Genomic DNA, 72,089 nt, shown 5'->3' on the forward strand with positions numbered 1-72,089 from the left:
GCTTCATGTAAAGCAAATCACACCCAGTTCAAAAACCTGAGTCCAAGTTCCAGAGCTGCCACTTACTAGCCATGAAATCAGAGCCCCATGTCCTTTTAGAAAGGAGAAATCCCTTCTGAGCATACTGTGTGTCACACAGCGATCAGGATGGAAACAGAGCTTCAAGGATGGTTAAGGCTGGAGTCTGCCCTCGACACCCTCATGGGTTAGTGTACAAATACAGAGGAGAAGACACCTCTCCTCCTCCCTCTCCCCAGTTCTAATCCCAGAGAGCTGGTTTCCAGGACACTGACTGGGTCTCCTTTGCCAGTGGGTGTGGCCACCAGGTTTTAAAAAGTCCTGTTTGGGCCACCCTCTGATGATTCCTGCTCCTGGCTCACTCCACCCTGCTGCTCTGTTGGCTAGAAAGAGAAAGGCAGAGCCTGCCCCGCTGGGACGGAGTCTCTTGCTCTTTTCTCTTCTTCACAAATCAATGGGCTTTTGCTTGGAGTTGAAGGCTGGATTAATGCTTGGGGAGTGGGAGAGGTCCCCCCCATGACCTGGAGGCTCATCCGTGTGCTGTAGCCCCAAAGAAGCCCAGCTAAAAAGAGAGTGGGCCTGGGGTCTCTCATCCCTTATCCCTTATCTGTACATCTCCCTGAGGGGATCAGGAGAGAGGAAGGGATTTGCTTGGTGGATCAAATTTAGGTATTCCTGAGTCCTCTAGCCAAGTATCAACAATGCCCACCATCATTAAAAGTCTGGAAGTAATAAATGCTGGAGAGGGTGTGGAGTAAAGGGAACCCTCCTACACTGCTGATGGGAATGTAAACTGGTACAGCCACTATGGAGAACAGTATGGAGGTTCCTTAATAAAACTAAAAATAGAACTACCATACGATCCTGTGATACCACGCCTGGGCATATATCTGGAGAAAACTCTAATTCTAAAAGATACATTCATCCCGATGTTCAGAGCAGCACTATTTACAATAGCGAAGACATGGAAGCAACCTAAATGTCCATCAACAGGGGAATGGATAAAGAAGAGGTAGTACATGTACACAATGGAATATTAGTCAGTCACAGAAAAGAGTGAAATAATGCCATTTGTAGTGACACAGATGGACCCAGACATTATCATACTAAGCTAAGTCAGTGAGACAAAGAAAGACAAATATCATATATCACTTATATGTGGAATTTTTAAAAAATGATACAAATGAACTTATTTACAAAACAGAAATAGACTCACAGGCATAGAGAACAAGCTTATGGTCACAAAAGGGGGTAGTGCAGGGTGGGGTGGGGCAGAGGGGTAGACAAATTAGGAGTTTGGAATTAACATACGCACTCGTAAAAAAAAAAAAATGCCCCAACACCACGTGAGCTCTTTAGGGAAAGTAGTCAGAACACTATCTGGTCAGTGCTTTGGAGGTAGAGGTGGGGAAACCATTCACTGTGGGGTGATGATGCCTGATTCCGACCTGTCTCACCTCCCTGATGTGTGAGGAGGGCATGGAATGAGCTGTGCACACAAGTGTTTTGCAGATTGTAAAGACACATGTGAGACATCATTGTCATGCTCCCAACGATGGCATCGGTCACCCCAACTTATCCCAAGGAGGATGGGGCTGGCTTGGGTGTGTGCTCTCTTCCCTCCCCAAACCCAAATCTCTCCTGGTTCTACCCTCCCTCCAAGAGGACTCCAAGAGGACTGTTCTTCTGTCCAGGGGAAATGAATACCCGCCCTCCAATATGCTTTCCCGGCCCCCTTGAGATCTTGCTTCTTTCTTTTCTTTTGGGAGTTAAGATTCTAGGTCAGAAAGTCTTCTGAATTTAAAGAATTTACTCGGAGAATGTCTTCTTTCTTTGCTCAGGATAAAAGCAATCCTGAACACCAATGCTGGGTCATGTTTGGAAACTTCCTGGGAGTGGGTGGGAAAGGAGGGTCTGATTTAACTAGAAGTAACTTTTGCTCAAATGATATGCAGTCTCTTCAAGGCAATGTGTTAACTCAACTACAAGCTTTCCTCATCTTTTCTCTTTTCCTCATGTGCTCTCCTACTCAGATTCCCTGGGCTTTCAGATCACAGGACACTGGAAAAAGTCACATCACATCACAAACCTAGACACGCCTTCTCTCCAGCCACCTGCAACCCAGCCAGTGTTCCCTGACTCTCACCACCTGCTTCACAGAGACCAGGACATTTGCACCTTCTCTCATCTCTTTATCTTTGCCAGGTTCCTAGGATCCCCTAACCTCTGATTTCCCAGATCTGGGGGCTCGTCATTTACATGCTTGGCGTTCTACTCTCTAAAGCGTTTGTGTGCCACAGGGAGCAGAAGCCCTGTTTGTTCATGTGCCAGTTTGGAGAGCCAGGACCTAACTGAAAATAATTTAGCACGTGTGCAGGATTCTCAGAAGCCTTTATGTGAGCCTTGAGCCTCCTCAGCTGAGTTTCTAGTAGAGTCTGCAGCCTAGATCACTCTTGATCCCAGCAGAGGAAGCTGGAAGCTCGGGACCCAGGTGGGTGGCACTGAACTCAGCCCAGAGCTGATGGCACAGGGAGAAGGGGAAACAGCTTGGTTTTTTTCATCTCATTCTGCAAAACAGGACTAAGGCTGACCTATCCTTTTGAAATGAGAGAAGATGAGAATTTACATCAGTTTACAAATTAATTGTCCAGAATATAGAAAAAGCCATGCATACTGGGCATTTCTGAGGGTGGGAACAGAAGTTCAGTGACTATGAATGCAACTTAGAAGGGTACGAACTCCCTTGTGTGAAAAATGATTAAGACCAACAGCCATCTTGGCTTAGCTGAGAACCTTATTACAAGCCCAAGACCCTGCCACTACCGTATCAAACATGGTGTCCATTTATTCATTCATTCAATCAAAACTTTAGCACTGAATTACGTGTGCCAAGCTGAGAACACGGGACTGCCAGGAAATTCACTTTCATGGACGATTGAGAAAGGTGGATAGAAAATCACAACACAGCGAGATAAGAACCAAATGATGGGCAATCGACAACAGCACAGCAATTGTGAGACATTGGAAACGACACAACCCATTTTTATAATTTAAAATATTCCGAGGCAAAGAATCCATAGAATGTTTAAAGAATCCATGAAGGTATCTATTTTTCATGGATTCTTACTTATGTATTTATTAAGATATTCATAAAAACAAAGTTTTAAAAGCAGATGCTAGAACACATTTCTGAGGTTCAGAGCTATGCTCTGCTTCTTCCTAGTGACATCATCTCCCATTTGCTCAGCACTCAACAATCCTGCCCCACCCAGGCATCTCCGACCAAGGCTCTGTAACAACAGGCAGGAGGCTTGAGTGGGGATTCGCAGAACTGGAGCCTTAACTGGGGGAGGAAGATGACTGGCCACACACATCCCAACCACTATGTGGTCAATTCTAGAGAATGTTCCACGTGCACTTGAAAAGAAAGCATCTTCTGGTTTTTTGGGATGTAATGCCCTGAAAAGATCAATTAAGTCTAATTGTTCTATTGTATCATTTAGGCTCTCTGTTGCCTTACTGATTTTCTGTCTAGAAGATATGTCCACTGATGTGAGTGGGGTGTTAGATCTCCTACTCTTATTGTATTCCCATCAATTTCTCCCTTTATGTCCATAGGTATTTGTTTTGTATATTTGGGTGCTCCTATATCAGGTGCATATATGTTGATTGACAAGTGTACTATTCTCTTCTCTTATTGATCCTTTTATCATCATATCATGTCCTTCTTTATTTTCTTTATGGTCTTTGTTTTAAAGCCTGCTTTGTCTGATATGAGTACTGTGAGCCCCACTCTCCTGTCATTTCCATTTGCACCCTGAACACTATAGATGGTCATATATTTGAGTCCATGTTTGCCTGTTGGGAATGAGGTGATCGTTGGCCAGGCAGTGCGTTCTCCAAAACACCTGTGTGAGCACCAGAGCCTCATGGGCCTCTGGCCAGGGCAGGGCATCACCCTGCACCCTGCTTTCCCCCGTGTCCACCCCATGGCTCCCTGGCCACTGTTTGATGTAGTCAGTGTCACGTGGTGGATTTTCATATTTTCTCAGCACCTTCTTGGAGCGCTACTGGGATCTGAAAGCTATTCTGGAAGCCTGGCCCTCTCTTGTACTTTTCTCCTTTACTAGGTTGTGATGAGGAGTTCCTGCATCTCTCTTACCATCTCTTTTTACCTACACAATGCTTTGGCCTCACTGCTGTTAGCTCATCCTCAGAGCACCTCCAGGGTCTCTCCATAGCACTCCTATGCACAAAGAAGCAGCCGGCCTTTGGATTTACAGCTTGACTGCAAGCAGATGATTCTGCTCAATGCCAACATGGGGCGCGAGAGAACAAAGGCTAGATTTTTTCCATTCCAGGGCTTCAAATGTAGCTTGAGACAGAAAACATTTACAAATTTTAAAAAGACAAAAATGCAAAACCAATTTCAACTCATAAGGAAGTGAGCCATCTTCTCTGCTGCAATTGCCCTTTTTGCTGCCCTAAGACCATGGTGGCGGTGTTCTTCTTACCCTGAAAGGCTTAGCTCCTTTGTCTTGTCTGAAGATTCTCTCTATGAGATTAGGAACCAGGTCTTTTCAGTTTTACATCCCCAGGGCTCATCATGGTGTCTGTTACAGTGAGGTGTTCTACCGGATGCTAAATTTGTTGAGGGCTAAAGGGGCGGATCCACCTTCTTCACATTGACTGCCATGGGACAGTCAGTCTCACTATTCAGTTACCTAATGATTCAGAAATCTGTTGAGAATCATGTGACACATTTCTCCAAAGAAGACATACGGATGGGCAATAGGCACCTGGAAAGATGTTTAATATCACTAATTATTAAAGAAATGAAAATCAGAACTACAGTCAGGTACCATCTCACTCTAGTCAGAATGGCCATCATTAAATAGTCTACAGGGACTTCCCTGGTGGCGCAGTGGTGAAGAACCCACCTGCCAATGCAGGGAACACAGGTTCGATCCCTGGTCCGGGAGGATCCCACAGGCCACAGACCAACTAAGCCCGTGCATCACAACTACTGAGCCCACAGACCACAACTTCTGAAGCCCACGCACGTAGAGCCCGTGCTCCACAACAAGAGAAGCCACCGCAATGAGAAGCCTACACACCACAACGAAGAGTAGCCCCCGCTCTCCACAGCTAAAGAAAGCTTACGTGCAGCAATGAAGACCCAATGCAGCCAAAAATAATAATAAAATTTTAAAAAAGTCTACAAATAACAAATGCTGGAGAGGGTGTGGAGAAAAGGGAACCCTCCTACATTGTTGGTGGGAATCTAAATTGGTACAGCCACTATGGAGAACAGTATGGAGGTCCCTTAAAAATCTAAAAATAGAACTACCATATGATCCTGTGAGCCCACTCCTGGGCATATAATGGAGAAAACTACAATTCGAGAATATACATGCACCCCAATGTTCATAGCAGCACTATTCACAATAGCCAAGACATGGAAGCAACCTAAGTGTCCATTGACAGATGAATGGATAAAGAAGATGTGGTACATATACACAATGGAATATTACTCAGCCATAAAAAAGAATGAAATAATGCCATTTGCAGCTACATGGATGGACCTAGAAATTGTCATACTGAGTGAAGTAAGTCAGACAGAGAAGGACAAATATCATATGATATCGCTTAACTGTGGAATCTAAAAAAATGGTACAAATGAACCTATTTACAAAATAGAAGTAGAGTCACAGATGTAGAAAACAAACTTATGGTTACCAAAGGGGAAAGGCGGGGGGATAAATTAGGAGTTTGGGATTAACAGATACACACTTCTATATATAAAATAGATAACCAACAAGGACCTGTACTATATAGCACTATATTCAATATCTTGTAATAACCTATAATGGAAAAGAATCTGAAAAAGAATAGTTTTATATATATACATGCGTATATAACTGAATCACTGTGCTGTATACCTGAAACTAACACAATATTGTAAATAGACTATACTTAAATAAAAATTTTTAAAAATTAAAAATAAAACAGAATCATGCAAACATCGTAGTGTTAATGTCAGCCAACATTTCCTCATTCTCCAGGAAGCATCACCTGGTCAGGGCAGTTAAATGACAAGGACAGTTCTACTCATTAACCACGAGGTGGCATATGTATTATTTAGATTTGTGTGTGTGCAGAGATTTATGTGCATATATATATATTCACATATATACACATGTATAATGTGATTTTGAGGAAATACTGAGACAACCTCTAAGAAAAATATATTTTCCTATTACGTCCCCGTAGCCAAGGGGTGGTTCTTACGAGGAAGAGAGGCTGATGTAAAGGGGCAGGAGATGGGTGCCCAGGAGCAGAGACATCGTTCTGGGAAAGAAAAGCAGGAAGGACGGGATTCCGCGTGGAGAAAAAGGCAATAAATCTCGCCCCAGATTCCAGAGACACATGGCGAGGGCTGACACCGATCCTGTGTTTTTAGAGGTTCCTGGAAGAAGAGGGTCAGAGGCCCTCACCCCTGTGGGCAGCTGAGAGGGCTCCTGCAACACCCACCTGCTCCAGCTGCCGGGTGAGAACCGCTGCTACCCAGCCAGGCTGGGCTCCCGGCAGAAAACATGCAGAGTCATGAAAAGCACACGCTCTCAGATTCTGTCAAAGCAGCTCTGCCATCCATCCGTTGGGAGTTAACCACTCCTCAAACTGTTTTCCTCATTTCTAAAATGGAGCAACTATTTGACCTCATGTTGAGAGAATTAAAGACCAGAATGCACTCAGTGTAGTGCCTGCCACATAGAAAGAAAAGTGATGCATGGTCATTCTTACTAGAAGTTATCATTGCAGGGAGAGGCTGGGTTCTCACTGGAAACAGCTGAGATGGGGGTAGGTCTGGGTCAGCCACGAAATTTCAGGAGACGTTTTACACTTCTTCACATTCAAAGACTCCTGGGAAGGATAACATTCTCAGCTTTGTACGTTGGTTGGGAAGAACTTGTCCTGACAGCTGGACTTTTTGTATTTTGGGGTTTTTTTTTAATTGAAGTACAGTTGATTTACAATGTTTTTTTGTTTGTTTGTTTGTTTATTTTTGCAGTACGTGGGCCTCTCACTGCTGTGGCCTCTCCCGTTGCGGAGCACAGGCTCCGGACGTGCAGGCTCAGCGGCCATGGCTCACGGGCCCAGCCGCTCCGCGGCATGTGGGATCTTCCCGGACTGGGGCACGAACCCGTGTCCCCTGCATCAGCAGGCGGATTCTCAATGACTGTGCCACCAGGCTGTACAGCAAAATGACTCAGTTATACATATATATATTCTTTTTTATATTCTTGTCCATTATGGTTTATCCCAGGACATTGAATATAGTTCCCTGTGCTACACAGTAGGGCCTTGTTGTCCATCTGTTCTATAGTTGAGATGTCAAGTGTGAGAGGATACTGGCCATTGGATGGGGTGATATCACAGGAGGAGTGTTAAGGTACAGGATGTAAAGGGTTGTCAGGAGAAAAAGCAAGCTGCAAATAAGCTCCTTCTACTTGACCATTTTGCTGCTAAGAGGCCGGCCGGCCAGTACCACCCCCAGTCCCCAACCCAGCCTAGTCTGCCCGGTAGGCATGACCCAAAGCACGACTTACTCTTTCGAGGCCCGTAACAGAAATTCCTCAAGGGCGTGGTTAAATCCTGCCTCTGTTGTCTCCTTTTGCTGCCCAGATGTGATGCAGAATACCTCAATTCTCCGTAACTCTCCTTTCCCAGGCTGGAATTAGGACTGAATAGATGGGATTCAGCCAACTTGAATCTCTGTCAACTTGGGAGTCAAATCTTATGATATTTTCTTGGAGACTATGGTGAAAAACCCAAAATACTCAAAAGACAGTTATTCTTGGGATCTTTCTGATTTATCTGGAGCCAGAAAATTAAAGACATTTATAAAAGGCAGATTTCTACGGAAAAAAAGATTTTTTTTTTTATCATGCCTTTACCTGAAAGCCAGATTGTGTTTAGAATGTGCAAATTGGAAGCAGATTGGGTAAGTGCTGCTGCTTACGGCTTGGGCCTCTTGAAGTTGAGAAAAAGCCCAAATACGAACCAATCGATTTGTCTGCTCTTAGGAGGCTTATCTGTCATGAGCTATTAGCTTATATTGTAGTAATAAACACGCCTTGCCTACTGAAGAGAGAGGTGTGGAGTTCTGCAAACTTCCAAGAGGATATTCACTAAGGCAACATTTCCCTCAACAGATGTGCTTAAGACGAGCTGGTTCCCTGAGATGAAAGTACATTATCTGTGCTAATCAAGCTTGGAAACACACCAGATTAAACAAACTCAACTCAGTTTCTTTTCCTTGGGAAGTTTCAGTCTTTTATATAAACTTAATATATACATTTAATATTTTTCATTATGATTTTTCAAGGGTGAGAAGTCAATACTTAGCATTTCCTAAATTTATTTGACAGTAGTCTTTTTCTCTGAAAATAATTTTCACATAACACATGTTGGGAAATATTGCACAAAAGTCATTCATCAGTCTACTGACGGTTAATGCATGGTCAGCTCTTTAAAATAATAAATTTGCTAGCTTTCTAGAATCTTTAGCCTTCAACTCTTTGGGAGACAAAAGCTCATCACTAATTCTAACCAAATTAACCACCACTTGCTGGAGCTAAGGGAATATAAAATCAACATAATTTCTGAGTGGAAGAGATATAAAATAAATATATAAACTATATAAGGTATATAAAATAAAATAGAAACAACTTGTTGTTTTGGCCTGTGGATGGGGAGAATGAACCTGGCAGTTATCAACTGAGCAATAATTTTTCTTTGTAGACGATTTCAGCCTGTAGAGACATATGACAGACTTCTTGAAACCCAAAAGGCAGTGATTTCCTTTATACTGATTAACATTCATTTCAATCCAAAAGGAGAAATGCAGGGTAATGTATATCCTGATTGAACAGAGGAGTGTAGAGTCCTATAAGACTCCAAGATGATATTCATTCGAATGACACTGCCCAAAGATATAAATGTTCTCAGATCACCGTTACATAGTGGGAAACAATGAGCAAACACATACACGGGCATGCATGCACATGATTGTGCATGCACACACACACACACACACTCACACACATACTCTACTCCAGGCTGAGAAAAGTAAAACCTAAATATCCTGGCCATTAGAGCAGCAAGAGCTGGGATTTTAAGCGTACTACATCTGATTCTCATTCCACTGAAAGTAGAGTTTTTTCTCTTAGAGATAGACATAATAAAACATGAGAAAACCAGAGTGTGTTTCTCACTTTCCTGCTCAGTGGATTACGCTGCCCCGACTCAGCAGTCAGATCCCATACACAGAAGAAGCCACTGGAGGAAAAGAAGCACGTAAAGTTTGCTCTCAATGAGATCCACACCTCGAGGTAAACTATGCAGAGGCAGGGCTGAGGGATGTCGCAGAAACAAACCACTCCCTGGTCTGGAGGAGGGAGGGACTAGGTCACACATGGACATCGTGTTTCTCTCGGAAGCTGGGTAGGATTTTATGATGTGAAAGAAGAGCATGCTGGCTTGGCAGCCATCCAGAGGGTACAGCGATCAGAAAATGAGTGTGTCCTGCGGTTAGTACCCGGACACCGCTGGTGACTGACCAAACCAGCCTGAGGAGGCAAAGGCGGCTGCCGTGTCCATTCCCAGGTATCTAACGGGGAGTTCAGAGCTAGTGGGGGAGGGAGCACACTTGAAGGCTTGGAAGTGAATCCCAAGTTCCCAAGTTACAAACGGCTTAAGACCCAGGAGGTACAGGAGACAAGCACATGGGGCGCTGGGGTAGCGTTGAAGAGACAAGAGAAGGAGAAGGCAGCCTCTGGCATGATTCTGATGGGTGATCTGGGTTCCTGGCTTGGTCTTGACTTTAAGGAACTGGCCGCTCTTCCCTTTCTCTCTCTAAGGCACCTTCCAGGCACTCCTGGGGAAGTGCCAGGGCGAAGGACTCAAGGAGTAACCTCTTGGGCTGTGTCCTCCTCTGCTCTGGAAAAAACCTGCATGTGCCTCTAAGAGAAGATAGTGAAATTACAGAGCAGACCCAGCCTCTGTTGAGGGAATGACCCTCTCAGCCCTCTCCAGCTCTCAGCCAGACGATGCCAAATCCCTCTCCCAAACGAGCCTGCACCAGAAGCTGCCTTCGCGGGGGGCGGGGGGGGGGGTTGCCCAGAGAATGACCTTCACACCTGGACTCTGAGTCATTTTGGAAAAGTGAATGCTGTTATTCAGGGTAAGAAGGGTGGGTCCTGAGGGAAATTAAGAAGGATCCCTTCCTCCCTCACCCCGCCCCAGGGTGCGAGAGGCCTTGAAGGACCAGCCCAGTCTGTCCCAGGTCTCATCTCTCCAAGTAGAAAAGGCGTGAACAATGTCACAACATAGGAGAGCCTCCTACCGGCATTTGGTCTGGAAAGACAGCAGGAAGAATTCAAAGGATGAATTATAATAAAGGGACTTTAGGCATGTGACTTCGGGGTAGGAGAGATCTGATGGGGTGAGAGCCCTGCCAGCCTCAGGACAGGCCTGCTGCCCCCAGCACTCGGATACAGGCGCCACGTGCCAGGGCCTCTGCCCACAGGCTCGGAGGGCGGGGAGGAAGTGATGATCAGAGTTTAGCTGATGCTGCCTTTGAGCCACTGTGGCCATCGCTGAGCTGAGTCCCAGCCCTGAAGGCGATACCGACCGGGGTTCTTGGCCTTCCGCCCTCCCCCAACAGAAATTGACTAGATGCCAGACAAGAAATTCCGCCAAAGCTTTATTGGCAGCAGGGGGGACCGAGAACAAGTAACAGCTTCCCTTGCTGGCTCTCTGAGGGGGCGTGGCGCAAGCTTGTTCCTTATGGGGGTGAGGGTAGCGGTGCGTCCAAGGGTCGGGCCGGAGGCGTGGCTTAGGTGTTTTGCCCACCCCTTAGGTGGTGTTGCGTGCAGGGGGCGTGCGCAGTACCCTACTTTTGCTCCCAATACCCAGGTTTTGCTGTGGGCTCTTCAGAAGTGGCAGTTGGGTTTTTTTGGTCTCTTTGTATCGTTTGTCCAGAATCTGCCCATGCATGCACGCAGTTATTTTTAGTCCCTTATAGTTTCTTTGTGTTTTGTTGCCGGAGGAGACGTTTGTCCAGGTGCAAGCACTGCGGCAAAGGGTCCCAGGTCCCAGCCTGACTCAAAAGGAGCGTGCAGCCCAGCCCGACTCAAAAGGAGCGTGCAGCTGACGGGGACACGTGGCCCCCAGGGAGGCCTGGAATGTGAGGACCGCAGTTTCTTCTTTGCTCTGAGTTAGTGCGGATGACTTTTACCGAGTGTGTGTTTCAGGGTTCACAGAACAGCCTCGGTCCGCCCAGGTTATGAGATGCTCCCTGGGAAGGGCCACATGGGGCTTCTTGAGAAAGGAAGTCAGGCTTAGAGGAGAACACGGGCCCCCAGACTCAGCACTCCGCCTGCCAGCCGAGAGAACTATGCTGGGTCTCTGGGGTTAGCTTTTCTGAGGGTTCACATCCTACTCAGAAATGTGTTTCAGTCATGTCCTAACCAAGAGACACGATCATCAAAAAGACCTGCAACCAGGCCACATGGACACTTGGTTTCCCCGAAGTTTGTTAATGAAAGAAGGCCAGGAAAGTCAGCATGGGGCAGGGTCATCTGGCTGCCACTCTGGGGTCTTGAAAAAGCCCACTGTGACTAGGTGTCCCCTGCAGTTAGAGTAATGTCTCTCCCAAGAAACAGCTCTCCCTTCTGGAACGTCTCATGTAAAGAGCCATTTTCCAAGTCAGTCAAGTTCTTTCTTATGAATGCTTACCAGGTGTCCTCTTTGGGGGCATAGTGGCCTGGTGTTCCCATGCGGGTGCTTCAGCAGTGCCCTGATGACCTCGTATGGATGAGAAGCTCTTGTATGCACATTCACCTGTTGATGCCAGGTCATGGACCTGACCTTCTAGGCATTACTACCAGTACGTCGGGGAATTCCTTAGAGGGGGCCCTGGAAATCCCATGGAGAGCCAATTCCCTGGAAACGGGTGTGTCCAATTCCTTCATTCATTCACTCAACACACATTTAGCAAGCGCCTACTGTGGGCCAGGCACCGTTCTGGGTTGTAAGAACTCAAAGATAAATAGAACATGGTCTGTCTTGAAACAGCTTACATCTGTATAGTTTAAAAAGGGAGCGGACGTCCTTGGTGGTCCAGTGGTTAAGACTCTGCCCTTCCAACACAGGGGGGTGCAGGTTCAATCCCTGGTCGCGAAATGAGGATCCCACATGCCACACGGCGCTGCCCCCAAAAATAAATAAATAAAATTAAAAGGGACCAAAGCCTTTAAAATGAAGAAGGTGGGTTTCCCTGGTGGCGCAGTGGTTAAGAATATGCCTGCCAGTCCAGGGGACACGGGTTTGATCCCTGGTCTAGGAAGATTCCAACATGCTGTGAAGCAACTAAGCCTGTGCGCCACAACTGCTGAGCCTGCCTCTAGAGCCCACGAGCCACAACTACTGAGCCCACAAGCCACAACTACTGAGCCTGAGCTCTAGAACCTGTGCTCCACAACAAGAGAAGCCACTGCAATGAGAAGCCCGCGCACTGCAACGAAGAGTAGCCCCCGCTCGCCGCAACTAGAGAAAGCCCGCGCGCAGCAACAAAGACCCAATGCAGCCCAAAATAAAAATTTTTTTAAATGAAATAAAATAAAATGAGGAAGGTATTTGATGATACTGACCAGGGCTGGATTTAGAAAGTGAGAAGCATGGTATTATTCACTCTGTGACCAGGATAAACTACAGGTATTAGGACCCAGCTTTTTCCTTTTTCAAAATAAGGGGACTGGGCTAGGTCATCTACTTCAGACCTTCTAATCTCTTGAGACCTACCCGTGCCCCGTGGGGAGTCTACTGCCAACACGGCCTTTTCATTTCCTCTAATGCCAGCCCTCTGGGACGACACTGAAGTTTCCTGTCATCTCAGCTGTCTGGATAGGACCCTGCCCTCTCCCTATATGAAGAGAGACTTGCGGTTTCCCAGCAGGCCTCAGACAGGTGAGGGCCGGCTCCTTAGGAAATGAAGAAGCCCCTTACAGGCTTACTGAGCCCCTTCTATGTGCCAGACTCCTTCTTCGCTTCGCTTATTTATGTGAACACCAAAGTTAAGAACGCTGAGTCCAGAGAGGCTTAGCCGCCTGCACAGAGTCAGGCAGAGCTGTGAAGCCCCAGAGCTTGGGATGGGCTCCACACACCGCGAGTAAGGGAGTCAGTGAAAATACCCTGAGAAAATGAATGAGCAAGCTCTGGGTGACCGAACAGACTGTTTCCTGCTGCTCTGCACCTGCTGCTGGTCCAGTATAGCATCGCACCTGGTTTGGGTTAGGGTAGAGATCACGGGCGTTAAAATATTCAGTTGGAAAAGCAGATGAGGCTAGGCCGAGAGCACCAGGTTGGTTCTGACTTCCTCCAGTGATCGGTGGACGCTGCGGAGGGTTGTGAGTGTAGGGGCAGGGGTGGTGGGTGTCACCGTGCGGCCTAGGAAGGTCACCTGGCAGCACTGGGTCTGAGGGAGGTGGAGAGGCTGGGAGAACTCTTCTGAAGTGGGCAAAGAGGGACCGAGTCGAGGAAAGAGGAGACACAAGGGAAGAAGCAGCCAAAGTCAGATGTATTATGGGGAATTCAGAATTCATACTTCCTGAGTGAGGAGGAAATATAGGGGTGAAAGGGACCAAATCTAGCCTGGTAGTTATTTCTTTCAGTTATGCTCATGAGCGCTTGCAATGAACCAAGTGCTGTGACACCTTACTTACCCCATCTTATCTGGCCTTCCCAAGAGCCCCCTGAGACAGGATCTGTGATTATCCCCATTGTATGGATAAGAACACTGAGGCACACAGAGCTCATATGAAATGTCTAAGTGCTGGTAGACGTCACCATCTGGAGGGCTTGCCCCTCACACTCAACAAGCTAAATTCACCATTGCCCCCACCCCTGCTCTTCCTCTAAGTTTCCCTGTTTGTTTGTTTGTTTCATATTTATTTATTTATTTGGCTGCACCAGGTCTTAGTGCAGCATGCGGGATCTTTGTTGTAGCATGTAAACTCTTAGTTGCGGCATGCATGTGGGATCTGGTTCCCTGACCAGGGATCGAACCCGGGCCCCCTTCATTGGGAGCACGGAGTCTTAACCACTGGACCACCAGGAAAGTCCCTTCCCTGTTTTAATTAACACCGACACCATGCTTTTAGAGACTCAAGGCCAGAGCTCAGAAGAAATGTGTCATGTCTGTCCTTTCATTGTCTGTGTCTCTTATGACTCAAGCACCGCGTTAGGTGCTAGGGTTACAGGTATCAAAGGTGTGCTCCTGGCCCACAAGACAGGATGCTGGGGGCCAGCGGAGGAGTGTGTCAAGTCCAGGGCAGGGAAGAGAGTCAGGGAGGTTTCCAAAGGAGGCCCGGTGCCCCCCGTGCTTCCTCTCTGCACACTGCCCCTTGGTCGCAGTGGTGCCATAGAGATGGGCCTGGCATTTTCCACCTGCCCAACTCCACCTCCAGTTTCAGTTCCTGAAGTGAATACCATTAGAAGTCTCCAAAATAAAGCTATGACTTTTTAAAGTCCTGAGCAATTCAGTTTCCTGCAAGAGCGTTGAAAGAGAGTCACAAGTTTGATAAGTAGGCAGCCTGGGTTCTAACGTCTTCATCACTGTTGTGCCTTTGAGAAGCATTCGTTTGTTTTCCATTGATGCCCTGCCTAACTTCCCAAAATGTTAAAAGCCCAAGTACAGTAAAACTCTTTAAATGATATGTGTAGATTAAGCTCTGAGTAATGGAGTAGGGAGCATGGGAATCCCAGAAATCTAGAACTAAGACAAAACTATTGAGCAGAGACCTTAACTCCAAACTTCCTGGCAGCCAAGAGAAAAATAAGAAAAAGGAGCTTTTTAAAAATTAACTAATTAAAAAAATTTTTATTGTGGTAAGAATGCTTAACATGAGGTCTACCCTCCTAACTAATTTTTTTAATGTATTTTATTGAAGCTGATTTACAATGTTGTGTTAATTTCTGCTGTACAGCAAAGTGAATCAGTTATACATATATATACATTCTGTTTAAAATTCTTTTCCATTATGGTTTATCACAGGATACTGAATAGAGTTCCCTGTGCTCTACAGTGGGCCCTTGTTGTTTATCCATCCTATAGATAATAGTTTGCATCTGCTAATCCCAACCTCCCACTCCATCCCTCTCCCTCTCCCCCTCCCCTTTGGCAACCACAAGTCTGTTCTCTAAGTCTGTGAGTCTGTTTCTGTTTGGTAGATAAGTTCATTTGTGTCATATTTTAGATTCCACATATAAATGATATCATATGGTATTTGTCTTTCTCTTTCTGACTTACTTCACTTAACATGATAATCTCTAGGTCCATCCATGTTGCTGCAAATGGCATTATCTCATTCTTTTTTATGGCTGAGTCATATTCCACCTCCTACCAAATTTTTTAATGCATAGTCCATTATTGTTGACCTCGGGTACTATGTTGTACAGCAGATCTGTAGAGCTTATTCATCTCACTTAACTGAAACTTTATGTCCATTGATTAGTAACTCCACATTTTCCCCTCCTTCCAGCCCCTGGCAATCATCATTCCACTCTTTGATTCCATGATTTTGACTATTTAAATACCTCATACAAGTGGAATCATGCAGTATTTGTCTTTCTAAGACTGGCTTATTTCACTTAGCATAAGGTCCTCAAGGTTCATTCATGCTGCCATGTGTTGCTGAATTTTCTTGTTTTTTAAGCCTGACAGTATTCCATTGTATGTATTTACCACATTTTCTTTATCCATTTATCTGTCAATAGACATTTATGTTGTTTCCACACGTTGGCTGTTGTGAATAGTGCTGCAATGAACATGGAGTAAAGATATCTCTTTGATATCCTGATTGCAATTCTTTTGGATAAATATCCAGAAGTGACATTGCTGGATCATATGGCAGTTCTATTTTTAATATGTTGAAGAACTTCAATACTATTTTCCATAGTGACTGCACAATTTTGCATTCCACCAACAGTGTACAAGGGTTTCAATTTCTTCACATTCTCACCAACATTTACTGTCTTTTCTTTTGTTGATAATATCCATCCTGACAGGTGTGAGGTAATATCTCATTGTGATTTTGATTTGCATTTCCCTGAGGATTAGTGATATTGAACATTGTTTTCATATACCTGTTGGCCATTTGCCTGTCTTCTTTGGAGACATGCCTTTTCAAGTCCTTAGCCCACTTTTAAATTAGCTTATTAGATTTTTACTACTGAATTGTGGGAGCTCCTTATTTTTTTGGATATTAACCCCTACTCAGATACATAATCTGCAAATATTCTATCCCATTCCTTACATTGTCTTTTCACTCTGTTGATCATTTCCTTTGCTGTGCGGAAGCTTTATAGTTCAATGCAGTTCCACTTGTTTATCATTGGTTTTGTTCTCTGCGCTTTTGGCGTCATATTCATAAAATCATTGCCAAGACCAACGTCATGAAGTTTTTTTCCCTGTTTTCATCTAAGAGTTTCATAGTTTCAGGTGTTACGTTTAAGGCTTTAATCCATTTTGAGTTGATATTTGTGTATGATGTAAGATTAGGGTCCAATTTCATTCTTTTGCGGGTAACTATCCAGTTTTCCCAACTGGAAACAAGTCTTAGAATTAGTAGACGCAAACCTTTTTCCCAGCTCCGAATCTCTGAAAGAGATAGGGCACTCTATCTCCTTCACCGGCTTTTACACTGACAAAGATCTATGCGTGTGCCATGCCCTCCCAGACAGGGAGCCCCCCGAGGACAAGGACAGTGTCTCAGTCCCTTTTCTCCTCCAGATATCAGCACATAACAGACATTTGATAAATATTCTTTGATGAATAACTGGACAAATACTTTTTTTGTATGAGGGTCTCTTAACAGCAAAAGACAGAACTTTAGGTAACAAACTTTTAAAAACATGGACGTTATTAATTTGGTCATATCTGATGTGGATTCTCACTGCACAGCTGAGGGATGACATTAACTCCTAGGTCTTTAATCCCTTTTACCAAAGTCACCGAATTTGGTATGCAAAGAGTTATGTGACTAAAGTTTAGTTATATAACTAAAGAGTTACATATGCCCCAGAAGCTACTTTTGCCAATTATTTTAAAGATTTTTGAGTGGCTTTCTCTTCTCGCAGTACAGTGCTTAACTCTTTTTTTTCAAATGAAGAGCCATAATATTTAGTACCATTTCTGTAGCTAACACCAAAAAACATTGAATGAATGAATGAGAAGATGAATGAATAGGTGAACAAACTGCCTTCTCACTTCTCTGGGCTTTAAAAACAAACAAACAAACAAACTATTAAAGCTTCCTAAGTAAAGTTGTATCTCCTTTGAGGCAAGGCCAACCAGACATACACATATGAAACTGTATCCTTTCCCTATATATTTTCATACAGCTTGCAGTTGTCCCAGCCTTCCAATAACCACTTTTTCACAATAAGCCCGGCGCATCCTTTCATTCTGGATTTTTTTTTTTTTTTTTTTTGTGGCCGCATCTCGCAGCATGCGTGATTTTAGTTCCCCAACCAGGGATTGAACTGTGCCCCCTGCAGTGCAAGCTCAGAGTCCTAACAACTGGACCGCCAGAGAAGTCCCCATTCTTCAATAGATATATATTAAACACCTCCTATGTGCCCAGTCCTGTTCTAGACACTTGGAATCTATCAGTGAGAAAAACATGGAGCTTATCTTCTATTCTTTCTGAATATTTCCTATATGCATGACCACATCATCCTGAGTGTTTTCAACCTGATCTGTCCCTAGAAGTTGAGCACATGTTGGTCTGGTCTAGGGTTGCTTGGAGAACTACAAGATGCTCTGGCCACCTGGGGCTTCTGCAGAGCAGGGTGGCCTCGTGGAAGATGCTCTCCACTGACCATCTGCACCCCTGGATTCTGGTCCAGTCTCTGACCCCCTCACCATAACTTTGGGCAATTTACTGACCTCAGCTGGATTAGATAAGACCTTTTTAACTTGGATTCATGTTCAACTTCACCTTTGACAGCAGCCTACTGACCACACTGAGGCTCCATCCCTGGGTGCCTTTGACATTGATGCATGTCCCTAGAACTACAGAAATGATTTTCCTCATGGTATTGAGACAGCCACCTGCTCTGTTTTGGTAAGTTTTTTTTCCCACTACTGAAAGAAAAGGGAAAAAAGCACTTACCCTCCTTGATTTTCTCCCCAACTATTTTTTTCCCATCTTCACGTGCCCAAGAACCTCATTTTTGCTTTGCAAAACCCACTTCCTCAAAGTAAAAGTCATTACCAACATTCAAAGCATTTTCCAAAGGGAAACTTTTTCATAAAAATATCTCTGATGACTTTGGCCAGAATTAATTACCAACTTCCTTCTGTGCCATCTTGGTTTTTTAAACCTTTGATTATAGCACATTTGGGCATTCTGGCACTTACTGCAGTGTCGTAGCTCTTCTTTCTGTAACTCAGGTGTCCCAGGCTAGATAAGCACTAGGGACTGTGTTTACTAGCGACGTTACTTTGCCACTCATTAACCTAGGGTCAGAGTCTAACTCCATTATAAATGGTCAAAAGAAGGTGACATGGATTTTAATGGCCATTCCACATGAGGATTTTCAAATTATGTTTTGAAAAAGGTCAGCATTTTGAGATTAACTGGAGAACTCCTCAAGGTGACTCTTTCGGGAGACCCAGTATTTGTCTGGATATATAAATTTTTGGTGTGTTTGTCTGAAAAGAAAGAAGTCTTCGTACCTAAGGTCCTTATTATTTTTGGACTCTGTCCAACTGCAAGTGAGGGAGGCCCAAACCGTGACTTTCCTGCTGAGGGACCCCAGAGTGCTTTCTCCATGCCAAGGGGAGGGTGTGAGCAGACCATGTGTAGTGAGGTCTCAGAGACCTCCAGCTCTCCAAGGGCTCCACGTCCGTCACCCAGGAGTGAAGCGGCAGACAGCCCTCGCATCTCTGTTTCTGCTTTCTTCTGAGATAGGGATTCTTCTTAAGCAGGGCCAGATGAAAGGGCGGGCCAGCTGGGCAGCTCCCCAGGGGCAAATCGGAAGAGAGAGAGCCCATCACTGAGATAAATTTAAACAACGGTGCTTATTAACTCGGGTTTCTCTGCACAGCTTCTTCTCTAGCTGGTGAAACGGAAGTTGGTCTTTTCTAATTGAAGTCTGACAGAACCTTAGGGAAGAAAAATTTTAAAACAGCTTTTACTGATGCTACCATGACTACTAAGAATTTTGAGATGAACTCAAGACAAATCAGCTTAAGTTCCGCAGTGAGCTGAAACCCTGAAACCAAGTAACATGAGGCATTGGTACTGTCACGGGGAATGACTGTCTATATGTTCAGTCATTCATTGTGTCTCCCCAAAAGTACTCAGATCAAACGAAATCTGGGAAAAGATTTTTCAGAAAAGTGGGAAAAGACTTGACAGCCATTTTGAGATTGCTGATTTGGTTTGGGGCACTCAAAGAGTATTGATTAGTAAACTGACATGTTTCTACATAAATTTTTTTTCTTTTTTCTTTCTTTTTTTTTTTTTTTTTTTGGCCACAGCACGTGGCTTGCAGGATCTTAGTTCCCAGACCAGGGACTGAACCCATGCCCCTTGCAATGCAAGTGTGGAGTCCTAAACACTGGACTGCCAGGGAATTCCCTAAAAATGTTTACTAAGGGAAAATGAGTTTCTTCCTGTTTCCCATTCATGAATGTTGAATGTGACTTTTAAGAATGTCATGCTCCAAACCACATGCCCCGGTTGACATCTCAGCACTGTTCACACCTGCAAGTAGGAAACCCCACCTCTGGCAGAGCTGCAGAGCCCAACTCCATCCTGCCAGCCCATTCCTGCCCCCCACTTAAAGCCCTTGGGCCTGCCCGTCTGACACCCATGTATCTCTGGCCTCCGTCCAGTGTGGCCCTGTGGTGACTTGCTCGTGTCACCTCAGAGAACCTGCAGTTGCCTGCTGTCACATGCTTGTGTCCATGTCCTGCTTTTGCCTATCTCAGCTTTTTGAGCTCAGGGAGCATTCACTCCATTTCTTTATATTCCCAAGAGCTAGCACAATGCCAAAAACATGGTAGACACATGTCTGTTGAATGAGAAAAATAAGTGGATCAATTAATTGTGCAGACTCGACCCTTTGCCTGCTGACACTTGTACCTTCTGCCAAACCCTCCTACATCTTAGTCTTTTCAGGCCCTCCAACTATCTGCCGTGCCCGGCTTCATTGCCGTCTACACCCTGGATAAGCCTAGTCTTCAGCCAAAGGGAGTGGTGGGACTCTAGTCATCCCTTCAAAAGTGGTGAAGATTTGGATGGGATGGGAATGGGGTGAGGAAGAGAAGTGGGGACAACCTTCTGGGGTCCCCGACAGGCCTTTTTGGCATCTACTGTTTCCTCTGTTTCAGATGCATTTTCCATCTCCTCCCATTATCTCTCTGCCCACTTCCCCACCTCAAAAAAAACCCCAGTATTACTGTCCTTCAAAGCTTTTATCAAATGACAGCTCTTTCACGAACCTTCCCTGATGTCCCAGGCAAACTTGTAACTAACCTCCTTCCTTGGCCACCTTAGTATCTTTTCTGAACTTGCCAGCACTTTCCAGTGCTGATCCCAGGGCCTTCGTTGTCTGTGTTCATGTCTCAGCTCCACAGTGAGATCACAGCCTCCCTGCATTGGGTATTTTTTTCATCATTTTACTCCCATAATGGCCAGCACAGTTAGTGTTCAATAAATATTTCTCGGATTCAACTGATATCACCAAAGCCTTCCATAGTGACTGCTTTAAAGGGCAACCATCGACTGAACACTGATTTACTGCATGTTTGTTGAAAACCATGCTGATCTGTTTATACCACGAGCGCTGTTACCCCATTGCTGGCTTATTCATGGACTTTTAGCTTCTAGTCACCCATCTATCAAGTTTCAAAGACTCTTAAGTATTTTAATGACTTTTCATGTTGGATTAGATTTACAAACAAAGTGACTTCCTTTAAAATACCGAAATGGGTGCCTGGCAGAGCCAGGAACCCAGGAACCCTGAGCGAACTTCCAGAGCCCTCCCTGCCACGCCCCCTACAACTGAAGCTGGACAGTAATAATACCGACCTTCCTGTCGGCTTCCCATGGAGTTCTATAAACAGTAATTAACGCAGTTTAGACTTTAGTCTCAACTGCTTACCCTGGCTCTCAATTAATTAGCTAACTGCCAAGCTAGGAAGACGTGGTTTGCATATAATTTTATCAGCGTGCACACGCACGCACACGGGTGACTCAGATTTGCAGATCTGCCCTTTACTGAAGCGTGGAATACACATATGCTATGGCAACAGAAACAATGGGAGAGCCAGCCAAGCCTCTCAGGGCCTCGGGAGGCAGGTGCTGTTTATTAAAACCTCCCCACTTCACAGAGGGCTGAATGAGTCACCCCGAGGCCAAACAGCTTTTCCAAGGTGTGAGGAGACCTCGCTCTAACTTTGTTTGAAAACTGTTGTGTTTGTTCAAACGTGTTTGAAAGTGTTCAGAGGAAAGGGCTTGTCCTCCTAAAACAACCTATGTTAACAGAAAACAAACTGTCCCTTCCGCATCTGGCTGGACAGTGTCCATGGAGCATCCATAAAGCAGGTGGGAGGCTCCCAGCTGAGATGCCTCAGTCTCAGGGGAGCTGAGCCTCCACGGGGTCTGAGGATGTCGGGAGGGAGGGGAGCTCGGAGGAAGCCCTCCTGCTCTGCCCTGGACGGAACGCCAACGGGAGTGCCCAATGGGCTCCAGAACTCAAGACCAGGAGGCAAAGCTCTGCCTGAGGGGTCTTTTTTTTTTTTTGCTGTACGCGGGCCTGTCACTGCTGTGGCCTCTCCCGTTGCGGAGCACAGGCTCCGGACGCCACGGCTCAGCGGCCATGGCTCACGGGCCCAGCCGCTCCGCAGCATGTGGGATCCTCCCGGACCGGGGCACAAACCCACATCCCCTGCATCGGTAGGCGGACTCTCAGCCACTGCGCCACCAGGGAAGCCCCCGAGGGGTCTTTTAAAGCAGGATAGTGCCAAGAGAGTGGGAGAGAGCAGGAGGCTCTGGGCAGGTTCACAGTGGGACTCTGGGGCACTGGAGTGAACATCAGGGGGAAGGGTGGGGTGACTCTGAACCTTAGCCGCGCATCTGTGTTCTTTTAGCATGTATATTCCACTCACAGCACCAAGGACTACAGCAAGCTGATTTTAATGTATTTCACATTGAGCATTTTAATGCTAACCATTATGAGAAACAAATTATAGACATAGCTACAGATATGTAAAATGAGAGGAGGTTCTGAATACTCTATTATCTTGCTAAATTCTTGATTATTGCCTTCAGCGCTTGACAACATTCTGCCTACAGTTCTCATTCCATTTTATTCTGTTTCATTTTTTAACCAAGCAGAGAGAGACCTTCCCAGCTGCTCACTCTTCTGATTTTATTTCTGAATGAATGGGAGGGACGTTGCTATGGTATGGACATGTTTTTTCATAAATGTTGACAAATTGCCTAATAACCAATTGCGCCATTTTCTAGGATATTTTCGTAGCTTGCGCAAGCTTGGCTGTGCTTCAGGGTGAAACCTCACAGACCTGAGTGGGTAGAGACACGGAGGGAGACAGGACCAGGACACAGCCTTGATGGCAGAGTCAATCCAGCCACGGGCCTTGTCCCTGAGCTCAGAGTCAGTCTAATCTCGGTGCCTGAAGCACGGGCATTTGGGCTTGCTTAGACTGGCACCGCGTTTAAGGCGGTTCAAGATAGAGGGACGATCCGGGCAGCAGACGGGGGCAAGGATGGCTCGCCATGTCAGGCGCAGGGAGCACTCTTAGGGCTCTGAGAGAGAAATCTGCTGACAGCAGAACCGCAGCTGGTGGCCCTGGGTTCAGGGAATGGAATTAAGATGCCTGAGCGGGGAGGCTGGCGAGAATTAGGCAAACTATTGAGAGTCTCAACCAAACAGGTTACAGGGCTCAGTGAGATTCATCTGCATCAGAAACCAGGTACACATGTGCCCAAGGCTCACTTTCTGGGTCCTGGAGATGGAGACCAGGTCCCGGACTTAGGGTCACAACCCACTCACTTCTCTTTTTTTTTTGGCAACACTACTGTTTTCATTTGGAAATTGATGTTCTTATGGTGCTCCATATTTTTTTTTATTGAAGTACAGTTGATTTACAATGTTGTGTTAGTTTCATGTGTACAGCAAAGTGATTCAGTTATACACACATATGTATACATATATATATTCTTTGTCAGATTCTTTTCCATTATAGGTTATTACAAAATATTGAGTATAGTTCCCTGTGCTGTACAGTAGGTCCTTGTTGGTTACCTATTTTATATATGGTAGTGTGTATGTGTTAATCCCAAATAACTAATTTACCAAATCCCCCCCCCCCGACTTTTCCCCTTTGGTAACCATAAGTTTGTTTTCTTTTTTTTAAATAAATTTACTTATTTATTTTTGGCTGTGTTGGGTCTTTGTTGCTGCGTGCGGGCTTTCTCTAGCTGCGGCAAGCGGGGGCTACTCTTCGTTTCCGTGTGCGGGCTTCTCATTGCGGTGGCTTCTCTTGTTACGGAGCACAGGCTCTAGGCACGCGGGCGTCAGTAGTTGTGGCACGCAGGCTCAGTAGTTGTGGCTCGTGGGCTTAGTAGTTGTGGCTTGTGGGCTCTAGAGCACAGGCTCCGTAGTTGTGGCGCACGGGCTTAGCTGCTCCGCGGCATGTGGGATCTTCCCGGACGAGGGCCAGACCCCGTGTCCCCTGCATTGGCAGGCAGATTCTTAACCACTGTCCCACCAGGGAAGTCCCCATAAGTTTGTTTTCTATGCCTGTGTTGACACACTAGCTTCTGATGTCATGGTCAGACCTGGTGAGGGCTGGGGAGGGCTGGTGGAAGCAGAGCTGGGCAGCATGGAAGCAGAGGCCAGCAGTGATTCATGTCAAGTCTAAATACTTTGCCCTTTCACAGCCTTGAGAATCCAAACGGTATTTACCTTGCACGAAACTAATTCTCAACTGCATCTTTCTTTAAGTGTTGTTAGTTAAACAAGATAGCAGTTAGTGTTTAACGTGATGTTGTGATCTTAATGAAGGGTTATATCTTTATAGAGAAAGTAATAGTGGTTGAATAGGGGACTGTTATTGCTTATCTCCATGAACCGCACACGAAGAAAACAGGTTTGCTGGACAGATGCATCCATTAACATTCCCCACCGGCTGTTCACCTGGGTGACATTCTTTAGAACTGGAATTCAAAATTAAACCTCTTTAGAGACAACAAGTCTTAGTGTTCAGCATGCCCTTCCTTCTTTCCCCCTCTCTTGATGTTTTCCTTCTCGCCTTTCATTTTTTCCCTCCCTCCCTCCCCCCTCTCCTATCCCTCCCCTCTCCCTCCCCCTCCCCCTTTTCCTTTCATCCTTTCAGTGCCTCCTTCCTGTATGCCAGACTGTCGGGGACCAGGGACAATGACCTGCCTGAAGAGAGCTGATGGAAAGAACCACTAAGTACGATGAGAAAAAGAAAAGGAATGTCTGTCTCAATCTGGAGGATCAGAGAAGACTCCCAGGAGAGTTGAATCCTTCAAGGGCGTAGGAATCGACCAGGTGGAGAGGAGCATTCTGAGTAGAGGGCATCACAGACGTGGAGACCCAGCAGCATGAGAGAGCAGGGCACATTCGAAGATGGTCAGGTGTGGGCCTGGTACAAAACCACAGTGAGAGGGAGCTACACCGGGCATCCAGCTTGTGGTGCAGGTGATTTTAAATCCAGCCCTGGCTGGGGTCTCCTCTCTTCCTCCTAGTCTCTGAGTGCAAGCCTTTATGATAAAAAAAAATCTTTTCTATGTCACATTTATTCATAAAAGACATAATGGAAAAGCTCCCACGATGGAGTATAACTTCTCTCACATCCTGACTTATCCTTATCTAAGCAGGGAGCTCTCTGACAACCTTGGCATGACCTGTTTATTGACTTCATGTATGATCAGGGCAGAGTGAGACGGTGGCTCCTTTCCCATGACCTGCTGGGTAGGGTGCAGGTAACGTGGACACACTCCTTTCACGTTGACGAATGGTTCCTGCATGTTGGGGAAGAGCAGGCATGAACTTGAAGAGCACACTGAGCTCCGAGGTGTCAGGAGTGCCCAGCAGGATCGGCACCTTTAGTTCTGCTGGGTGGTGTTCCTGATCTCCAGATGCCAAGGGCCCACGAGTGGATGATGGGGACCCCAAGGGGAGAGCTGAAATGAATATCGAAGTCCCATCTTTTGCCTCTGTTGACAATGGCCCCCACTCTGTAACTGGGAAAGAGATGTGCTCTTGGCCAGAAGATATGGGTTAAGAGGGAACCGCAGGTACTATTATAATGTGGACAAGGATGCCATCTGTAAAATCTTTGTGAAAGTTTCCTTCTTTCAGGTGGACCTGAGCTGTTGCAGTGTCTGATGTTATCTGGCTCTTAAGATCCTTTCAGTTTCCCTTAAATTATCCCCAAGATGTAACAGAGGTCAGGACCACTGAACAGGAAGGAGATTGGCACAGTTATAGAAGGTTTTGGGAACAAGGGTTAGAGTGGGAACGTCTTAGGAGTTTCATTCACAGACACAGGCAAGGACCAGACCTAGAAGAAGGGCTCCAGAAGGTTTTTTTCCCACTTTCTTTCTTTAGTATCATCACAATTTCAGACTGCATATAACAAGGAAGAGAATTTGGGGTAGGGAGGAAGAGGCTCATTTCTGGGATAACATTCCAAGGACAAAGAGAAAAGAGCAGTTACTGGGATTCATTAATGTATAATCCCCTCAACACTAATGGCCCATTATTTTGGCCTAACATTTCTTCAGATTATTATGCTAACTTGCTTTTCAAAAAAAAAAAAAAAACCTTTAGGTTTGGGTTTATCAGTTCAATATTTTATTTGAGAAACAAGAATTTTTTTAAGATTAACTAGGCCCTATTAGTCACTGTTACATTGTCTATCAATTTTTAGAGAAATGTGAAAAGAACAGCATAAGATAATGCAGTTTTTGACAGCTTTCCATCATCTTTTGGCTCTCATACCAGGAAAGGGGTGTTATTTTTTTACGCTAATACAGATCACAAATTTTACTGCCATTGCAAAAGTAAGGCTTGGCAAGATTAGACTTCTGATACCAGGTAATAATCATCAGTGACAGAAAACAAGGCTAGGTTCCACTCCTTTCTGTTTTACTTCCTTTTTAATGATATGAAATCACCCTCAGATGAATTGAACACACACCCTCTGCCACAGAGAAATGGAAACAATATCCTCCTATCTGCTCATGGAACCACAGAAATGTGTCTCCAGGGGCTCTGAGGAGCTCTGGTTCTCAGCACAGAAAGAATTCAGCGAGAGACAAAATGAGAGCTAAAAAGTGATTTATTAGAATAGGACACTTGTGAGTCTTACAAGTGGGCGGGCAAGAGGGTGACGTGCCCAAGAACTTAGAGGTCTACAGTCTTATAATCAAAGGAAAAGTGGGGAGGGGAAGAAGACCACATCCTTCCTCATTCTTGAGTAGATGTCACTCTTCCATCATCAGCTCCTCTTCCACATCAGGCAGGGGAGCTTTCTGGTCCCTACATGGTAAAGCTGGGACTGTCATGGCCCAACGGAAATGAGCAAAAAGGCGGTAACATATACTAAAAATGGTAAATCATTTCAGGTTTTAGTACAATGTCACCTTTTCCTTATATTTTTGCTTTTAGCGTACCCCCAGGAGCATGTCCTAGGAATCATTAATTTACTAAGCTCACTGGGCAGGATGTAGGTCTCATTCCACTATTGTTTTACTGTTTTCGGTCATGTCTCATGCTTCTGCTGCATGATTTTGTTGCTAAGCAAGCCTGCTTGGTTTTGTGATTAAGCAAACCTGCTTTCTTGAGTGATCATTAACTTACAGGGTCTCCCATACTTTTTTCTCTGCTTACAATCCCCTAGTGGGATTAACTATTTAATCACCTACTTTGTCCCTTTACTCTGATTAACCAAGAGCAGAAGACATGAGATTCTGGTAACTAACTTTTTCATAAAGCTGGCTTGGAACTAACCATTCTTTAAAATGATCATTATTCAGGAGAGGTTTTGAGAATTCTGTTAGTTTTAATCAAATAACTTCCTGCCACTATTGTTGGTTGGGTTACCTGGTAGCACATTTTACAGCTAATCCATGCTTATGGATTCACAACAGACGTTTCACAGAAGCATTTTAAAGATTTTCCCATATCCCTGGAGGGGACCAATGAGTAAAATCCATTTTGAACATCTTCCAAGGCGATGTCATCTGAATCTTGCTCAGCACTGCAGCCCTACAGAGACACAATCAAGCGCTGGGTCATTTGCTGAAACAGACCCAAGACTGCTTCCTGAGGAAAACTGTGGCCTTACCTGCAGAAAGAAAGGGTAAAGGCATTTGGGGCAGAAAACCAGAAGCCTAGAATAGATCGTATATACCAGGGTTGCTAAGAAGTTTAGAGCAGTTAGAGTTTTAAGGTACATTTCTCAGAGAAAGAGGTCAATATTCCATACTAGGTCTAACACCTAGAAAGTTAGTCAGTCACAGGGGGTAATGGAATTCTTGGTGGTAGATGAGAGCACCTGGAGCAAGACAGGCTACATAATCTGTGGGATCCAGTGAAAAATGAAAAGGCAGAGGCCCTTGTTAAAAAATTAGGAATTTCAAGATGGCGAGTGCAGAGCATCCATCTAAGGGTGGGGCTCTTCTGAGCACAGGTAACTGCACAGGTTGAATGCCTATCAAGTGCCTGCAGGGAGGAGATTGAGTGAAAACAAGCCTTAATGATGGAATTCTAGGGAAAACCAACTGTTAAAGGGAAGGTAAAAGAGAAGCCAGCAGACCCTGAGATGGGGAGGTCAAGGAGATAGAAAAAGAGCCAAAGACAAATAGACTGTCAGAAGCCAAGAGAAGTCATACATTTAAACACAAACCACATGAAACTTCTTACTTGTTCTTGTACTTGCAGCATGCTGGCAGAGAATATGCAGCCAACTGATGCATGATGTAATCACCGGTCTAATGTTCTAAAGGCCATCTCATAAAAGGACTCAAAAGCATCCTTGGCATTTTGCATCTAAGAGGTCATCATTGATCTCTGTATTGAGTAATAAAAGAGGAACAGCCAGATGCTAGATTGTGCTAATGATGGACAGGAAGGTGAGATAGTGGAGACAGCTCCAAGGACCTGTCTGATGAGCAGGAGGAGAAGGACTGAAAAGAGGGCAGTACCAAAAGGGAGATGTTGAGCTGAGACAGAGGTGGTGGTGATAGTGGTGGTGGTGGTGGTGATGGTGGTGATGGTGATGGTGGTGATGGTGATGATGTTGGTGGTGATGGTTGTGGTGGTGATGGTGGTGGTGGTGGTGGTGGTGATGGTGGTGATGGTGGTGATGGTGGTGGTGGTGGTGGTGGTGGTGGTGATGGTGGTGGTGGTGGTGGTGGTGATGGTGGTGATGGTGGTGATGGTGGTGATGGTGGTGGTGGTGGTGGTGGTGGTGGTGGTGATGGTGATAGTGGTGATGGTGGTGATGGTGATGATGGTGGTGATGGTGGTGATGGTGATGATGGTGGTGATGGTGGTGATGGTGGTGGTGGTGGTGATGATGGTGGTGATGGTGGTGATGGTGGTGATGGTGGTGGTGGTGGTGGTGGTGATGGTGGTGATGGTGATGATGGTGGTGATGGTGGTGATGGTGGTGGTGGTGGTGGTGGTGGTGGTGGTGATGGTGGTGATGGTGGTGATGGTGGTGATGGTGGTGGTGGTGGTGGTGGTGATGGTGGTGATGGTGATGATGGTGGTGATGGTGGTGATAGTGGTGGTGGTGGTGGTGATGGTGGTGATGGTGATGGTGGTGATGGTGATGATGTTGTTGGTGATGGTTGTGGTGGTGATGGTGGTGGTGGTGGTGGTGGTGATGGTGGTGATGGTGGTGATGGTGGTGGTGGTGATGGTGGTGGTGGTGGTGGTGGTGATGGTGGTGGTGGTGGTGGTGGTGGTGGTGGTGGTGGTGATGGTGGTGGTGGTGGTGGTGGTGATGGTGGTGATGGTGGTGATGGTGGTGGTGGTGGTGATGGTGGTGATGGTGATGGTGGTGATGGTGATGATGTTGGTGGTGATGGTTGTGGTGGTGATGGTGGTGGTGGTGATGGTGGTGATAGTGGTGATGGTGGTGATGGTGATGATGGTGGTGATGGTGGTGATGGTGATGATGGTGGTGATGGTGGTGATGGTGGTGATGGTGATGGTGATGGTGGTGGTGGTGGTGATGATGGTGGTGATGGTGGTGATGGTGGTGATGGTGGTGGTGGTGGTGGTGGTGATGGTGGTGATGGTGATGATGGTGGTGATGGTGGTGATGGTGGTGGTGGTGGTGGTGGTGGTGGTGATGGTGGTGATGGTGGTGATGGTGGTGATGGTGGTGGTGGTGGTGGTGATGGTGGTTGTGGTGTTGGTGTTAGTGGTGATGGTGATGGTGGTGGTGGTGGTGGTGGTGGTGGTGGTGATGGTGGTGATGGTGGTGATGGTGGTGATGGTGGTGGTGGTGGTGGTGGTGGTGGTGGTGATGGTGGTGGTGGTGGTGGTGGTGGTGGTGATGGTGATGGTGGTGATGGTGGTGATGGTGGTGGTGGTGGTGGTGGTGGTGGTGGTGGTGATGGTGGTGATGGTGGTGGTGGTGATGGTGGTGGTGGTGGTGGTGGTGATGGTGGTGATGGTGGTGATGGTGGTGGTGGTGGTGGTGGTGGTGGTGGTGGTGGTGGTGGTGGTGGTGGTAGTGATGATGGTATGTTTTGTGTCTGTTTTGAAGATGGGAAAGACATACATATTTGCATACAGAAGAAAAGGAGGCAGTGGTACTAAATGAAAAGGAGGAAGAGGGGAGAAAGGAAAAGCAGAGAAGAAAGGGAAAGACCAAAGCCTGGAGGAGAACATTCCTATGGGTTTGAATGGCATAGGATTCAGAGCTCTGAGGAAGCTGTTCACTTTGGGGAAAAAGGAAGATATATTGAGGAAAAGAAAGTAAGAATGGGGGTGAGTGTGTAGATACATTTTCAGGAATATGCTTACATTTGGGGGCAAGAGACTTGGAGATCGGAACGGAACATGCTTTTGTGCTTCTTTTACCTTCTGTATGAGGTAGGAGACCAGGTCAGTAGCTGAGGTTAAATACTGAAATTCTTGCCCAGTAATAAAAAGCTGACTTTGATTTCTATAGTTCCTTCCCTGCAGACACTTCAAAGTCCTTTAGTAACTGCTACTCTCAAGGATCCTCTTCTGGTATTTTGATAGAACTTTTCATTGTGGTATTAATTTCTTTTCCAACTAATTATTCCTTTATATCAAAGAAAAACTTAGAAACTTGAAATATTTCTCCCAAGACTTATCCAATATCAAAAAGAGATCTCCTTTCTATAGCATTTTATAGGGCAATCATTTCAGAACACATAGAACTTAGAATCAGAACACAATGTCTGGAAATTTAAGACTATTGGAGAAGACCCCTTGCAATGCTAGTTTCCCTGAAAAAGAATATTCTGTTTGAACTAGAGCTCTGGTGGGGGAAATATTCTGTTAATTTTTCTCCCATAATACAGTGGCTTCAGTTTCTTTCTTGCAGAGGACTATAGCTTAGTCCAAATGGCAGCTCATCCACAATGGTTTAATATGCACAACAACTAAGTAAAAATCACAGCCTGAGAGGGCTACCCTGCCAGTATTTCATACTGAGTCTTTATTGCTCTTGTTACTATTATCTGATCGACGTAATATCTTTCCTTGGCTCAGAAATATTTACAAGTTACCAACATAATTAATTTTCATTCATCAGCACTCCCAATTGCTTAACTGTGTTATTTTATAGACTTAACCACCTTTTAATTTATATATAGATTAAGGTCTGTGTCCTCAACACCTAGAAGGATTTCTGGCTATAATAGGTACTCAGTGAATATTTGTTGAATGAATAAATAAAAATACATGCGTAATATTTTCTATTTCAGTGTATCACATTAACTTGCATATAGATGATACACGGGATAATTTTCCATTCTGATCCCGTTTTTTTTGCGGAAATCTATGTCAGTCAGCCTTTTAAAAAACTTTGTCTGGGTTAAGAGGTAGTTACTGCAACTGCTTTGCCCCTTCCAAATCACAAACAGTAGAGGGAAGTTCAACTTGGAAAGGGACTCTTATGTTTGTTAAGTCCATTATTGTTTCTCCCAATAACTTTATGAGCTAATTATTATTTCCATCTTATTGGAGGTAGTAACTGAAACCCTAAGAGGTTAAGTTGCCCAAAGTTAGAAAGTGAAAAAGCAAAAACCTGATTTTGAGCACAAACTTATTCCCAAACCAGAGCTCTTCCCAAAACTGTTTTGAAAATTATTCGATGACTCATGTTGTGTTCAGAAAGAGAGAACAAACAAGACGTATTTCACCTTTAAAAAAGAAAAGGAGGTGGGGGGGGGGAGAAAGTAATGCCTGCAGTTTTCATCAGTAATTCCAACTCAGAAAACAAATCTATTTCCAATTTGGGAAAGCAACCAGCTCTCTTAGAGAACTGATATTTTGGCTGGGATCTGAGAAGCTGTAGAAATACAGTTTAAAAATTATGAGCAATTGAGAAATCATTTCTAGATACAAAGAAGTCTGAGGCAAACGTCCATTTTTCCTCAGTACAACAAAGGTCACTCCTCTTTGTTCAGGGCTAAGTTCCAAAATTTCTGATCCCTTTAATTTCACCTCCTCATAATGATTCACACAGATTCATCCCCTGCAGGCTCTGAGGAGGTGGAGGATGTGGGTGGGTAGCTACATCTTAAGTCCCTGCCCACTCTCTGATCCTTTTTTTCTTTTTCTTGTTTTCTATTTGGCTTTTATTTATAAACCACCAAAACATCTGGCCAATTCACTTAATATCCAGATGTTTTGGTCTAATTTACATCATTATTTTTTTTTGTTTTTTTTTTTACTGAATGTATTGACTTTTTGGGTAAATATAGCCTGAGTGAAAGTGCATGAAGTTGCCAGATGATGGAAAATGGGACTAGCTGGTAATCAACAATCAACATCTGCTCCTCATTTCTCTATTTCTTCCTGGCTCAATCAAAAATAATGTGCCTAATCTTTGAAGAAATTTCTAGAGAAGAGAAAAAAAATCATTTGACAATATTTACCTTACCAGTATCACAACCATAAAGAAGCTAGACATGGCCAGAGGCAAAAACAGGATCCCTATCTGGGAAATGGCCTGAGTAGATGCACACATTGCACCATGGGGATAAAATTAAGATAAGGATTCAGATCCCAAATCCTCAGAAGCATTTGTCACACCATCCCCACCATTCATGTTTCCTTTCCGACTTATCCCAGCATGTTCATGTTAAATTTCTTTTTTTTAATATATAAATTTAGTTATTTTATTTATGGCTGTGTTGGGTCTTCGTTGCTGTGTGCAGGCTTTCTCTAGTTGCGGCGAGCGGAAGCTAATCTTCGTTGCAGTGCGCGGGCTTCTCACTGTGGTGGCCTTTCTCGTTGTGGAGCATGGGCTTAGTTGCTCCACGGCATGTGGGATCTTCCCAGACCAGGCTCGAACTCATATCCCCTGCATTGACAGGCAGATTCTTAACCACTGCGCCACCAGGGAAGTCCTAGGTTTCTTTAAGTATCTTGGTAAAATGCTGTCCTGGAGGAACCATAGACAAATGCCTCTCCCTCCTCTTGCACTGAGAATTGAAGCATCACTTCATCCTTCTGGTGCCATGTTTTAATGAAAGTCCAGTCCTGTGCTATACAGTGGTGTTAGTCTTTGACCCCAGAGCCCAGCCCAGACAGACAATATGGCAGCTGGTTGGAGTACTGAGGTCTAAACTAAATCGTATTTCATGCCCTTCCACACAATTTAAAGGTGGCACTTAGATTGATATAGGTGTGGCCATTCCTATTGCCCTCAAGGTAATTGATTTCTGGTTGATAGGTCACCAGAAGAAAAAAGTCAAAATTCTTTTCCAATACATACAGTGTTATCATTGTAGTTCTCTTCCTAGAATCATGTTTGATGTCACAGAGACACCAAGCTGGACCACAAAAAGTCAAAAAGAGAAAATGCACATACATGATTTTAGAACTATTTATTAATAGTATAAAACAAAGGACTTTGTTTTATCTATTTACTCTTTGTGAACTTTGCATGTAAGTACAACATACAAGCAGAAAAATGCAAAAATTGTACATTAGTCGCTTGAATTATCATAATTTAATACACCTGGGTCACTACCACCCAGGTCAAGAAGTAGAATGTCACCAGCACCTCAAAAGACCCCTCCCCATTGTCCACATGGTCTATTCCTCCATTTGTTCACTTCTATTTCATTTCTCTCAGTAATGCTTTATAGTTTATAGTAATGTTTTTATAGTTTTTAAAGGCCTTGCATCTCTTTCTTTTTATTTATTACTAAGCATTTGGTAGTTTTTAATGATAACCTAAACAGTACCATTTTATATGTTTCATTTTTCTCCTTATTGTTGGTATAAGAAAAGCAATTTTTATATTGAATTTAAGATCTTTGATAAATTCATTTATTAATTCCAATACTTTGTCTGTAGATCCTTTGGCTTTTCTTCATAACAGTCTTGTCACTGATGAATAACAAGTTGTCTTTTTTTTTTTCCCTGCCAGTTCTTATGTCTCTTCTCTTCCTTGTCCTACTTCTCTGGCTAGCTAGAACCTTCAGGGAAAGTTTGAATAGAAGTGGCAATAGTGGGCATCTTTGTGTCTGGAGGAAAGTTTTCAACATTTAACTGCTGAGTAACATGTTTGCTCTGGGACTTTTTAATATACTCTTAGTATCATGGTTAGCCTAGTCTCATTAAAAGACATGGAAAATTTCCCTCTTTCTTCTTGGGGAGGATTTGTATGTAATAGGCATTACTGTTTCTGTTTATGTCTGGAAGAAATCACCAGTGAAGTCATCTGGGCGAGCAGTTTTTGTTTTGAGAAGGTTTTTAACTATGAATTTATTTATTTATTTATTTATTTATTTATATTTTTTTGCGGTACACGGGCCTCTCGTTGTTGCGGCCTCTCCCGTTGCGGAGCACAGGCTCCGGACGCGCAGGCTCAGCGGCCATGGCTCACGGGCCTAGCCGCTCCACGGCATGTGGGATCCTCCCGGACCGGGGCACGAACCCGTGTGCCCTGCATCGGCAGGTGGACTCCCAACCACTGCGCCACCAGGGAAGCCCTGAATTTATTTTTTGTGTGTGTCAATTTTGAGAGGTTGGGCTTCCCTGGTGGCGCAGTGGTTGAGAGTCCGCCTGCCGATGCAGGGGACGCGAGTTCGTGCCCCGGTCCGGGAGGATCCCACATGCCGTGGAGCGGCTAGGCCCGTGAGCCATGGTCGCTGAGCCTGCGCGTCCGGAGCCTGTGCTCCGCAACGGGAGAGGCCGCAACAACGAGAGGCCCGCGTAAAGAGAAAAAAAAAAAAAAATAGGTGAAAAAAATTTTGAGAGGTTGTATTTTTCTAAGAATGTGTCCAATTCAACTAAATTGCCAAATACACTAGCATTCCATTGTTCATTATATCTTCTTATGATTATTTTAGTATCTGTATTATAGGTAGTTTTGCCCTGATATGGTTTAGTTGTGTTTTCTTTATTCTGTTATCTATCTTTTGCCTGGGATTTATTGAATTTTGTTATCCTTTCCAAAAAATCCCACTTTGGCTTGCTGATTCTTTGTATTGTGTGTTTATTTTCTTTTTAAATTCTACCCTTATATTTATTATTTCCTCCCTTAAACTTTCTTTGTCTTTTTCTAACTTCTCGAGATAGATGACAAATTGTTCGTTTTTAGTCTTTCTTCTTTAATAATTTTAAACCATGAGTTTTCCTTGAAACGTGGCTCAAGTTCCATCTTACATGTTTTGTCAAGTAGTAATTTTTTAATCATTCGGTTCAAAATAGTAGGGACTTCCCTGCTGGTCCAGTGGTTAAGACTTCACCTTCCAATGCAGGGAGTGTGGGTTCGATCTCTGGTCAGGGAGCTAAGATCCCACATGCCACGTGGCTGAAAAAACCAAAACATGAAACAGAAGCAATATTGTAACAAATTCAATAAAGACTTTAAAAATGGTCCACATAAGAAAAAAATCTTTAAAAAAGTATTATCTAATTTCCAGTGTGATTCCTTATTCTACTAATGTGCTATTTAGGCATTAATGCTTAATTTTCATACATGTGGAGATTTTCTAATTTATTCTACAGAAATCAGAGGACAAAATCTGTAGGACAGTCCATTATAATTTGTTGAGATCGCTTTATGTCTAAACATATAGTTGATTTTGGTATGTGCTCCATGTAAACTTGAAAAGGAAGTATATTTTTCAGTTGTTGAGATCAGTGTTCTATATATGTTACAAGGCCAAGTCTGTTAATCACATTGTTCAGATTTTCTATATCCTTACAGATTTCTGTATGTGCATTCTATCAGTTACTGAGAAGTGTTAAAATCTTTTAAAATCTTCCACTATGATTTCAAATTTTCCATTTCTATTTTTTGTTCTGTCAATTTTTGCTTTATAGATTGAGTCTTGTTATTAGGTAGATATGACTGTAAAACTTTTATAACTTCCACATCATCTCTTTCCCTTTAATAATACTTCTTGCCTTAAAGCCTGTTATGTCTGATAATAAAATAGTTATTGCACCTTTCCTTTCCTTGGAGTTTGCATAGTTTACTTTTCTCCATCCTTTTACTTTCATCCTCCCGTGTCTTTATATTTAAGATGTGTCTCTTGTAAGCAGAATATAATTGTTTTTATCCAGCCTGAGTTCTTTTGTTTTTCAATTGAAGCATAAGGTCTGTTTACATTTATTGTAATTACTATTTGTTTCTATTTGTCCCAACATTTTTCTGTTCTCATTTCCTTCTTTCTTACCTATTTTTGGATTAAGTACTTTTATTATATCTATCCCCCATCATCTCATTGTTTTACTACTATCATGGTAATTATCTACAGATTAGAACATCCCTCCTTGGCTTATTAAATCTAAATATAAACCAGTACTTTTCCCACTTCCTGGACAATATAAAGGCCTTAGTATCCTTTTTTTTTTTTTTTTTTTTTGCAGTACGCGGGCCTCTCACTGTTGTGGCCTCTCCCGTTGCAGCAGAGCAAGGCTCTGGACACGCAGGCTCAGCAGCCATGGCTCACGGGCCCAGCCGCTCCGTGGCATGTGGGATCCTCCCGGACGAACCCGTGTCCCCTGCATCGGCAGGCGAACTCTCAACCACTGTGCCACCAGGGAAGCCCGGCCTTGGTATTCTGTAACGTCTTTTACCCCATCCCATCTTATATACTATTGTTTTCAAATTCTCCATATATTTTAAACCATATGACATTATTATTGTTGATTTTTATAGCCAATGTTCATTTAGATTTACCCATTTGTTTACCATTTATATTGTTCTGCATTACTCCCTGAATCTCTAAGCTATCACATAAAATCATTTTCCTCATCCCAGAATTGCTTCCTTTAATGTTTACTTTATTATGGACCAACTGGTGTTGAATTCTCTCAAGTTTTTGTTTATCTGAAAATATGTTATTAGATTAATTTTTGAAGACATTTTAACTGGATGTTTTCTTCCAGCACTTTGAAAATACAATTATTTTCTTGAGCAAACAAATGATTGAATGAATAAATACTGAATGAATAAATAAATGAAAACAATGAAAGGATGGGATTATATACATGACAATGAGTAATCCCATTTGGCTGGAGTATAAGGAATTCAGAAGAGGAAAAGGAGACCAAAAGCATGTGGAGATGTACACAGACACAGGCACACACACACACACACACACACACACACATGCAAGAAGGTCTCATATCTAATGCATTCATCAATAAATGTTCATTAATTTATTAAATAATTCATATTTGTAATTAGAGTCTTACTATAATAGAGTCTAGCAATACAAAATGCATAAAATGTTCCTTTAATTGTTCTGGGGGGGTGGTAATAATCTAGTAGAGAAGTATATATTTGCTTATTTAAAAGGTAACTTTATGCTACTTTGAATCTTTCTTAAGGACCTGCCACACTTTAATAACTTTAAGAAAAAACTTAAATAACTTTAAGAAAAGTTTTCTTAAAACTTTAAGAAAAAGTAAAAAATTTACTATATAGACCCATATAGTAAATCTACAGACTAAACCAGTATAAATATTCACTTAATTGTGGAAGGAAAAAAGGAAGTAATTCAGTATTTAGCTTGTATGAGACAGTCTGATACTTGGAAAAACAATAATACCTTATAAAAGCATGAAGGAACTAAGACAATATGAATGAAATTAAATATGTTTTAGAAATGAAAAATATAATGTGCTTATTTAGTTTTTAATTTTACCATGCATTTATTTATAACAATAGTTTTTACAAATACTTATCTTTGGATAAAGATAAGACGATATGGAAAAAGCTAGAGTATTTCTAAGAATATGTGCATTCAGTAGCTAACTCATACTTGCTCAGATAAACTTTGAATTGGGCAAAAATGTGGGGATACATACCTGATATAGTATACTTGTTGAGGAGACAAAGAATGAATATTCAGACAGAATGGAAGAGAGCTAATGAGAAAAGCCCTCGTAGAGGGAGTACATCCAGAGCAGGTCTTTCTGGGAGAGAGGCATGCTACAGGCCTAGTGGAAGATAAGAGTCTTCCAAATAAAGTGTTTCCATCCTGTTTCCTTTCCACGGGTGACTGGCTGCAAGGGCAGTAATCAGCTGTCTCAAGCATCACACAATGGTCCCTCCATTCTCACTTGCTTAAGGCATGAGTCCTTGTCTTGGTTCTCAGTGTATCTCCAACATTTGACTCCATGCTCTAGCTTTTCCAAACCAACACAGGCCCTTGCTTGTTTGTTTCTCATTTGGGGCGCTGCTCTAGCACTGACTGTTGGTATTGTCTCTTGGACACGATTTGGTGTTTGTTCCCTGGCTCCATGTACTGTGGCTGCAGCTAAAGAAACACTCCTGCTTTCCCTCCTACCCACATATGCTTCATGGGGAGATGGGTTGGAGAGTGGGAATATGTGTTTACAAAAGACTTTTCCTAACTCAATAGCTTGGATATGGGAAAATTAACACTAATTTTATCTTTTGCTTATTTTTTCAGGTCTGTGAAATTAATATCCTTTTTCTGGACATTGCTATCAAAAAGAATATATGTTAGACTCTTGTAGTCCCACTGTCAAAGATATGAAAACAATTGAATACAAAAAGTCTAGTTAAAAAAAAAAAGGCTTTAGTGACGGAGTTGTATTTTCTTTATAAGTAAAAATTCATGTCAAGAAGACAGAGCAGGGCTTCCCTGGTGGCGCAGTGGTTGGGAGTCCGCCTGCTGATGCAGGGGACACGGGTTCGTGCCCCGATCCCGGAGGATCCCACATGCCGCGGAGCGGCTGGGCCCGCGAGCCATGGCCGCGGAGCCTGTGTGTCCGGAGCCTGTGCTCCGCAACGGGAGAGGCCACAGCAGTGAGAGGCCCGCGTACAGAAAAAAAAAAAAAAGAAGACAGAGCAGTCTTTAAACTGATCATCTTCTTTTTCTACCCTATATTTAGGTTTTAGTGAGCTCTTTCAAAAATAAAGGATAAAGACCTACAAGCCCTACCTCACATTGTTTTTTTTTTCTTTCTTTTTTTCTCACATTGTTTTAATAGCCTGGATTCTTCTGTTTCCTCTTCTCCATGGTTTTATGGCTCTCTCTAGGCCCATAAATTACATGGTAGTAATAGGCCCTTCCAGAAGAAAGTGACAGTATGAGATAATTGACATCTCCCCCAATCTTACAGCACTTGGGTTCAATTATTCTCTTCTTTAATGGACCTTTCCCCCAGTCTCCCTTCCCCTCACATAAATCATATGCTATATGCATTTCCCATTAGCTATAGGGCAGTCAGCTTCTGGATCGAAATGAGACAGCAACAGGAGAGCTGATTCCTAGATTGCCATTCAGAGCAGAACTGTAACAGTTATCTAATAACCTGCTCTGTGCCCACCAGCCTCATGTCAGATGTACTTTCTGTTTGGTGCATGTGTTGAGAAGATTCCCCCCGCACCCTGGGCAAATAGCATGGCACCTTTGATATTGGTTCTTGATTATCTTGCCAAACGCTAGTGCAATGGCACCCAGATGTAAAGGACTATTCATCACAGGGAACTCCAGTCAGTTGTGTTGGATACTGCAGCCCAATGATAACCATTTTTCAAGTGGCTTGCTAAGTTCTACATAGACTAGTTCAAAGCTCAGGTTTCTCCCCTGAGTATCTTATACTATGGTGGGGGAAATCCACTCTTCTGTCATTATTAATGTAATGGGACATGGCTTGTACCTGAGTTTAGGAAGGTAAATATCCCTAACTTGAGGTCATTCATATATTAGGTGGTTCTGTCTATTATAATGAACTGTAGCTGTTGGCCAAGCAGCAGTTAGGTTATTTAAAATATTCTTCAAGTCAATAGTTGCTGTACCACAGAAACCCCTTAGGATACTTGAGGGCAGGCTGAGTCAGGTAGACAATTCCTTTACAGTCAATTATTAATAAGCTCATGTCAATGCAATGGTCCAGGGGATAATGGTTTACAGCCTGCAACAGCACTGGTTGCTAAACCACCTACATCGACCATCTGAGACCTCAGTCTAACATACGTCACCATAAAATACTGGAACTGCCCAAAGCAGAGGTCTCAAAGTCACAAAATGGCAGTTAATACTTAAAAATGATAAGATTTCACATAAAAGTGTTCACTTATAGCTTGTTTTTAAAAAATGAGGAGTTCTGGGGGACTTCCCTGGTGGTCCAGTGGTTAAGACTCTGCTCTTCCAGTGAAGGGGGGATGGGTTCAATCCCTGGTCAGGGAACTAAGATCCCACATGCAGCATGGCGCGGACAAAAAAACCCAAAAAACAAACAAAAAAAATGAGTTCTGGTAGCATTAGGCAGCAAAATCTCCACCAACTGAAGGAAAGAAGACACCACCTCCTCCAGACAGGCATGGGCTCTAGGACCCATGTCTGGCTTCCCTTGACACTTGAGGCTGTGATTCCCATAACTCCCTTCCTGAAGCCCAGGTACTAAGTTTGAACTTGACTGCATAGAATTGGGGTTCCTGATAGTGTATAGGAATGGACAGACATACATCAAATCTTGAACTGTGTCTCAAGCTCTACTCACAGGATCTGGCTGTTGTGACCAGTTCCTCTCATGGAATTACAGAATCACAGAGTTTTTTGTTTTTTGTTTTTTTTTTGTGGTACGTGGGCCTCTCACTGCTGTGGCCTCTCCTGTTGCGGAGCACAGACTCCGGACGCGCAAGCTCAGCGGCCACGGCTCACGGGCCCAGCCGCTCCGTGGCATGTGGGGTCCTCCCGGACCGGGCACGAACCCGCATCCCCTGCATTGGCAGATGGACTCCCAACCACTGCGCCACCAGGGAAGCCCTCACAGAGATCATTTAAATCTCCCCATCCCTCCACCGCATGGGGCGTCTAACCTCACTCTCCTTCGCTGCCATAGGATTGGATTCTGTGACACCGCTTTCCTCTCCTTATTATTCATGCATGCTGGCTTTGCCATTTTCAACATAAACACAAGATCACGAGGTAAGAGACTGTATCAGAGAGTTTCTTTGTAATTCCCATATTACTTTGTACATTTTAAATGTCCACTAGTTATTGAATGTGTTGATTTAAGACAAGTGACTTCACTTTTCAATGCCTCAATTTATTTGCTCACAAAAGAGAGTGTTCATTTTCAGCCTCCTGAATATCATTTAAATCACTGAACTTGAGGGACACAGTGAGAGATTATTTTATAGAAATTGCTTCTTTACAGAGAGCTGCTTCATACATGCAATGCATTGAATTAAAAATAAAATCCGATATTTCAGTAAGAGTCTCTGTTCTAAATGCGGTAGAAAGCTCTGGTGGTTAAAATGAATCTTAAATATGGGAGGAAATGTGATTTTTGTGTTCATTTTGAAAAAGAGTCAGTTGTCCTGGAGGAAATAAATTGAAATAATGGGGAAACGTGCCTCCCTAGGTATGTTGATGATTTTAAGTGTGGGTTGTAAGAAGCTTCTTGGAGGGAAAGGAATAAATGAGTGGGGTACAAGATTTGCCAAAATTTGGTGGACAGGGGTTTTGTATGCCTCCTTTTTCCAAGTCTCAGTTCTTTCTGGGTCTAGCTTGGATGATGACTACAAATGTCAGCATGGAGATTTAAATTCCTCTTATGTTTTTCAAAGTATGAGGTCAAAAACTTAGACCTGAGTGGGAAATCTCACGTCATTCAGTAGTTCTCCCTAAATATACTGGACTGTTACCTCCGCTATTATTGTCAAGTTGATTCGAAACCCTGTAAAAAGCATCAGTTACCACCAAGGAATGCTGACTCACTGAGCCAGGAGCTGCTCTGAAACGTTTCCCCCATGTTAAGTAAAGCCATTTTTCTTCTTTTCATTCAAAGCATGTGGCTTTCACTGAATTAATAAATCAAAGTTTATTTCATCTGTTAACAAGATGGTAGTGGTTAGAGGTTGGGGACAGAATGGAGAAAGGATACATTTCCCCCGCTCTCATAAGAATGGACTATGGTTATCAGCCTATTGCTTGACTGCTCCCAGTTCTAGGGAGATACCTCTTTCTGCCTAAGTCACTCTCCTTTCTCTCTGAAAGTGAGCAAAGGGTCAACTCAAAGCAAAAGAGTGGGAAGGGATAAATGAGGAGTTTGGAATTCACATAGACACATTACTATATAAAAAAATAGATAACCAACAGGGACCTACTGTAGAGCACAGGGAACTATACTCAATATTTTGCAATAACCTATAAGGGAAAAGAATCTGGAAAAAGTATATCTGAATAACTTTGTTGTGCACCTTAAACTAACACAAATTGTAAATCAACTATACTTCAATTAAAAAAAAAATCAGTGTTGAATCTGTTCTGCTCAATACATATTACTATGTGACTTATATCCCAGAAAAGCTCCCTTTGAAATTGTCTTGAAGAAGACAAAAGTTCTAGTTTTATGAAGCACAAACTTGGTCAGGCTAATCAAGTCCTTATCTCTGAAAATAATCAGCCAGATAGAGAACCAGGGAAAACCACAAGTATTTAGCCTCACAGAGACTTTTACTCTGGACTGTGTACTATACTAAAATAGTAGGACTACTTGAGCTAAGTTACATAGTTATTATGTGTAGGATCCTACCCATGATAAGAAATTTATATACAAAAGCGATATTTTCAAAATAGCAATGCTAGGGCTTCCCTGGTGGCGCAGTGGTTGAGAGTCCATCTGCCGATGCAGGGGACGCAGGTTTGTGCCCCGGTCTGGGAGGATCCCACATGCCACGGAGCGGCTGGGCCCGTGAGCCATGGCCGCTGAGCCTGCGCGTCCGGAGCCTGTGCTCCGCAGCGGGAGAGGCCACAGCAGTGAGAGGTCCGTGTACCAAAAAAAAAAAAAAAAGCAATGCTAACTTAAAATCGCATGACAACTGTTGTTCCAGTGTGTTGGTTCTAGACTCAGTACCACATAACCCCTGGATGCTGGGATGAGACCACCCTTTATTAGTTTTGCACTTAACACTGAGACAGCTGGGACAGAGGCCTTAGAATACAGGAATTCAATGTGTGCTTGGTAAATTTGAACTGAGAAAAGTGCAGCAAGGACAAAGGAAAATGCGTAAGTACAAGACAAAACAATTATGTGCATTAAAGGCGGGACAATATTGAGAGGTTACAATAGATACGGAGCTGACACTTTGTCAGTAGTGTAAGGCGGCTGAGAGGATCACAACTGGGAAAAAGGAAGTGCTGCAGCAGAATGAGAACTGAATTCACACTTACAGAATCCTGGGACCAGGAGAAAATGAGCTAGAGAGACTGGAGGGAGCATGACACATACCTACAAGCATGATTTTAAGAAACAGAGTTTTGGCAGGATTCTGTCTCTAAAAGAGTGACCCTACAGGCTTCATGAAAACAAAGGCCATTAATCACATAGTAACTTTTTCATCTTAGGTGAGAAGAAAGAAATGGAGACAAGCCATGATGTGAAGGATTTGGATAGCACATATTTGGAATGTTGCCAAAAACCTTCCATGCTGCAACCTTCTCAACTTGTTTAATTCAGTCCATGAAAACTGAGCTATGATTCTGCTGAGAGCTAGAGGGGTGGCTAAGATGATTTTCCATGGTCCTTTTCAGAGAAATATTTGCATATTATTTTCAGAGGCTTTGGGACGTTTAATCCTCAAAACATCTCCATTATGGAGGGATTGTTAGTCCCTGGGTATAAATGTGGATACCAAGTCTCAGAGAGATTAAGTTCCTTATTTGGCCTTGAACCCAAGTTTACTGAGTGCAATTCTCATGCATTTTCAACTGTGTCATGTTGCCTACAATTATGTGAAAATATATGTGTCTGTTTCTCTTTTTATAAGTTCTTGCAAAGAAGCAATAAACTGTGATGTATTTCAAGGGAGAAACTGCCCCCATTGGTTTCTCTCTCTGTAAGGCAGGGATTGAGATAGAATGAGCAAATGGACAACCCTCTGGTTTAGCAGAAGTGCTGGTGGAATGTGGGCTTTAGGGAATAGCCTATTTCATTTCTGTTTGTTCGTTCTCCAGCACAGTCTTCTCCTGGATCAATCATATTTTTTACTCTTGGAGGACATTCAGGGGCTGAGATATATTGTGCCTATACCTTCCTGAGGATTGTCTTCACCTTCTCAGTTTGTACTGCTGGTTTTTGTTTTTTTTTTAAAATATTGACTTAAACATCCAGCTTATTTATTTATTTAGATGTTGGGGGTAGGAGTTTATTAATTAATTTATTTATTTTTGCTGTGTTGGGTCTTCGTTTCTGTGTGAGGGCTTTCTCTAGTTGTGGCAAGCGGGGGCCACTCTTCATTGCGGTGCGCGGGCCTCTCACTATCGCGGCCTCTCTTGTTGCGGAGCACAGGCTCCAGACGCGCAGGCTCAGTAGTTGTGGCTCACGGGCCTAGTTGCTCCGCGGCATGTGGGATCCTCCCAGACCAGGGCTCGAACCCGTGTCCCCTGCATTAGCAGGCAGACTCTCAACCACTGCACCACCAGGGAAGCCCCTGGTTTTTGTTTTTTAAATATTTTCCTTTACGTCTAAAATTTAGTGATCCAGATTCTGTCTAAACTATGTCTAAGTCATGCCCTGCATGTCACATGGCTGTGCAAATATCGCCATGTCCTATTTGTTTACTTGGAGTTGATCAGAAGATATTCAAACGGTTTTTAAAATTATCTCCACAATTATTTTATGTAGACTTCAAAGTTTTCTATTATCTATTTTGGGGAAAAATCAGTTGAAAAACAGGCTTTCATTTTTGGCAGAGAGAGCAATACAACTTGAAATGCAGTCTCATTACATTTACGGAAAGATTATATGATGGCCATTTCCCAATCTGCAATATGTAGGGGAATTTATTTTCCATCCACAGCCTTCCTTTCTAATACATATACTGCAAATATTCTAAACTGACAATAGGCTCCTCTCTTACAATTATACCTTGCATTTTTCCTACTGATATAGAACCTGTCTGAATGCTTATATTTAGCTGCTAGCCTGGCTATCTACTGCCCCTCATTTGTGCCTGAAAAGTAGCGACTGTGAACGATAATACAGTCGGCCCTCCCTCTCCCCGGGTTCTGCATCCAGGGGTTCTGCATCTGCGAATTCAACCAACCATGGATGGAAAATGCTAGGGAAAAAAAAATCCAGGAAGTTCCAAAAAGCAAAACTTAAATTTGCCCAAACCTTGAATTTGCTGCTGTGCACTGGCAACAATTTACATAGCATTTACATTGTATTAGGTATTATAAGTAATCTGGAGATGATTTAAAGTGTATGGGAGGATGTGCATGGATTATATGCAAATACTATGCCATTTTGTATTAGGGACTTGAGCATCCTCGGATTTTGGTATTCCCCGGGGGCTGGGAGGTGGTGTGGGGCTTGGAACCACTCCTTCTCAGATACTGAGGGACAGCTGTGCTTCAGAATACTGGCAGTCATGGAGAATGAATGTCCAGAGAAGTGAGCTCTGGCTCGTAAATTCACAGCAGCTTCTTTGCACTAAGTATTTTCTCCCAGGACCAACCTCTACTCTGGATCTGTGCTTGGCCTCTAGCAAGTACATAGTTGTCTATGAATTTTAAATTGGTGATTGACTCATCCAAGTATGATACATTGTGGCTGGAAGTTTATGGGGGGAAGAAAGCCAACCAATGATGAATATGCCTTTTCAGATGTTTTCCAATTCTGAGAATATTTGATGCTTCACAGAATTTGTTAGTAACCAAAAGTAGCAATAAATTGAATCACTTCCTCTGATCTTCCTCAGTTTGGGGTCAGATAAGAAACTGTCTTCTTATTTTATCTTTAGGATTTTGTTCCATAATAACATGCATACCTCTTGAGTGATGCCATAGTTTATTTGCTTGGAGGGAGCTGGCTCAATACCACCATTACATATTTATGTGGTTTTGTGGGGAAGTCAAGATCAATAGAGGCCTTTCCAGCCATGTGACCACAATGATGGATTTTTCCTGCTTTATTTATTATTTATTAAATACCTCTTTGTGAGCAAAATTGTCCTCATTCTTGAATATGATTGAATGAGGGGACTCTGTACAGGCTTAACCCAGAGTAGCGTTATTGTTGTGAAACTTTGGATTTTATTGAAATGTGCTTAAAATTATAGAAGCTATGCCCATTAAAAAACATTTTATCAGTCACTACCATGTTTCAAGATAATGTTGAGACACTAATTCAATGCAGTACATCTCTATCTATTCTTTGGAAAGTTTCCAAATTTAGTTTGAAACGTTCAAGCTTTTTCTAAAGTCATGAAATTCTGACTGGCATGAGGTGGTACCTCATTGTAGTTTTGATTTGCATTTCTCTAACAATTAGTGATGTTGAGTATCTTTTCACATGTCTCCTGGCCATCTGTATGTCTTCTTTGAAGAAGTGTCTATTAAGGTCTTCGGCCCATTTTTCGATTGGGTTGTAATTCAGCAATCCTACTCTTGGGCCTATACCCGGACAAAACCATAATTCAAAAAGATACATGCACCCATATGTCCATAGCAACACTATTCACAATAGCGAAGACATGGAAACAACCTAGATGTCCATTGACAGCTGAAAGGATAAAGAAGATGTGGTACGTATATACAATGGAATATTACTCAGCTATAAAAAAAAGAATGAAATAATGCCATTTGCAGCAACATAGATGCAATTAGAGATTATCATACTAAGTGAAGTAAGTCAGAAAGAGAAAGACAAATACCATATGATATCACTTATATGTGGAATCTAAAATATGGCACAAAGGAACCTATCTACAAAACAAACAGACACACAGTCATAGAGAACAGTCTTATGGTTGCCAAGGGGGAGAGGGGGAGAGAAAGGGATGGACTGGGAGTTTGGGGTTAGTAGGTGCAAACTATTATCTATAGGATGGATAAACAACAAGGTCCTACTATATAGCACAGGGAACTGCATTCTATATCCTATGATACACCATAATAGAAAAGAATACAAAAAAGATTGTATATATGTGTATAACTGAGTCGCTTGGCTGTACAGCAGAAATTAGCACACTGTAAATCAACTATACTTCAATTAAAAAAACAAATAAAAATTTTAAAAAGAAAAAGCACAGGCAGAGAAATAGTAAATGACCAAGATTGAGCTGAAGTGTGTCTCACGTCATTGGGCCAAGCTTCTCATCAACAGTGTACACTGGATTCATTCAGTGTAGGTTTTTCTCCAACAGGCATAAGGGAGAGAGCTGCATTTTCACTGAGCGTTGAGGAAGGAAGGGCATGGTGATGGTCCTGACATGTGAAGGTGGGGAAGCCTAGATATACAAACATCACCAGCACAAGCACCGAGACCCGGTGTGAATCACTCACTGGGTCTGTCAGTGTTGGAGAACTAGACAGAGAAATTCAGGAACTGGTGAGTTTCCTGAAATGGCTCCGTCCTTTCCCCAAAGTAAATGGAAGTGTTCAGCATAGGAAAAGAGCCACGTGCAAAATTAGTGTGAGGGAGGGTTTTCACCAGGTGTTGTGGGATCTCTTAAAGCCAATCTGGCTTCTCAGGGGTTGGTGCACCCCTGGGTGCAGCCTCACACCTGCGGTCGCCCTTTCACTTGCTCTTCGAGGGCAAGGAGGGAGCTTCTGATTTCATCCTTGTCGAGGTAATGAAGCCATTCATCATTGGTGGCCTGAGTCATTTCCTCTCCGGGGCTATGTGTGTAGAAGTCTCCTGAAGGGCTGGACTTAACAAAACATGACATATGATGAGATCTCCAAGTCAGGGGCAACTTGTTTGGCTTTATTTACACATTGTATTGGTGCTGCTGGGGGAGAAGGAAAGGAAGGGAGGGGAAGACAGTTTTACAAAGATGCTCTCATCAGTCTTTGATGGCCGAAGTGGAGGCGAGTCCTGCTGATTCTGAGTTTATTCTCTCCTGGTGACAGGGACATGTCCAGCTTGTCCGCACGTCCCCATGGAGGTGATGCAGCCTCCCTGTGGTGCTATTCGCTTGTCCCTGTGACTGTCTCCTGCAGGTCTTCCCAGGTGCCTTTGTTGCCATGGTTGTTCCCGAGCAAACACAAGATGCTAAAAATAAATGCCAAGTGAAACTTTCCAGCTGCCTGGAGAAAGAGAGTTTTCTGCTCTCTCTGTATTTACATCCAATTGGTTCACAGTTGATGTGCTCTGAGAAGCCGGATCGAATACAGATGCCATGCCCAGAGTCAGCAGATGGGCTGGGGGTGGAGAGAAACTTTATGGGGTAAAGACTGCCAGGGAAGTCAAGAGCCTGGGCTCCCCGACCTTGCCTGACAGTGTGCCTCTGGACAAATCGTGTAATTTCTCCAGGTCTCAGTTTCTTTAACTGGAAAAGGCGAAGAGCATCAAAGGAGCATTCTCATTTTAAGAGGGTGCTTATGCTTTTTGATTTTGGGTTTAAAACATTTCCATGTACCAGACCTACCTCCTACATCGACTGTGTGAGCTTTGACAGCTCATCATCATTACCTTGAATTATAAATAGAACTTAAAAAGTATGCTTCATGTGACCTGATGTTAGAATTCATATGACCAAAATTACACACAAACACATAGACTCTGGTCTTTGTTTTTCCGTTGTTGTTATCGTTGTTTCTCTTTTCATTCATTCACTCCTTTCTTCATTCAACAAATCATGACTGAGTTCTCACTGGGCATCAGGCTTTAAAACAGCCAGGATGGAGCTCACTGCTGTTAAGAAAAGGAAGTGCTGGAGACTCCCCTGGTGGTGCAGTGGTTAAGACTCCGTGATCCCAATGCAGGAGGCTCAGGTTTGATCCCTGGTCAGGGAACTAGATCCCACATGTGTGCCGCACCTAAGAGTTCTCATGCCGCAACTAAGGAGTCCGCCTGCTGCAACTAAGACCTGGTGCAACCAAATAAATAAATAAATATTAGGAAAAAAAGGAAGTGCTGGAGAGCCTTAGGTATCAAATAAAAAGAACAAAGAATTAGGAATGAGATGAAATTAACATAATAAACATAAAATGCAAACATAAAATATTTCAATGTTTTCTGATTATAAAGGATGTCTGTGTCAACTCTTAACTGGAAAATATTCAATATTATTCGATTTTCTGCTGGTAGTAGTTCTGACATTATGTCGTTTAACTTCTGAGTTATAGCAATTATATTAGCCTGAGCTTAAGAAGAAAGGTAAAAAGCACAAAACAAAACAAAGTATAATGAGAAATACGTTCATGAATGAAATAGAAGTATTACAGAGGCCATGTTATGTAACTGATTAGAACCAATAATACTTAATACACACGAAACGGGAAGGATTCAACGATACAACTAAAATCAACCTTGTAATCTTTAGCAGTGCCTTTCAGGGCAGCGGCTACTAGAATTCTCTAGTTACAGAAAAGAAACAGAGGCAGAAAAAGGATAAGTATGTTTCTACCATTATCTGGTATTGTTTCCGGAAAGGTTTATGCTGTCTTTTGGTTTTATATGCTCTGTATCCTTATGTGGAGAGATGAACGCCATCTTTTTAAAGAGAGTGCAAGGGATGGTCTTCTGTTATTGGCTGTATGTAAAGTAATTTTAACCTGGTGAGCTGGCAAGCTTTGTGTTCCAAAATTAACTCCTCTGGGCTTGGAAGCCCTTCCTAAATTATGAGGACTGAAGACAGTGTAAGAATCTTCATGGGAGACAGTGTGAAGACACAGACCTAGGGGAGGCTAGAGCTTGGGGACCTCGTGGATTTGCAAGCAAATTTAGAAATAGAGAATTTCTTAATAACTTTGAAAAATATTCCAATGGAAGGTCATGCTTTGAAACAGAGGGAAGCTGGAGTCTTCTGCTAGCTGCTGATATAAGGCAGAAAAAGTGCAGAGAATGAAGGTTGGCATCTCCTAAATCTCAAACCACATTCCAGTTTTCCTAGTTGAAAACCAGAGTGGAATAAGCTGAATTAATTTGGGGGTTGTATCCACTTTAGGAACTGGCTAGTGAATCTGCTTCAGTCATGGAACAAGTCAGGGCCAAGGCTGGAACTCAGAGGAGCCCAGTGTACAGGGTCCTGCATGCAGTAGACCATCTGGACATGTAGATACCTCCCCTCCAAGGTTCCTCAGAACTTGACTTCTGATGTGGTATTAGAGCAAGTCCTAGAAGAGGTGCCAGATGTACCATCTGAGTATGCAGATGTATGTAGTAGTGGGGAAATGTATACCACATGAATGAGTGGTGATACATCTTGTAATGTATAGAAATATCAAATCACTATATTGTGCACCTGGAATTAACAGTGTTGTAGGTCAATTACATTTCAATTAAAAACTAGCATATGAATGACCCATGTTTGGTTGGTCAGTAGTTTATGTCAGTGCAAGCACTGTAAATTGTAATGCAGGACAAATGCCTGTACACAAAGTGGCAGATGGCGGCATTGCTGACTACAGAGGACAATTTATTAACCAGGTCATGACTACAAGCATCTTATAAGTTAGAACCTGTCTGTTTGGGAAATAGCTGATAGATGAAGGAGGTTACATTCTTTTTTTTTCAACAAATATTCACTGAGTACCAAATTTATATAAGAATGATGATAAAACTCCTATTATAAAGATGAAGAAGTGGTTTTATTCCCTTATAAATTACTTAGATAAATGAACATGCCTTCTATGACATCACACATCTTTTGAATTGGATCTTGTTGAGGAAAGAACATGGTTGAAACAGAAGAAGCAGCTTGTGAGAACCACTGACACACTGCCCTGGAGGTTCGAGGACAGCTGGATGGCAGAGAAGGATGGGCGTGGAGGGGCAGACCTTAGCCCATCATGGAGGGGAAGCAGAGACAGGAGAAGGAGGCACCCTTAAAGGTTTGTGAGCAGAGAGGGGCCAAGACCAGAGCCATACTCAAACTTAATCTGGGAATGTTGTCTATCAAGCTGCATTGTTCCAGTTCGTTCAAGTTGATAAATCTGGAGGGAAGAGGGGTAAATATGGTTCCACGTGTTCCCAGGCTGAAGTAGACATAAGTGTTTTTGGACCTTTCAGCTGGCAAATGCACATCTGAACAAGATGCCCCCACTAACATGACAGAAGATGATAAAGTCAGACATTCCATTTTTCATGTGAAAGATCATGCTATCTGTATGTATTAGCCATGATCAAGTTCCCTTTCTTAGGCCCTTGGAAGTTGGGAAGGTATTTCAGTAGTAAGATTTACTGTCTCTCTGCATCCATGTTTTCGAGGTATTAAAGCTGAACCCACTGCTACATGCTTAGGATCTGGCCCGAGACCCCTTGATGAGTAAATGATGTGTTTATTTACAAAAGGGCAGATAATATGGCTGGACAAGCCACTCATATAGACCACATTATCTTCCTTGGAAATTACAAAACTATATCAAACCATATAGAAGTCAACCCTAATGTCCCAGCTGAGTATAGGATGCATTAGAAAGAAGGAGAGAGAACAGGGATGAAAAAGCCAGTGGGTTTATTGCACTAGTTCTAGAGAAAGTTAGCAGGAGCCTAAGCTAAGTTAGTGGCAGAGAGGATGGGGAAGCAGAGTTCTCTCATAAAGTTACAAGAAAGGGAAACTGAGGGGGAGAGGCTAACAGATGGCTGAAGTTTCGCATTAATAGGGGAGACCGATGAGGAAGGCTTCAGTGGGCAGAGAGGTCAGTTAGATGCGCTGGTTCGGAAGTGGTGAGAGGCCATCTGACTTGAGACTGGGGCAAATAGGGGAACTTGAATTCAGGAAGAGGCTGGGCGGCCGACAGAAATTAGGGATAGATCTGCAAAGAGAAATTTGAAGACCTGGAGGAAAATGCCGATTACATATGGATATGGAGTTTTACCAATTTTTGAAAATATTAAATATTTAACAACAAAACCTAAATTATATTTTTCCTTGAGTGGTAAAACTGACCTGGTTTCCCATTTATTTTAGTTTTTGTTTCTGGAGTCTCCTCATCTCATGCTGGAACCCCTTGCAAAGTCTTGGGGCAAACACTTTGTTTGGTGCTCCAGAGACCAACTCAACTCAACTCCCTTCTGCTTTGTCAGCCTCCCTGTACTGAGCAGGAACTCCTTATTCCTGCGTCTATTCCAGCTGGAGCTGCACCAAAATGATACAAATGAACTTATTTACAAGCAGAAATAGCCTCACAGACATAGAAAACAAACTGTGGTTACCAAGGGGGAAGGGGGGGGATAAATTAGGAGTTTGGGACTAACATAGACACACTACTGTATATAAAATAAGTAAGCAACAAGGAACTCCTGTATAGCACAGGGAACTATATTCAATACTTGTAATATTGGAAGATATACAGGATATTCTATAATGGAAAAGAATCGAACAAAAGAATATATATATAAAATGGAATCATTTTGCTGTACACCAAAACTAACACAACATTGTAAATCAACTATATATTTCAATAAAAGTTTTTTTTAAATTAGAAGAAAAAAAAAAGACCCATAGGCTGAAAGAGCTTGAGGAGAAGCTTAAAGTTGCAAATGGGCTGACTTGGCCTCTTTCCCTTTTGCTTCATCCTACCTTGAATACGGACACTGCACCGGAGCCAGGACTGCAGTCCTGTTACAATGAGGCAGGAGGCATGAGGGAAAGGATGGGGGAATTTCAGAGGCAATCACCCTGATGGAGCTGAGCCTCTAAACTCATGCCAGCAGCCTTCTACTCCAGTTTTCCCGCTATGTGAGCAAAGAAAATCCCTGTCTGTGTAAGCCAGCCTAAGTCAGCATTGCTATTCCTTCTAGCCAAGTCCATTCCTAATTGATGTATTCTACCTTGGCTTTGGGGGGATTCCCCAAAGGGTGTGCTTGGGTTTCCTACCGCTGTGTAAGAAGCCACCTCATAAGCCTAGAGGCTTAAACAGCAACAACACTGTTTATTTTGCTCACAAATCTGTAATTTGTACAAGGCTCAGTGGGGATGGTTTGTTTCTGTTCCAAGTGGCGTCAGGTGGAGAGGCTCAATGGGAGACTGGAGAATGCATTTCAAGATGGTTCACTCATGTAACTATTGGTTGGTCTTGGTCTTGGCTGCTGTTTGGGCAAACATTGGGTTTGGAACCAGAGGTCGCTGTTCCCCCTCCCTGTGAACCTCTCTGCAGCTGCCTGGGCTTCCTTACAACATGGTGGCCGGATTCCAAGAGTGAGTGTAGCAAGAGAACAAGGTGCACGTGTGTGGGATTTTTATGATCTAGCCTTAGATGTCATGTAGTATCACTTCCACCGCACTCTATTGGTTGAGGCGGTCACACACACTGGTCCAGTTTCAAGGGGAGTAGACATAAATACCATCTCTTAATGGGGGTGTAGCAAGAGCTTAGAACATGAGAGACAAGAGATATTGCTGCAGCCATCTTTGGAAAATGCAATCTGCTGGAAGGTGTCTTACAACATCAGAGGGCCATTGCTTATTGTTACTTTTATAGTCACAGTCTAGAGGTTAATCTTTGGCTATTTATATTATAGAAAAGAGAAATAAGTCAATATCAGAGTATTGATTTATTGCAAAAATCCTGCCAAAGTTTTTGAATAAGAGAAGTCACAATGGCCTCACAGACTGCCCGCCTTTTCTGTGAGGTATTTTTTTTAAATTGAAGTATACTTGATGTCTAATATTACATAAGTTACAGGTGTACAATATAGTGACTCACAATTTTTAAGGTTATACTCCTTTTATAGTTTTTATAAAATGTTGGCTATACTCCCAGTTTTGTACAATATATCCTTGTAGCTTATTTTATACCTAATAGTTTTTATCTCTTAATCCCCTCCCGCATCATGCCCCTCGTGCCTTCCCTCTCCCTACCAGTAACCACTAGTTTGTCCTCTGCGTCTGTGAGTCTGCTTTTTTTTTTTTTTTTTTTTTTTTTTTTGCAGTACGCGGGCCTCTCACTGTTGTGGCCTCTCCCATTGCGGAGCACAGGCTCCGGGTGCGCAGGCTCAGCGGCCATGGCTCACAGGCTTAGCCGCTCCGCGGCATGTGGGATCTTCCCGGACCGGGGCACGAACCCATGTCCCCTGCATCAGCAGGTGGACTCTCAACCACTGCGCCACCAGGGAAGCCCAAGTCTGCTTTTTTGTTGTTGTATAGTTTTAGATTCCACATATAAGTGATGTCATACTTATATGTGTATGTGTCTTTGTCTGACTTATTTCACTTAACATAATGCCCTCCAGGTTCATCCATGTCCATCCATGTTGCTACAAATGGCATAATTTCATTCTTTTTTATAGCTGAGTAGTATTCCATTGTGTGTACATATATATATATATACCACATCTTCTTTAGTCATTCCTCTGTTTCTGTGAAAGTATTAACTGGGTATCCCAAGACTCGTCTTGGTGATGAAATGCAGTCTATAGAGTCAGAGCTGGATCATATTCAGTTAAAGGTTATAACTAGCCTAGAGCTGTGCAGGAGGCAGGTATGTCCTACCTGCCCCCAGCTAGGTAAAGAAACTCCACTGAGAGGGCGAGAATTGAGGGGGTGTGTTCGTGCATGCGTATGTGTGTGTGGGTGCGTGTGTGTATGTGTGTGTGCGTATGTATATGTGTGTGTGTGTGCGTACGTGTGTGTGTGTTGGGGGTTCTTTGGTGAGAAGGAAGGTTGGAATATAGCACGGGGCCATCTCACAGGAGAGTAAAAGTAATACCCATTGGTCCCAGAAAGAGCCACAATTACCATTAAATAGTTCTCTTTAAGATAAAAATCCCCTTGTGCTGTTTGTCCAGTTACATCAGAAAATATAAAAGGATACTATGCAGGTCAGTAACCAGTCTGATCTGAGACCCACCCCTGCCCTTGCCCTGCTCTGCTGTACATAGAACTGCATTTCCACGGAACTGCATTTCCAAGACTCTCCTGCCCGTTGGGGGCCTGTAAGAGATGAGAAGGTGAGAGAAAGGAAGAGCTAGGATAGTTCTCCACCCCGCTCTGCTTCTTCTGCTGTCTTCTGCAGGGTCTGTGTCTCCCTGCGTGGTAGGCACCTTCTGCCATGGCCCCTGAGGACCCCACCCTCCTCGTATTCATGCTCCTGTATGATCCCTTCCCCTTGAGTGTGAGCTGGACATTTCTAAGGAACAGAGCATGGCAAGAATGACAGGATGTCACGTCCAAGATTAGGTGAAAATAAAAGACTGACTTCTGTCTTGTTCACACACGTTTGCTCTGATGAAGCCAGCTGCCACATTGTGAGTTGTCCTGTGTGGCAAGAAACTGAGGGAAACCTGTGAGCAACAGCGCAGGAAGAGCTGAGTCCTGCCCACAGTCACTTACATCAGGTCTTCAGATGCTGGTAGCCCTGGCCAATACCTAGGTGATAGCCTCAAGGGAGCCACAGCCTGGGGACCCCACTATGGCCATGCCTGGATTCCTCATCCACGGGAACTGTGAGATAATACATGTAGTTTTAAGCCATAATGTTTGGGGTGATTTGTTACGTAGCCACGGGTAACTAATACGTGTGTTTCAAGTTCCCACCAGCAGCTTCTTCCTCTGTTATCGGCAGATCGGACAGGGCCTGGGCTCTGGTGGCTTTACCCATTGTCACTCCTGCCCTGGGGACAGAATTGGTGTCTGCTCTTGCTTATTGCTATGTTGTCTCCCTGTCCTCTGTTTAGGTTTCCAGATCCCTTATCTCCTGTATAATGTCCCACCCTGAATAGTTTTTGTTTTTCTAGGTGAGTCCTGACTGAAAACGTTACAGCTCACAAATGTGGTGAAATGCCTCTCTTTTGCATCCATAAGGCTTTTTCTATTTCCATAAAAGTCAGAGGCTTGAAGGTGCTTGGCCAGGGTTTGTATCCCAGTAGGAGTGAGTCCCATGGTATACAGCACCCAAAGCAGGTAGGTAGTGGCAGAGAAGGGAGTACACTTCATACCTAATTTTTTTTTTTTTTTTTTTTTTTTGGTACGCAGGCCTCTCACTGTTGTGGCCTCCCCCGTTGCGGAGCACAGTCTCCGGACGCGCAGGCTCAGCGGCCATGGCTCACAGGCCCAGCCGCTCCGCGGCATGTGGGATCTTCCCGGACCGGGGCACGAACCCGCGTCCCTTGCATCGGCAGGTGGACTCTCAACCACTGCGCCACCAGGGAAGCCCATACCTAATTTTGTAATATTTTTCTTAAAGGGAGCACCCACATTTATTTAAGCTTCATTTCCTATAAACCTGTGTCTGCCCTCCTGATTCAAACACATTGGATACCCAAACCGTTGAAGGCCTAAAAAATCTATTTAATCCAATTAAAACAGCACTTTAATTAGAAAAAAAATCTAGAATGAATATTTTACTGCCTCTTGCCAAAAGCTTTGGCTCTTTTTTACTTTCCTCTTTTCACCATTTGAGTTGGTCTTGAAAACAAGCACATCACAACATAAAGATCAATAGGATTAACTTTTGTTGCAGGGGATAAACTCATAAAGTTAGGCATTTTCTTTGGATGACCAAACTTATAGCCTTTTGCTCAGAGAAGCAGGTCCATAAATCTTTTCTTACTTGTCATAAAGCAGGTCTGATTCCTAGTTAAAATCTTTGACCTTTAGGAAGAGGTTGGTAACTAATGAAAGAAGAATGAGTGAGAGTCAGTACTGCTCCCTGGGGAAAAGTAGAAGTCATTCTAGAAGAAACTTCCATGTGACAATCACTTTATTAGTGACAGACAAGGCTGGGAGATACTATCTTGAGTCCAATACTTTGAAAGAGAAGATTCCTGCTCAGGCACAGGTGAGTGAGAGATTGACACTGATCAATACTGATGAAAAAAAAATAATGAAAAGACACACAACTACTACATCAAAATTCTTTAAGAAAAAATAATATTTTAAAGACCTTTTAAAAACGACAACAATAAAATAACGACAGTAAAGGTTCTTGTTGTCTTGGATTGATTCCTAGAGAGACCAGGAAACCTTTGTAGTTTTCTTTTAGACTTTCAGATTCAGTGAGCTGACTCCACTGCTCAGAAATAATTTCCACTCCACTTAGTGGATCTTTAAAATGAAATAAAAATGATTACATATTCTAGCTGCAACTGCCTTAATTTGTAGAAAATAGCAAGTCTAAAGGAGGCCAACCCAACTCTTTTGAATCATTGGTTTTTAGAAACGTCCTGCCTTGAATATGCTTTTAGCAGAACAAATGCAGAAACACAACCGATTGTATTTAGAAAGTGGCATTGTGTTGAAGAATCAGAAATATTCCTCTTCCGTCCCTGAGCAGAAACCTCTCAGAGTAGAGTAGCTTCTGCTAAGCTTGAAGGATTGCATACGCCCCATCCCTTCCTTACATATTCTTACAAGGTAAGAGCCAGGAGGAATCTTAGACATTATTAATTCCCACTCCATCACTGGCAGCCAAACAAACTGAGGTGCTCAGTGATGGAGTGAAACCCCTAAATCTCATAGTTAGTCTGTGGCAGAGCCAGGCTAGACCTCAGACCTCCTGGCTCCAAGTTCAATGGGAGAAGAAATACCATTGCCTGCAAATATGGCACTTATAGGCAAGGTTGGCTCAGTGCCTGTAACTTCCCTTAGAGGCAAATTCAGGACTGTACATAGGAGTTTCAGTTGTCACAAATGGGTAGTAAGACCTGTCTTACTTGAATGAAAGAAGTTCTGTCACAAAGACAATAATCATGGGAGTGAAAATGGTCACAGGTGAATCACTGGGTTGCAACAAAGATGAATAATACTGTCATATTCTCTGAACAATTCCCAAGCTGGAAGCCAGATTGCAGTCTCTTTCCTTGATGTGCTTTATTGCCCTTTTAATTAGCCTTATCTATTTTCCTACTTATAAATGGGATAAACTTTAAGAGCAGCTACAAAAAGGAAAACGGTATCATGTTCTCTGTCTTGTTTCCTTTAGAAAGAGCCAAAAAGGGTTAGTTAGCCAAGTTTTATGTACTGAAGGATGATGGAAAAGCAGGTTAAAGTTCAGTTAAGTACACAATAGTTGAACCTACACATGGCAATAGAGATAAAATCTATATTCTCTCAAACTAAAATGGAATATCCCTATAAAGTTCAATATCTCTGTTAGTACAAATCCTGACTGAAAATTTCAAGAACAAGAGGTTATGCTAAGGTTGTTATTTTTTATTAAAAACAAGTACTCATTCAGATTGAAATCACTGAATGGATCATATGGTATTTAAGAATTTAAGGAGTATTGAAAATTATGGCCATGCCCCATGGATGGGTTTATACAGGACTCAGAGACTTAGACTTTTACATTTCCTCATATCTGTCAATTAAATTGGATTTTTTTTGCTTACCTTCCCAGCCAGAATGTAAAAATGGATGAAATGATAAAACAAAAAGATGTAACCTTAGCAAAGCAATAATTTCAGATAAAAAGACCAGCTTAAAATCTTTAGGGAGTAAATGTCAATTCAGATCCAGGAGATTTCATCTTAAAGAGTAAAAGAATTCTTTTCACATTATCTCTAAACTGGAAAATATTTCCCTGGATTTTGTTCAAAAATAACCTTGATATATTATAACCTTGAGTAGAAGCCAGTAACAAAGTTAAAATACAGGGAACTATTGCCTTGACCAGAGTTAAGGAGTGAATAGGTGAAAATCAGAGAAAAGTGACAGCTAAAAAGGAACTGGGAAAGGCATCTTAATCCAAAACAGGCTTCTTCCCCACCTGGTTAAGTAGTTGGCATTTGGGGGGCTGACTTTCACATCGTATCCCTTCCTGACTGCTGGAGTGCATTCAAATCCTAGAAACTATCCTACTTTTTAATAAATTTCTCATCTACTTCTTTTCTCTTCCACTAGGGACTGAACTGTAGCTAATTTATCTTTGGAACCACAGTGCCTAGCACAATGCTTGACATACAACAGCACACAAAGACTGTTTGATGGATGTTGAGGTGGGTGGATGAATGGCAAAAAAATAAATGAATAGGCATTTATTCTAGGGTGGTTTTTTTTATATCCTTGTCATGTGCCCTATCCTCTTCTGGGGTTTTACAGCCCGAAACTAGATATGAAGCAGTTTCACCTATGAGATGGACCTGTGGTGTGACACCGCTACCCCCAGGAGGGTGCTCAGCATACAGTAAGAGCTCAATACATACTGACTTGATAAGTGACCACGCTAAAGGGAGATTCTCTGACCTCCAAATAGCAAGTAAGAAACCAAGAGCACTGATATTTCTTTCCAGGAAAGAGGGAAAACAGACTGTTTGGAATGAATGATCTCAGTGCTTTAACTATATGTTTACAATCGATACAGATGCACTTTCCTCTTTGGTGTCTTCCACTGGTACACAGTGACACACCCCCTCACCGGATCCGCTCTTTATAACCATGAATTGGACATAAAGTGACAGCAAATTTGATTTTATTGTTCCACATGAATACCGGTCAATTTTCCAAGTGGTAATACTAAAAATGATAATTGTATGTTGTCTAATCTTGTCGGGTTGGGTCCCCTCGAGTGGTTTCCCACTGGTAAACCACTGAAAGCATGAAAGGATCAGAACAAGAGCAAATGAAATGTAATGTGGTCTATTCTTTGAGCTAATGTGAGCCTCCTGTTTGAAGGGTATCACTAATGTGTGTACAGACACATGGAAAGGAATAGACAGAGGTATAATTTTTTTCCTCTAGGGCAGGCTTTACTCAGGAAGTATACTGAGTAATAGCCAATGGAATGCATGATAATAAATGATCAGACTGCACATTTGGAGCACTTGACTAACTATCTTGACTGTCAGATGTTGTATGATGCCCTCGCTGGTGCTGCAAGTCTTGAGGAGTCCCTTCTGTTCCCTTCCTGGGGAACACAGCCTACCAGAGCTGGTCCTTGGTGGGTAATTACCAGGCAATCAGAAACCGTCTTGAACAACACATTAACGTAAAAAAGTCTTGTCTGAGACTTTGTTGCTTTGTGCTTTATCTCATATAACTTGTCTTTTGGGAGGAAGCAATCATAGTCTATTATTGATGACTTGTGTTATTGCATGGAGAAGAAAAGTGAATAATGAACCTAATAGGAACCCTAACGCAATTGCTTTTTGTTCGAATAGAGTTGGAGAGAGCACTTTATCATAATTATTCGCCCACATATACCTTCTACACTCACTCTTGACACGCTTCTCCTCTAATTTCCTATGGGAAGCAGCTGGGTAGATAATGGAGAGAGAAGATATAATGAAGAAATGACCATGTTTAAAACATAAGAAGATAGTGAAAAAATTGGCATTCTGGCCCTATGTACTTAAGAGACAAAAGCCCATTTTCAGACATACCTTGTTTTATCACGCTTCGCTTTATTGTACGTCTCAAATATTGTGTTTTTTACAAATTGAAGGTTTGTGGCAGCTCTGCATCTAGCAATTCTATCAGCACGATTTTTCCAACAGCATTTGCTCACTTTGTGGTTCTGTGTCACATTTTGGTAATTATTGCACTATTTCAAACTTTTTTATTATTATTCTACTTGTTATAGTGACCTGTGATCTTTGATGTTGCTACTATGATTTGCTGAAGGCTCAGATGATGGTTAGCATTTTTTAGCAACAAAGTATTTTTAATTAAGGTATGTACCTTTGTTGTTTTTAGACATAATGCTACTGCACACTTTATAACAGAGTACTGTAGAGTATAAATGTGATTTTTATATAAGGTAACTGGGAAACCAAAAAAGTCATGTGACTTGCTTTATTGGGATATTTGCCTTATTGCCATGGTCTGGAATGGAACCCACAGTGCCTCCGAGGTAGGCCTGTACATTTTCCAGGTTTTACACCTTACCTCTGTATTATATTCTCGAAATAATACCATACACTCATAGCATTCCTCAAAGCTCCTTGAACAGTGGCCAAGTTACAAGACAGATTTATCTCCATCCCTTATCAAATGCGGTTAGAGAGACAAGACATAGATTGTCCCTATTACAATAATAACAAGGAGTTCGAGATAATATCTATAAAACCCAGTGACACATACACTCAATTTGGACGTGACCGAAGATTCCCTAGTCTGGGTTCAGGTATGGAAGGGACCATATTCAGTGTAATCATTGGTCTTTTTGCTAATACAGAATACCACCTTTGTACAAAATCATGGGCTGGCTCACATATTTCTGGGCATCTTCAGGGCTGAGTCTCAAGTATACATGACTGATTCTTTCCTGTATCTTCCACCAGGTGTATTGTGACTTCTGGGTCACTGCAGCTGGTAAGAGCTGCAGCTTCCTTTACTGGGTAAAGCCACACAGCCAGACACCACCACCTCCATGGGCTTTTTTTGTCCTCTCCCTCCTGGCCCCAGTCCCTGACGCCCTGCTGCTGCTTCTGCAGGGCATTGCTTCAGATGTGCCAGTGCTGTTTGGAGGTCAGGGCTGAATCTAGGCACAATCTCACTGTGTAGGGTCACACTGTAATAGAAGAAGACAAATGCAACTTGCTTGTGCCCTAGTGCCACGCTGGATTTCAAACGATAATTTTAAAGTGTAACCCTATTCCTCCCTAGAATATGGCTATGGGTATATGGAGGCAGGTTCCAAGATAAATTGATATGAGTGATAGACATCATTTTGCCCTAAGAATCACACCTCCCCTTCAACTCTGAGATTCTGTAAGTGGCCAAATACGTCCTTTTCCCTTGGATGAATTGGTTCCCAGTAGGCACGTTCGAACCCCTGCCGAGGCGACAAATCACCTCTGGGCCCATTTTCCCCAGATGCACCAGCAGAGGGCTGTCTGGGGTCCAGGTTGGGATCTTTGGCAACAGCGACTGGGAATTCAGATGTAGATCAGGCTGTGACAGACTATTTCATAGAGGAGATGATCAAGGCCCTAGAAACTTCCTGCACTCACAGAGTTTCCATTCTAGTGGGGAAGACAAGGGCCACACACACAAGGATGCAGGGGAGGTTTATGATGGGCCAGCTCGGGATGCCACGAGAAGACAGGGGTGACATAACTTAGTGCAGGGTCGAGGAGGGTCCCCCCGAGGCAGTGCTTTTTGAGACCCTAAGGATGGATAGGATTTAGCCAGACAAAGGTGGGGAGAGAGGGGAGCTGGTGGCAGAGAGAAAAGTCTGCTGGGGGCTCCGAGGTCAGGTGTGAGAAGCAGAATGAACTGAAAGGTGCTTGGTAGAGAGCAAGGCGGGAGGTTGCAGGGGGCAGGGGGCCAGATCAAGGAGTTAAGGTTTTATTTTATTTTTTAAATTAAAAAAAATATTGGAATATAGTTGATGAACAACGTTATGTTAGTTTCAGCTGTACAGCAAAGTGATTGAGTTTTACATATATATATGTATATTGTCTTTAAAATTTTTTTACTTGAGAGGAGTTAAGGTTTTATCTGGAGGGCAATAGGAAGACTCTGAAGCTTTTTTTTTTTAATTTTTATTTTATACTGGGGCATAGTTGATGAACAATGTTGCGTTAGTTTCAGGTGCACAGCAAAGTGATTCACTTATACATATACATGTATCTGTTCTTTTTCAACTTCTTTTCCCACGTAGATTATTACAGAATGTTGAGCAGAGTTCCCTGGGCTCTACAGTAGGTCCTTGTTGGTTATCTATGTGAAATTCAGCAGTGCGTATGAAGCAGGGAGGGGAGTGATTTGATTCGTGTGGGTGAAAGACTGCTGTGGGGCAGATGGATGGGAGATAACGAGACGGGAGACAGGAAGACAGATGGCTTACGAGGTTGTTGCTATTGTCTTGGCAAGATATGATGGTGTGTTAGGACAGGAGAGACACATATATGCAGGAGAGACCGGGGTCGGGGGGCGAGGGGGACTTGAAGGCCGGGTCATTGACTAGATGAGTGGACGAGAGTGGAGGATTTTGGGAGAAGCCCCAGGTTTCTGACATGAGAAATACATGGCTAGAGATGGCATTACTGAAATAGAGATCACAGGAAAAGAAGGGGTTGGGGAGGTCATAGGATGGTCAAATTTGGAGGTATATTTTGTTTGAGGCATATTGAGTTGGAGCTACCTTTGAGGCATATAGGTAGATGTAGACTCAGCCCTGAGGTTCAGGGTGAAGAGCATGAGGATGGTGACTGTAAACACTGGAAGGATGGGATTTCCTAGGGAAAGAGGAAGAGTAGGCGGTAACCCCATGGAGCACCAAGTGTGAAGAGGTAGAGGAGAATAGGAGCTTCAGAGGGTGTGAGGGGTGGGCAGAGAGGGAACAGGGGTTCCAGGAGAAGGCAGCGTGTGGGGCAAAGGGAAGTGGGTGAGCAAACATTACCAAGAGGTCCAGGAAGCTTGTGTGGGGGCCAGACTGTGGAAGGTCTGAATGTTAGGAAGGTGAGGGGAATTTGGACAGTATCCAGTAGGCCCCAGGTAACTCAGGAAGGACTTTGAACCGGAACCTGTACACGTAAAGTACTGTATATCCGGTGATTTGGAAGTTGAGGGGCAGAAAACAAAGAGCTCATTTAGGAGAGTTGTCTATACTTGGGGAGAAAAGCATCTGGGGGAGGGGGTTACACTGGGGGTGGGGGTGACAAAGGAGACTGGTATGAGAGACCTTTGGGGAAACCAGAGTACTTCCATGTTGCATCATGGAGGGCAGAGAAAGAGAGACCCTGCTGTGTCTGCTGTTTAGCAGAGTGACAGCACTGTGGTCACAGACGTCAAGGTTGACAAGAGGAGCCAGTCTTTGGGGAAACTGATAGATTTGGCTTTAGGTGTGTGGAGATGTAGTCAGTATTGCAAAATACTGATGGAGGTTTTTTGAAGGCAACTGAAAATGGCGTTGCTACAGGCTCTCGGCTCCATCACGTCTCTGCCTTTCCAGAAAGAAGGGAGTAAAATTTCACGGTAGTCAAAGTTCATTTTTGCAACCTCTGAGCCTGAATTTACAATTTCTGGAAACACTGGATTTAGGAATACTATGGTGTTTTGATTTTGTTTTATCTTCCTTTTTGCCTTACTTTTCAATCTTAAAATGTGGGCTTATTCTCTCCGTATCAAAAACTGAATGTTCTGAATTCGTGGAAAGAATTTACATGGTTTATTCTTGGCCACTCTTCTCATATTTCTCTCTCGTTGTCTCCTCACCCATTGTTCCTTTACGTTCCTGTCTCTCTCCCTTTATTCTCTCTTTGCTTAGGTCTCCCCCAAGAATGCTCAAGTGCAACTATTCTCGGCCTAAATGCCACAGACAACCAAATATCAGAACGAGGAAGCACAGCCTTGCTAATCCCCCCAGGAACTGGAAAGCAGAAGCTCTCTGGTCTCGATCAGACATTTGGAATCCACCTCTATTTCTCCCTTGTAACTCCTAACAGTTTCTAAGAAACACCTGTCCTCTTATATGATTTAAATGTCATCTTATAAATATCTGTTTCTTAATATTTGGATAGTTTTTCTTTATGGGAGAGCAAGCACATCCTCAAAAGTGACTCTTATTTACCACTATAACCCTGGTACAGTTCTGGAGCCTGGTCCCCCAGCTGTTGAATGAATAAAGGGATGATGAAGTCTGGCAGAAGAGTCCGTCTGCCTTTTTATTTTCTCCCTAGGCTTTCAGCTTTTTCTAACTTTTTCTTTTAACCAGGGGTAAGTTTTCCATCAACACAATAGAAAGATTTGGAGAGTCATCACCAGGTACTATGAAATGTCTTGCACATTGAGGGTGCTTAGAGTTTAACAACTAAAAATGTTACAGGAGACTAGAAAGCAAGGGTTTGTCAAACTGTTGGCAGCTCTAAATTCATAACCAATATGGAAAAGAAACCATATGTCAAAGGTAAATATATATGCATATATGTGTGAGTATATATGCCTTTTCTGTATTCATTTCTTTAGAATTATTTCCTATCAGAGTATGCGTGGTGTTTTGGGTGTTATTATTGGTAGATGCCATCTAGTGGTGTAGAATAGCATCTGTTCTTAGAGCCATTCAACTTCTAAATTCTTATAATTATTATTATTACTTTGTTATTTCTTAAAAGTAGAACCAAAAACACTGTTTAAAGAATACTGTAAGTCCCAAGTAGGAATAAAATTTGGAGGATTAAGATATAAACTTTAGGGGGCTTCCCTGGTGGTGCAGTGGTTAAGAATCTGCCTGCCAATGCAGGGGACACGGGTTCAAGCTCTGGTCTGGGAAGATCCCACATGCCCCGGAGCAACTAAGCCCGTGCGCCACAACTACTGAGCCCACGTGTCTAGAGCCCGTGCTCCGCAACAAGAGAAGCCACCGCAATGAGAAGCCCACGCACTGCAATGAAGAGTAGCCCCCGCTCGCCGCAACTAGAGAAAGCCCATGCAGCAATGAAGACCCAATGCAGCCAAAAATAAATATGAACAAATAAATTTATATTTAAAAAAAGATATAAACTTTAAATCTCCTATGGCAGAAAAACAAATACAGGACTTTATCTCTCAGTGTAATCCATCCACCCGCTCTTTTAGTCATTCATCAGATATTTATCAAGCCCCTACCCTGTGCTAGATTTGGTGTGAGGGACTTGAAATAAAATCCCAGTGCCTACCTTGAATGGTAAGAGGAAATGGTAAACGTTGGTGGCCCACTGTGTTTTCGGCACTCACGCCACGCCAGGCTCTGTGCCACACACTTCATACCTCAACCTAAATCATCTGGAATCATCACCACAGCCCTCTGAGGTATGATCGTCCTGTTTTTCAGATGAGGAAAATGGAACTTTGAGATATAACTTGTCTATAGTCCTGTATCTAAGAAGCATGCAAACCAATTCAGAGCCAGGGTCTGACATCAAAGTGTGTGAGCTCCTAAAAATCCACTCTTTGGGCTACAAAAGCAAGGGCAAAGGTGGCAGATGCTTTTGAATTACATACAGTTTTGGCCTTTTTTTTTGAAGTGAGATGAAGCGAGAGGGCAGAAGACAATTTTAAGGGTGGTAAAGTTTGTACAGGTCATTTAGCTGTGGGTCTGGACTGGAGAAGGTAAGGGGTAGAAATATGAATAGGTATGGCCATAAGTTTGGATCATCAGAAAAGGAATAATCCATCTGTCTTGGACGATTCTTGGAGATACATTGGATTGGGAACATTAGAGCAAAGACCAACATATAGGAAGCATGTTGGTCACTGATCTTTGATCACTCCATCCAATATTGCCTTTCCAGATCTCTATAGCACATGTCTATACAACATGACATTTTTAATGTGTTGCCTTTGCACTGTACTTCAAATTATTTCCTATGTAAAAATCCCAGCTCAGCTCTCTTGTACTTCCTTGAGGATGGTCTCATTATTTCTAGGTAATAATCTTCTTCTGTATCCTCCAGGGCAGAACACAGTAGGCCTCCCAATATACTTGCAGAATTGAAGTTTTTTTTTTTTTTTTTTTGCGGCACGCGGGCCTCTCACTGTTGTGTGGCCTCTCCCGTTGCGGAACACAGCCTCCAGATGCGCAGGCTCAGCGGCCATGGCTCACGGGCCCAGCCGCTCTGCAGCATGTGGGATCCTCCCGGACCGGGGCACGAACCTGTGTCCCCTGCATCGGCAGGCGGACTCTCAACTACTGCACCACCAGGGAAGCCCAGAATTGACGGTTTTTAAAAAATTATTAGATGGGCTTCTTCCTAGCTCCTGTGGATAGTATGTGACATTTAGCACACTCTTCAATAACTGACATTTTTCTACTGGGTTCCACTTGAAGAGGAACACGTGCTTTATTTTTATCAGGAATATTTGCATATTGATATGTCATATCACATCAATATTGTCATACTGATGACAAGGACCAGGAACCCAGCTTTCTGAACTGCAGCTTCACCATTTTCCCTTTAATTGTAGCAGAACTTGGCACTTCTTATTTTGCTGCACAAGGCCATACCCTACCAAGTTTCTGTTTCCATTTTGAGAGAAAGGTGAAGCAGTGCCCAGTGATCTTCCACATGGGAGTATTTCTCCTCCAAGTAAACAGGACCTGGCATGGACAAGGCACCATATAACTGTTTTTTACATAAGTGAATAAGCCCGTGCTTGACTAAAGGGCACAGCTGTTTCCCAAACATGCGTCACAGTGTCAGTTCTTGTGGGTTTGCCCACTGTGCTTCCTCTTGCTTGGAGTGCTCCTTCTCTCCTCCTGGCTCGGCCAGTCTGATGCCCTTGGTGAAGCCTTTACCACATGGCCCAAGCTTTTTGCCTGCAGACAGCTGGCTCTCCTACTCTCCCTGTGGGCACCACTCATTGATGGTCCTGGAGCACCTTCTCATGAAATTCCCAAATGCTCTGGTGTACAGCCCTTTGGGTCCTTTGAGTCTAACATAATGCCCTGAATGTAGCACACAATCAATACATATTTGTGGCAGATTATGAATATTCATTTGACTTAAAAGAACTACTTTCAAAAAGTGAGTTGATAGTAGAGAAGGGAAAGAAGAAATGAGGGTGGGAATCTAAACACTTAACTTGCTCTTCAGGTTTATTATAATAGATGCATGTCGTCTGTGAGTAGAAGCTTTCTGGAGTGTGTCAAGGAAATCAAACTCCCATTCTGCTCAGTTCAAAGGTAAATAGATACAAGTACCAGCCAAGGTCAGCCGACAAGCTCAGAATCTTGGAATGGGGTAGACAGCTGGTATGTCTTTGAACTTTACACCTTTTAGAGGAAGATAGGTAAGATTGATGTTGGAATTATTTCAGAGGGAGTTGATGTGATGATTCAGAAGTGTAAAGAGCATTACTCCCTTGAGTTTGTTGCTTTAGGAGCTCTTAGAGCATGATGAAATTCATAGGAGGAAAAAAAGACTCGAGAGACAGAAAGTGAGATTTAGAGAACAAGGGAGTCTTTTTTTTTCTGAGTCTTATTTTATTTATTTTTTTATACAGCAGGTGCTTATTAGTTCTCTATTTTATACATATTACTGTATATATGTCAATCCCAATCTCCCAATTCATCCCACCACCACCCCCGCTTTCCCCTCTTGGTGTCCATACGTTTGTTCGTTCTCTAGAGACACATCTGTGTCTCTATTTCTGCCTGAGAACAAGAGAGTCTTGACCTGAGGGAAGGTGAAGGTGATGAAACACAAGATCGTTCACCCTGGCTTTTAGGCAAATACATTTTCACACTTCAGAGTGATATTCTTCTTTAAGACTTTAGAGAAGTTTATAGCTTTAATAGAAAAAAGAATTTTTTTTCAGTAAGATATTCTAAGGCCAAAATGATGAACTGATATCTTAACAGATGCTGCAGTTCCACAGGTTCCGGCCTAAGTTTCCTTTCCCTGAAAGAGCAAGAAACAAGAGGGCTGCAGGAAAGAAGACCAGCGAGGGAGGACACATGCATTACATCTAATAGGATTTCCAGAATACGTTATTTGATGAAGAAGATCCCAAATCACCCCTCGGCTTGGCCTCCTGAAGATCTCACAGTCTGCCAGAAGGCGGACACTTTGTAGGTCTGGCCCTGGGTCGGATCACCACCATCCAGAATTGGCCAGGCCCGGCCAAGAGGCCTGGTCATGTTTGCTGAGGCCTAGAACGTTCTGGAGGGCTGCATGTGACCTGTGGTTCTGGGAATGCCAGAAACTCTCAAGGACTTCCATAAATGCACACAACTGTTTACTGTCAACTACAAGCATTTAAAAAAATACAGCCTCAGCACCTTGGTGACAACTCATGGACTCACATAGTCACTGCTTTCGAGTCCAAACTCTAAGGGGGAAGTGGCTCTTTTCTTCATGGCCCTTACAGAATAGTGGAAAAGATAATGACATGTGCAGTTACATGAAGAGTGAGAAGTACTGTGATAAAGTGCTGTGAAGGGGGCGTCTATCCTCTGTTGGCTTCTGCAGGAAGTGTCCCTCCAAGGCTGCTCTTGTGTCCATACCTCTCGTAGAGCATCTGCCAGATATGGGGATGGGCACAGGTGAGATGGAGCGATGATGAAAAGCAGGGCCCATGTCCTCTGCAGGTTTATATCCCCAGCACCTGGCACCTCTGGATCATCACAGGGTCTCCATACATGTTTGTTGAATGAATAAATGACAATCTTGGTAAATGCTGTTAATGAGGTGACAGTGGGGAGAATTCACGAGTTTGGTCATGTCAAAACGTTGCTCTCTGATGCATTTTATTATACGCATTCCCATATTGTATGCCCCTATTTTACAGAGATAGAAATTATTCATAGGCTTTAGATCACAAAGAAATATAACATGGGAGGGACCACCTCTAACTTTTAAGAGGGTTATGTTTTAGGGCGTGTTTTTGGGATAGGGAGGTACAGACAACATTATCTCTCCAGGAAGAATTCTGCTTCCAGAAAAGGAGGAACTGAAAACTCTGAAGCCAGTCTCAGGAAACACAGCCCTAGCAGCTCTCCCACAGTAAAGCCGGCTCAGGAAATCCTACGGTGGGACTGAAAGGTAAGGTAGAGTCTGTTCCTGCTACTGATCCCTTTAGGCAGAGTCAACTCCTGTAGAGCTTTAAAAAAGCCCTCTGAGATCCTTTAATGTTTCAGCAACCAATTCAAGTGTCAAGCAATTTACATGAACAGTTTCAGGTAAAGCTTCCTCCTGGGTGATCAAGATCTCCTAGCAAAGTAGAAAAGGAGGGTAACAAAAGTTCATTTTCTTTCTCCTCATCAAGATCAAGATCCAAGAGCATTTCTCCCTTGGGTGGAGGGCTGCCTGGAGGCGGGGTGGGCGGGCCCAGGGGCTGGGCCGGGGGCGCCAGGACTGCACGCCTCTCCCAGCCTCCTTCCAGGCTCCGCAGCATTCCGGCGCGCTGGCACCACCTGACTTCTTGCGCGATGCTCCGGGCATCCTCCCACCACAGCTCCTGGGGTCAGGGGACCGCCTGGGCGATCCGGGGCGCCCTCGGGGGTCGGCACACAGTAGGGCTTGCCCCTCCCCGCTGTCTTCCTGTGAACACAGCGATGCGGCGATCCTGCGGCGTCCTGTGGCAGGTGCCTGCGCAGCGCCCGGCAGCTGTGGCGACGTTCAGGCTCTTTGGGGTGGGATGGGGGGAGGAGCGGGGACCAAGCCCCGGCGGGCGCGATTCTCTCCACTCCAGAGAGTGGAGGCTGAACAGGGACACTGGCAGGGGGGCGGCGCGGAGCCAGATTCGAGGGCGTGTGTGTGTGTGTGTGTGTGTGTGTGTTTCTCACTGCCTCTTTGATCAGGTCTTTATTCAAAGTGAGCTGTCCAAAATGATTTGACCTTCAAGGGATACACACATCTAAGTTTATGCGTCAGGATTCTTCTCCTCTGTGGTGGGTTTTCTTTTCTGCGGGCTCCCCAGTGGCCGGTTTCATGGTAGCTGCGGCCTCCTCCCCCAGCCCCCCACCGAAGGCTTCTTCTGCTTCTTTATGCCAACAGCCTTCTTTCCTTTCTTCCCTACAAAAGCCTTCTTGCCTGGAATCCCTCCCCATCGGATCCGGCTTCTACCGCCGCCGCTGCCCTATCCACCTGGAGTTTGTGATTCTTAGCCTGGCGAAGAATGATGCCTAGCTGCACGGTCTTTGCACGTGGGTTTAGTCAGATTCAACACGACTCTCAGGTTTTTCAGCGGATTCTTCTTCAGGACGCTGCGATGACTCTTCTTGCGCGGTGCTCTGGGGTTTTCCAGGGTTCTGCCGAGGTCTGTGTTGAGCGTCTTGTGCCTGGGAAGGTGGTAGTTACTCTTGAAGGGCTCAAGTGCCCTACAGATCATCTGACTTGCTGAAAGCAAATCAGAAACGGTGTCCAGCAGGAGCAAGTTCCCAAACGTGCAGTTTTGCTTTTACATTAAGCAGAATCATTCCTTTTAAAGGGAGAGGAGAATTAGGGAGCCAGGGATGTTCCTCAAGGCCTCGATACCATAGTCCCCGTGATAGATGATGCAGGGTCCCCTGCCGTGCACACCCCGCGGTGTCGCACTTTGCCCTTTGCCAGCGCGCTTTTGCTCAGAGGCACAGACCTTCTTGATATTATTCCAGGCCTTCAGTTTCTTAAGAAGCGCAACAGCCCTCTTGTTCGTCTCGTAGCCTCCAACGTTATCTTCAACCACCAAAGGAAGTTCAGGACTTCCTCAGTACAGTGACCTTTAGCCACGACCAGCGCCGGTAAGGCCGAGGCAGCCAGGGCAGAGCAGATGGCACGTCACTGCGGGGCCAACGTGCCAGGTTTGGTTGGCTCAACGTGCGAACCCAAGACACATCTATTTCCCCAGTTAAGAATCACATTTCTCAAACTGTAGGAATTAAAAAAAGATTATGTCTTGCTCAGTAAGAATTTTCGGCAACTGTGACTGAGAACGCAGGAAGACACCAATTACGACATCCCTGAAACAGATTCGGGGTTTTTAACTTATCGGTGCCAGAGGGAGGGGTGAAAACGAGTCCCGAGGAGGACGGCGACGGCTCCCCCGGACTGCGGGTCCAGGTAGGCTGAGCCCCCGCGCACCACCCTCCGCAGGAAGACCGCCGAGACCCTCCCGGCCGCCCCGCTCCAGCGCGCCTCGGGGCCTGGGAACCGCGCACCGGCTGCGCCCCGAGCCCCGCGGGGCGGCGGGACGGACGGCGCCCGCGCCCAATCGCGGGGCGGGGCCGAGGGGGCCGGCAGGCGGCTGCCAATGGGAGGCCGCGGGGCGGGCGGGGGGCGGTGCCGCCGGGTGGGCGGGCGGAGGTGTCGGGAGCCGGCGCGGCAGAGCGGGAGTCCGGGAGGAGCCGGCGGAGCGGGAGGAGGACTGAGGAGGAGGAGGAGGAGGAGCAGCGCCGCGCCCCCGCCCCGGCCGCCCGGCCGCCCGCCCGCCCGAGCGCAGGCCGACCGCTCCAGCCGCAGCCGGCGGGTTCCCGGCCGCCTCCCGCCGGAGCCCGGCGCCGGCAGGGTCCGGGCCGATGGGCAGCCCCGGGCAGCGGCGGGCGGCGAGGCGGCGACCCCGGTACGCGCCGCCGCGCGCTCGCGGGCTGTAGCAGGTCCCGGCGGACTGCGTCTCCGAGGTGCGTTCGGGGCGAGGGGGGTTCCGCTCGGGAGCCTCCGGGTCGTGTCCGGGGACCGTCCCGAGGTGAAGGGGCCGCCCTCGGGGGCGCCTCGGGGGTTGACGGGGGGCCGGAGCGCGGGGCGAGGGTCCGGCCGGCAGATGCGCCCGCGCTCCCGAGCCGGGGGTGGGAGAGGAGCCGCCGTGCTCAAACTTATCGATCGGCTGAAAGGTTATTCCCGTCTCGTAGACGCGAGCACTAAGGAGGACTCTCCGGGCGCGCAGCGAATCCTCCGTGACTAACCCGAGAGGAGAGAAGAAGGTTGCCCGGCGCGGTTCCCCGGCGCGCCGGGCGGGGTCCCTTGCTGAACTTGCTGCG

General features: G+C 44.0%; 1 protein-coding gene across 1 annotated transcript in view; it reads left to right on the forward strand.

Moving 5' to 3' along the window:
- Positions 1–71,663: 71,663 nt before the first annotated feature.
- SIPA1L2 (signal induced proliferation associated 1 like 2) overlaps positions 71,664–72,089 on the forward strand; it is a 223,697-nt gene continuing 223,271 nt past the window's right edge. Inside the window, exon 1 of the mRNA XM_082638723.1 lies at positions 71,664–71,732. The gene's annotated coding sequence lies outside the window, so the exon portion shown is untranslated. The remainder of the gene's footprint in view (positions 71,733–72,089) is intronic.

The sequence above is a fragment of the Mesoplodon mirus genome (assembly GCF_964341445.2).
Source record: "Mesoplodon mirus genome assembly, chromosome: 2".
NCBI classification, from domain to species: Eukaryota; Metazoa; Chordata; class Mammalia; order Artiodactyla; family Ziphiidae; genus Mesoplodon; species Mesoplodon mirus.